Below are 72089 nucleotides of genomic sequence, written 5' to 3' on the forward strand. Positions count from 1 at the left end.
TGGAAATCGTGAATTCATGAAGTTGAAATCGTGAAATCGTGAATTCGTGAAGTGGAAATCGTGAATTCATGAAGTTGAAATCGTGAAATCGTGAATTCGTGAAGTGGAAATCGTGAATTCGTGAAGTGGAAATCGTGAATTCATGAAGTTGAAATCGTGAAATCGTGAATTCGTGAAGTGGAAATCGTGAATTCGTGAAGTGGAAATCGTGAATTCATGAAGTTGAAATCGTGAAATCGTGAATTCGTGAAGTGGAAATCGTGAATTCGTGAAGTGGAAATCGTGAATTCGTGAAGTGGAAATCGTGAAATCGTGAATTCGTGAAGTGGAAATCGTGAATTCGTGAAGTGGAAATCGTGAATTCATGAAGTTGAAATCGTGAAATCGTGAATTCGTGAAGTGGAAATCGTGAATCCGTGAAGTGGAAATCGTGAATTCATGAAGTTGAAATCGTGAAATCGTGAATTCGTGAAGTGGAAATCGTGAATTCATGAAGTTGAAATCGTGAATTCGTGAATTCGTGAAGTGGAAATCGTGAATTCGTGAAGTGGAAATCGTGAATTCATGAAGTTGAAATCGTGAAATCGTGAATTCGTGAAGTGGAAATCGTGAATTCATGAAGTTGAAATCGTGAATTCGTGAATTCGTGAAGTGGAAATCGTGAATTCGTGAAGTGGAAATCGTGAATTCATGAAGTTGAAATCGTGAAATCGTGAATTCGTGAAGTGGAAATCGTGAATTCATGAAGTTGAAATCGTGAATTCGTGAAGTGGAAATCGTGAATTCGTGAAGTGGAAATCGTGAATTCATGAAGTGGAAATCGTGAATTCGTGAAGTGGAAATCGTGAATTCATGAAGTGGAAATCGTGAAATCGTGAATTCGTGAAGTGGAAATCGTGAATTCATGAAGTGGAAATCGTGAAATCGTGAATTCATGAAGTTGAAATCGTGAAATCGTGAAGTGGAAATCGTGAAATCGTGAAGTGGAAATCGTGAAATCGTGAATTCGTGAAGTGGAAATCGTGAAATCGTGAAGTGGAAATCGTGAAATCGTGAATTCATGAAGTGGAAATCGTGAAATCGTGAATTCATGAAGTTGAAATCGTGAAATCGTGAAGTGGAAATCGTGAAATCGTGAAGTGGAAATCGTGAAATCGTGAATTCGTGAAGTGGAAATCGTGAAATCGTGAAGTGGAAATCGTGAAATCGTGAATTCATGAAGTGGAAATCGTGAAATCGTGAATTCGTGAAGTGGAAAATGTGAATTCGTGAAGTGGAAATCGTGAATTCGTGAAGTGGAAATCGTGAAATCGTGAATTCGTGAAGTGGAAATCGTGAATTCTTGAAGTGGAAATCGTGAAATCGTGAATTCATGAAGTTGAAATCGTGAAATCGTGAAATCGTGAAGTGGAAATCGTGAAATCGTGAATTCGTGAAGTGGAAATCGTGAAATCGTGAAGTGGAAATCGTGAAATCGTGAATTCATGAAGTGGAAATTGTGAAATCGTGAATTCGTGAAGTGGAAATCGTGAATTCGTGAAGTGGAAATCGTGAAATCGTGAATTCGTGAAGTGGAAATCGTGAATTCAGGAAGCAGAAATCGTGAAATCGTGAATTCATGAAGTGGAAATCGTGAAATCAAGAAATCGTGAAGTTTTTTTCGTGAAATCGTGAATTCATGAAGTGGAAATCGTGAAATCGTGAATTCAAGAAGTGGAAATCGTGAATTCAGGAAGCAGATATCGTGAAATCGTGAATTCATGAAGTGGAAATCGTGAATTCAAGAAATCGTGAAATCATGAAATCGTGAAATCAAGAAATCGTGAAGTTTTTTCGTGAAATCGTGAATTCGTGAAATCGTGAATTCATGAAGTGGATATCGTGAAATCGTGAATTCATGAAGTTGAAATCGTGAAATCAGGAAGCAGAAATCGTGAAATAATGAAGTTGAAATGTCACCACGGGTCTTTCGTAGGCTATTGTAACAGTAGCTTAATCCTGAGATGCTGTATTCTGGTCCAGTTGAAATTGCCAGGCCGAGTCATACGAGGCGCGCGCGAGTGAGATCCAGCCTGGCAAAATCAACCGGAATCGAATACAAAATTCCATATCAAACTACTGTAACTGGCCTTTTTTATTACATACCTCCACCTTTTCGTTTGTTTGGCTACCGACAAGATAATCCTTTTAAATGTTTGAAATAATTTCTCTTATACATTCTGAACAATCTTTCTTGGCTCTGATTATCTACGGTGTTTTGAGAAGAAAAGGGACATAATTTGAATAGCCTCAGGAGTTATCTTTTGTGAACAAAACACAGGATCTGAACACAGCTTACCTTATCGTTTGTTGTATTGTATTTATCAATGAACATCGAACGAAGTCTTCAAGGTTTATCGATGTTACAATAGCACTGCTTTGGATGGGCTTTTTATAGAACTGAGTCAGGTCATGAATATTTATTTAATGAAAGTAGTCCGGCAACATGCACAATTCAGGATTTACAGTAATATACGAAATTTGTTTTCTGCCTGTTTGTATTTACTCGTGAAATACAAACCATACTTTTACAGAACTTTTCAGGTATACATTGTATAGTCAATAAAATCTGTATAAAGATCCTTGGAAGCATAGAATGCAACTATACAGAATAATAGCAGACTCGGTTTGATTGAGTCTGTTTATGAGAGGTAATGACATATGCAGCACTTCTCACGCCCGTAGCACCGGCTTAAGCGGAACTCAATTACACATGTATTGAATGGAGTCCGTAATCCCAAAGGACCAGACTGTATACAGTGACGAAAAACTTTGATTTAATAGTGTACGAATTAATGCACGAATTAGTGTACAGCTTACTACGCATTCTCGAATTAAAAAAAATATCATGACCAACTGATTGCAGAGGAATGTCTTAGAATATTATTGAATGCTTAAAAATACATGCTGACCCAACATATCAACAGTGATCAAACATATGTGTATAAAACTCCATGTTAAATTTCATTTTTTTTTGTCGTCGAAATTGAGATTGCTACCCTGCACTCACTACTAAACTGATATGACAGCAAAGGAGCTCTAATGTCACTTGACAAGCTTAGTACACACATATTATATTTTCATTGGAATAGAACGGGAAAAACTTTAGTCACAGGACCCCGAAATGTATAAAAATGATTTCTGTGACAGCACTTTACAAATTGTACGTTCACTACGCCATGTATAGAACTTTCTCTAGGTAAAATTTCACTTATTGTCAAAATCGAGACCGTCATCCTGCACTTACCATTCAACTGATACGGCAGCGAAGGAGCTCTAATTTTAGTTCATTGGAATAGAACGGGAACAATTTTAGTCACAGTTGTTCAATGTCACTAAGATTTGTAATATCGTGTGCGGTTCTCATTTTGCCTGGTAACAAATTTCAATATTTAGATCGCTGAGCAGTATTAGAAAGACTCCTGTGACAAACTGAAGGATAATTATACTTCATAGGCCATGTATGTTAACTTTTTCTATTCGAACTGATTCGGCAGCAAAGCACCTCCAATTTAGTACATAACGCTTTATATCAACACAAATTTTCATTACAAAAGAATGGCGAATTCTTTAGTATCAGTGACCTTTTCTTATTAAGGTTTGTAATATCGTGTATGGTTCACAAATTGTTTCATACCCCATGTATATCAACCTTCATTACGTAAAATTTCATATTATGTCGAAATTGAGACCGTCATCCTATACTTACTACAAAAGTGAAATAAGAGCAAAGGAGCTGAAATTTTAGTTGACAAGCTTCATACACATATGTGTTTTCATTTGGACAGAACGAAATATGTATCAGTCACAGTGGCTCAATATTACTAAGGCTTTTAATATCACGTGCGATTCGCACTTTGTCCAATGTAAAATTTCAATTTTGAGTTTGTTGAGCCATATAACAACGATTTCTGTGACAGCTTCTTCACAGTGGCTCAGCATTTCTAAGTCTTGCAATAGCGTGGGTGGCTTTCACTTCCTCCCGTTTAACACTTCTTTTTTTGTGTGTGCATTGAGACGTATAAGGATGAGTTCTGTGGAAAATTTAAAGAATTCTCCCAGCGCCAAATACATTTCACTTGTTATGTATATGAACCTTTTCTACATATTATTTGAATATGTTTCTTTCATAATTGAGACCGCCATCCTGCCGTAACCATTGAACAGATTTGGCAGTGAAGGAGCTTTAACCGTACTTCTCAAGCTTCATACACACATACTTAATCCACAGTGGCCTGATATCACTTATAATAGGCGTATAATATCGTGTACGGTTCTCACTCTGTCTGGTCTCAAATTCTAAATTTATATTCGTTGACCCGTAAAAGAATTAGTTCTTTGACCGACTGAATGAATTCGACTAAGAGCAGCTATATTTGATACGCCATTGTAATTTACTTTCCCTACGTAAAATTTCAATTTTTGTTCAAATTCAGACCGTCATCCTTCCCTAGCTACTAGACTGATTCGGCAGCGGAACACCTCTAATTGTGATCTACAAACGTCATCTGTGCGGATCTCACTTTGTCCATTGTCATATTTCAATTTTGAGTTCGTTGAGCCGTATAAAAAATGAGTTCTGTGATAGAATAAAACAGTTCTTCCAACATAAGATGGACACTTATGCACCACTTTTAGTATGACCTTACAATAAATTAACATATATAGCAATTCTGTATTTGTAATGATGATCTAAAGATAAACGCCCTTTACGTTAAATAGATATCAAAATAAAGAATAAGTTTGGTTTCATTGTAGTCAGTACGAACTGAGCTATCAAAAGACGTAATTCAAGAGGTGTGACCAAAATTGCTGTTTCTATTTCGCTTATGTAAATAGTTTAGTATATGGAGCTACAGTTTGTCATTTACATAATAATAAACAAAATGTTATTTGAGTAGTTGTTTTGGTGTGTCTCACTTTGATAGTAAAATACAATCCATTTTATACATATAAATAACAAAGGTATGTGCAGCGTATAAATGTATACTGTGTAGTTGGTACTAACCGCTTATGACAAGACACGTTTCGGTACGCTTTAAATGCTTTATCTTAATAAGTAGTGTAAAATATAATTAAGTTTTGTTATTTAAAGATAACATTCGTGTGGACTGCTTGTATGAAAGTATAAGTGGCCGTGGATAGTAAAAAGAAATAAGCATGAATGTAGATGTTTTTAGTGATTTTAAAATTGCCGGGAGAATACAAACTGTTTATCCACCGATTCTCTTGGGCGTAGGACTAACCGGAAATATGTTATCTGTAGTTGTACTATCACAGGCTTATCACAGGAGAACGTCAACTGGTGTTTTGCTAATGTTTTTGGCGGTAACAGACAGTTTCGTTCTTATTAATAACGTCTTTGTGCGGTGGCTTGAACATGTTTCTGAAGCCCATTTTAGGAATTCTTCAACGTGGTCATGCAAATTTCATGTGTTCATAACATATTTTTTGGTACAGCTATCGGACTGGATTCTTGTCTTTGTGACAACTGAACGCGTATTTAGTGTGCTATATCCACACAGGGTCAGAGCTATTTTTAGTAGAAGAAGGGCAATAATTACCTTGGTGATTTTCATGGTTTTCTTGTTAGGTTTAAACGCTCACCTGCTTTACGGCTATAGACTAATATTTGACGAATATGTGAAGGACGTTCGATGTGAAGTAATATCTGAGCATGAAAATTTCATGTTTAAAATTTGGACATGGATTGACTTCGGCTTTACATTCGCAATTCCTTTCTGCATTTTGTTGAGTGGTAATATAACTATAATAATTAAACTTAAATCAAGTAAGAACTTCAGGAGGAGAAACATAGTCAATTCGGAAAATGATAGACATTATTCAGAAAGCAGCACAGTCTCTGCTGAAAGAAGAACGACCTCCGACTTCACAAAAACTGCAATACTACTGAACGTAACATTTGCGATTTTAAGTTCTCCTTTTTCAATATTTGCCATTGGACAGCCATACTGGTTTACACCTGTGTCAATTACACCAGAACGTCATGCAAACTTGATACTAATTGGGACAGTATTACTGATGTTACTCTATACAAATAATGCAATTAATTTTGTCTTGTATATTTTGTGTGGGTCAAGGTTTAGAAGGGATTTTATCTATATTTGCCGTTGTTCAAGACGACGACGTCAAAATAGGTCGGCGACAATGTCGAGCAATAGAACTGCTCATTCGTTAAACATAATCAGTTCTTAACTATCATAATTCTATTTGTTCCGATAATGAAGCATTCCGTCAAAGGGGCAATTATCCTTTTGATCTGTGACAGTTATCATTAACTTTTTTTGTAAAACTAGAGAACCTTGACGTTATACATTATGTATAATGTATGGATAGAAATAAGTGATTTTAAATATTAAGTTAGGGATCTTATTATTTTATAGAGCTTTGACATACAACATGTATTTACTATTCAGTTAAAATTAAGTGAAAATATGTTCTTGACAGACTGCTTTACCCATTACCAAAACCATACAAAACTAGCGTGCATAATTTGCTTATTCACCTCTGCAGTGCCAAGCTGTTTAAGATTCTTATAGATTTTTAATCAACAAATTATACATATATGAATTATAATTCCAGTATTTTATATAGTTTGTAATTTACATCCACGATTATCACCTTTCAGTTTCTTTTTGCACTTGTGAAGTGTCAGTTTATATCCCCAGGATTGCTTTCCAGTCTTACTGTGCATTTAATCTTACTTTTTGATACTTAACACGCGTGTCATAATACAGCTTTCATTGTTATGTAAAGTTGTTATTGTCTATGGATTATGAAAATAGTTTAATATATTGAATCAACTAACGAAAAATATTTACGTAAACTTTGTTGAAATAAAAGAATATCTTTGTTTAAAATATGTTATTAAATCCAAATGTATATATATCTCTGGGTAAACATTTTAATATCATATTGTCAGAGGTACGATATTTATATACAAAGATATGTTGTTTACTTTTTTTCCATTGTTTCTAAAGTAATCCTTTAAGCTTTTTTAAGGATGTACGAGCAGCTTTTTCTTTTCAGGATATCAGCCAGATGTTGAAAAAAATGTTTCTTTGAATATTTCTTTCTAACAAAATTTCTGCCGAAAATAAATTCTAAATCGTCTAAATATGGCCTATATTGTATCATTTTACCAAACAGATTCTACTTGATGCTGAAATGATTTTTACCCTAATTTTTGATCTGAATTAACCTTAATCTAATGTAAGATGCAAATTGGGTAAGGGCCGGTAACTTCAAATACCTATTTAAGAAGAACAGATTTGGTTCTAATGTTTTTCTGACTGCTAATTTATTAAAATAAGCTACAATTGAAATAAAAGTTTTCATATAGCACTTTATATTAACTAGGAAGTATCAGTTAAAGCAAACAGAACTGAAAATATCGAAATTTGCGAGTTTTTATAGTTTTTTGTTAGTGACATTTATGCCTATATATTACTGATATAACCAGGTATTCATAGTACATATTAACGTGTATGACCTGCAATCCTTACAACATTAGGTGGAATATCATAAGTTTTATAAAGTAACCTTCTTTATTTTTAAATTTTGCTAAATTTCAGAAATACTTAAACAGTGGGTGAAGAAAATGTCTCATAAAATAAAAACGAGTGTGGTGACCTGTACTTATTGCTCTTATATGTCTTAGAAACTATTGTTCAAGCTCACAGAGTTTGAAAACAATCTTACTTACAGAAAAAAAAATTGATCCCACATCCTTAAATAAAACATGAAATAATAATCATACAAACAATTAATGCACAACAGCATGATCAAATGCAGCAAAGAATCCTACTGTAATGTTGCCATATTCGCTATTCACCGTAAGCCTCGGCACTGTACCGTGAACCATTTGCACTCCATCGCTATGCTTATTATCCGTTATAGCCAATTTGTGGCATTTATTTAAAGTGACTGAAACAAACGTTTGCAGAGTGTGTGAAAACACGCACATCCCAGTTAGGCCGTTACATAAAACAATGTCCGAAATCAGCCAAGCTCGAACATTAGGAAATATCCGCGGGTCAGATAGTATAGTTTGGAAAAAGATATTGTTATCATAAACGATACATACATTGTATATTAATTAAGAATAGTGACGGTGTGACTTGTTACTTAATCCTGTATCATATGACTGTTCAATTCTATGTTTCCTGATATTCATATGAAAAACAAGTACTGGAAAGAATAATGCTTCCAAAAGTATAATGATTTTGTAAAATAAACTTTACAAAACATTCGTTCTTAGAATTTGCTTCATTAAGGCTGTTTTATCGCTAACTCATTTCCTTAATACATTTCATTCTTGATTTAACTTCTGTTATTGGAAGAATGGTCAATTGGATATTTGATGAGATTTAATGTTTTTTCTTTAATTTGTAACATTATAATCACAGTTGAAAATAAGGCATGCCACGTCTTTAAATCAAATAACAAGGTGTTTCGGATTACATTTTATTGCTCTGAAGCACTAACCGATGTGGAATTTTAAAGCTTAATTTCTTTTATCTAGATCATCTTCTTATTATATAATAAGAGCTATAGCGTTTAAACGTTGTACACTTGTTTATTAGATTAGTACATGTAGGTCAAGAACCATAACTCTCTCTTACATTTTATCACAACAATGGGCATTTTAAACTTTTAAACTTAGATAGTATTTCTTGTTGTTTTTTTTTTCGTTAAAGAGAACTTTTTTTGAATACTTACAATAGCTTTAAAACCACACACATTGTTTTTGTCATCAGTTAGAGTTAGAGTATTGTCCAGTACTTGCAGACGAGCGTTGACAACCGCAGGCAGTGTTCTTGTCCAAGACGTATTTGGATATCAGTTAATAATGACCTGTTCTAGAGACGATAGATCTTTTGACTTCAGGGTATTGAATTCATTTGTGAGATTGGAATATCAATTTATTGTTTAATCAAAGCTCGACTGTTGATGATTGAAGCACTCAGAACTTTATGTAAAAGTATAAAAGAAGGGAGATAATTTGACAGTATAAATGAAGGGAGATGATTTAGCAGTATAAAGGAAGGAAGATAATTTGACAGTATAACAGAAGGGATGAAATTTAACAGTAAAATGGAAAAGAGATAATTTGAAATACCTGCTTTATTATATTGGATTACTTTCTTTACTGGTGTATAGTCTAAGATTTATTTTCTACAATAAATTATTTTAAAAAGGAGCATCAAACACCTTGATCTCAGTAACAGTTTCTTTTCATGTCTTGTACTGATTTCTGTATTGGGGTCAGTTTTACTATTTCCTTACATAGAATCACAGAATGAAATACTATTAATTGTCAATTTTTAACAAAAGTATGCTGTTTTCTACTAAGTTTGAAACACTACCAGGCTTACATTCAGAGAATACTTTGTAAATTTAATTTAGATATTTTTTCAATAATTAAAACAATATTTTTTTCGAGTTCCAAGAAATGAAAAGAAAGTAACTTGTGACTGAATAGTATTGGTATGGCACAAGTGTTACTCAAAAAGATGAATAACATTTGAAAGAAATCTATCATTATGAATGATTATATTAGAACTGAGGTGAATTCGAAACAATAAATAAAATATATAAGGAAAGATCCATCTCGCCATTATTTGAAATACCTAAATTCTGCTTGCCGCGGATTCTGGATTTCTCAAGAATATCTTGATGATTTGGTTGATGATATAACTGTTGAAGATTATGACAACGATGGTGATGAGGATTATATAACTGTTGTTACAGTTACTGTTCCAAATATAAAACAGCAACGTTCATTTGCAATGGATGATTGTTTTATAAAAGATTTAGTGACGTAACCAAGATCAAAATAAGTACAGAGACAAAAGTCATTTGACAATGGCGATACTTGAGATGTTCCAATGCAAACTCGTTCTAGTTGCCAACGGAACAACATTCATGCTATGTAGCTATATCATATTCAAATTCAGGGTAGGTTTTATGTTTTTGAATGTAATTGTTCATTTCATTTGCTCAAAAAAACCCCTGATATTTCAGAAGTATTGTATTTTCTGTTAAACAGTTAAACACAGTTCGCTAGAACATCAGTGTCCCGAGCACCAAGGATTGTGGTTTCAACATATTTCACTTTTATCTTCTGATCGTATCTCTCTAAACTCTCTATATACCTATTATTTTGCTCGTCCCCTTGGGACTTGAAGGAATCCATCTTTTACTGTAGTGATATTGTCTTTTGCATAAATATTTGCGTTCTGTATTCTCACAACCCAGATAGAATTTTAAACAATAAGGAACAAAAAATCTAATATCTGTTTTGTATTCATTGCCCTTTGAATTTATTTCATTTTGTACCCACACATTGCTCTAGTAATTGCATTCGAACTGGAATCCTCGCAGAACTATTGATAATGTGATTAACGATTGTTTTCAAGTACCTAAGTTAAATGTCCCTAGTGTGGTAAAATTCTATCATTGTTGATCTTCAGTTTTAATGTGGTTATCCTTGAACAGGAATTATAACACTAAGTCTTGTTTTTTCTCAGAAAAATAATTTTACAGTCCACATTGGTAAAAACAGAAATCTTAGTTACACATATTCTTGGGGGAATGTTGCCATTTCTTATTTGTATCTCCATGATGAACACCTATGTTTGATCCTGCAGTAAAAAGGGTGCTGTGTCTTGTATATGTCTCTTGTGACACATATGTCTCGGTGATAGACACAAGTGATAATTTATTCCAGTGGATATGTGATTTATATTTTAAATTGATGAATTATTTTGGAAATATTGCTTCCAATATATTTTGTATAATATTATCATGTTGCACTGATTATTTGTAATAAAAGATGCTGGCTGCCAATGATAACTTGTATCGCATAATCATGGTGTTGTTGTTTCACTCATTCATCCTTGACAATGTTAGGTTGAAACTGTGGTAATGTGATACAAAATATTATGATTTGATATGATTGCATAACAATACTCGGAACCACAAACATAAGGGCAATAGTATGCACTTTCCCATTGTCACATAGTGAGTTTGCCCTTAGGTTAAGGTGCCATATAATAATAGTATGATGCGGTAATGGGAATGTGCAATGTTGATGTCATACCTTTGCATTGTGTTTTTACATTATTGCCTCATAAGATCATGGCATATAGCATCGTACCATTGCATCTTTACATCAGTCTGTCATCCTTGTAAGCAGTCTATAAGGTGAAGGGGCGAAACCAGGTTAGCACTTTAGAACACCATACAAAGCAAATGGAATGGTTCACTACATTTCATGATAATGTCTCTTTAGCAAATCGAAATGATGCACTCCATTTTATGATAATGTGTCTTTAGTAATGGAATGATGGACTATGTCTCATGTTAATGTCTCTTTAGCAAATAGAATGGTGCACTACGGCTCATGATATTGTCTTTTTAGCGAATGGAATGGTGTCTCATGATAATAATTATCCCTTAAGCAAATGCAATGGTCCATCACGTTTCATGATAATGTCTCTTTAGCAAATGGAATGGTGTACTACGCCTCATGATAATGTCTGTTTAGTAATGGAATTGTGCTTAACATCTCATGATAATGTCTCTTTAGCAACTGAAATGGTGCGCTACCTCTCATGATAATGTCATTTTTAGCAACAAAATGGTGCTCTACATCTCATGAGAATGTCTCTGTAGCGAATGGAATGGTGTACTACGCCTCATGAGAATGTCTCTGTAGCAAATGGAATGGTGTACTACGCCTCATGATAATGTCTGTTTAGTAATGGAATTGTGCTTAACATCTCATGATAATGTCTCTTTAGCAACTGAAATGGTACGCTACAACTCATGATAATGTCTTTTTTTAGCAACAGAATGGTGCTCTACATCTCATGAGAATGTCTCTGTAGCAAATGGAATGGTGTACTACGCCTCATGATAATGTCTGTTTAGTAATGGAATTGTGCTTAACATCTCATGATAATGTCTCTTTAGCAACTGAAATGGTGCGCTACCTCTCATGATAATGTCTTTTTAGCAACAGAATGGTGCTATACATCTCATTAGAATGTCTCTGTAGCAAATGGAATGGTTTACTACGCCTCATGATAATGTATGTTTAGTAATGGAATTGTGCTTAACATCTCATGATAATGTCTCTTAGCAACTGAAATGGTGCGCTACCTCTCATGATAATGTCTTTTTCTGGCAACAGAATGGTGCTCTACATCTCACGAGAATGTCTCTGTAGCAAATGGAATGGTGTACTACGCCTCATGATAATGTCTGTTTAGTAATGGAATTGTGATTAACATCTCATGATAATGTCTCTTTAGCAACTGAAATGGTGCGCTACCTCTCATGATAATGTCTTTTTTTAGCAACAGAATGGTGCTCTACATCTCATGAGAATATCTCTGTAGCAAATGAGAAATTGATTATCCTAGTAAGAGCACTATATTTTGTATTTTATCTACTAATAATTACTGTAAAATATCTTTAAGGTAATCCTGTATAATTCATGAAGATAGAAGTTACCACTAATACCAATATCAACAATGTAAACGGGTATTTCTCTGATAGTATCTATTCTATGATCCGATGTCTCCATGTTTCAAAACTTAAGTGGCTTTTGATTGAAAATGCCAGAACAATAAGATTAAATAAACGAAACATATTATGAAATATTACCAATGAGACCCAAATTATTACTATATTCTTTAAAAAAAAGCATTGGAAATAGATTGACATTGCTATTGAAATTGTTCAGGAGTGCCTCCTTGGAACAAACACACAATACAAGAGGGTTTTTTTTGCAATAAAGTGGACAATTTTGTCTCTGAAATATGAGAGAGCTGTTCAGAATTGCATTTTATATGTCTGATTGAGTGATATGAACTTGTTATTTAAACATAGGTTTGACTTGTTTTCTTTTCTTCGATTCTGCCGAACTTTATATTCTTGTCCTGTTTCATTTAATTACATTGATATTTTTAATATTTTAATTAGGCTTTTTAAGACAGCTACCATATTATTATGTGCTATTTTAAGAAGGAGGAGTTAATTCAATTAAAATTTACAAATTTCAAGGATTTGCTTTGCATATCTATGCCATATCTGCGCAGTTTTTCTATCGGATCTTTCGATGTTTGGCACATTTTTGAGCATTTTAAGTCAGTGAAACGAAATGGACAGAATATTACCTAGTTACAAGGTTAAGGCTGACTGAGAGATCATAACTAATATGATAGTGTTTTTATAATAGTAACTCGATCTGGGATGCTGTATTCGGCTCGGGTGGATTTTGCCAGAACGGATTCCACGAGGCGCGCAAACTCCTGATCTAGCTACTGTTGTAATGATCCTTTTATTACAGTCATAGGAAAATGCCAGAATACAGCACAATTTTGTGCTCCCTGTTTTCTCCTAAGTACTGCTATATTCTCAGCATGAATTGGCCATAACTAATTGTTGACCACTGCTGGTGAAAGATAATACTACATTGATCAATGCTCCAGATGTTTTCTGTTGGTATGCGGGAGATTTTCATTGTTCTTCAGTAAAATAATCAGTCACAATTGATATTTTAGCATGCGTATTTATTCAGAGAAACTTCACTATATATTATTTCAATAAAACACAAAAAAAATTCAAAGTGATTAATTTTCATTTGCAGGATCTACTGGTTTTGTTAAAAACTTTTTGTTTGTATTTAATGTAACAAAATGCTTTATATGATCCAAAACATCTATTCTCTTTTCTAATATGCTTGTTTCTCTTAAAACATGTTTACGCTAAAATGATGTAACGTTAACGTGCACTGGCGCCAATGTTTTTGTTGCGACCAAGAAAGAGCTCTACTATATTTTATTTATTGTTTTAGATTAATGGCATAAGAATATAATTATTAGATTAGAATAATTTATAGCAAAATCGTGTTTTACCTTAATCGTTATACGTCGCCAGAATAATTAAATCGGGCTACACCCTCAAGTAATTATTCCTCGGACGTATAACCTCTTTCCGTGTATTAATAGAGTTAAAACACGGTTTTTCTATACATTATTTCTTAAATTGATCTTTTCAATTACAGTTAAAATAAAAATTGCATTTAAAATTGTACATGTACACATATAATACTGCAAAAAATGATAACAGGATCTTCGAAGAATGAAAGTATTGTAACAAACTGACAAATTAAAGATTTTCAAAAGAATTACAAAACGGGTATTAATCTGACTGACTTTGGAGTAAGTTAATTTCTAAAATATACTGTAGTAACAGAGATAAGTTTACATGTCTAAATTAAAATGCATGTGACCAATAAAGTTTCAGAAAAGCATCGTAATTATTTATTTATTGTCAGCTTATGCAAAATTGTTTCATAAACCTTAATTTATGAGAAAATTAAATATCTCAAAAGTTCATAAACATACATACATCTTAATTTTACTGTATTGTGTTTACGACTTTATCTTTATCAGCAAATATATAATATCGGGCAGAATACATCACATTATCTTCGACTTATGGTCTCGAGAGATCGACTTATTATCTAGACAACTGACGTATTACCTCAAGCACTTGACTTTTAACTTTGAATTATAATTCCAAGAGTACGACATATTGTCTTGAGAGCGTAACATAGATTTTAGTAACGATAGCTTAAGCACTTAAGTAAAAATGTGTTGCATGCACGAAATGATAAGTAAAAAAGGTCGAAATGGTAAGTAGAACATTGGAAACCAACAGCTCGATATACTATATGCTTGATCGCTTGATGCAGTAATTATGCAGACACTCGATATATTTCTGCCGCACTCGGGGTGATAACCCGAGCCATAAACCAACTGTACCGGTTTCATAAGAAAGGAATTCCCCACACCATATATATTTTACATCTTAATAATTTAATCACAAAATACATGTGTGACAATAACGTGCTGTTAAGATTCTCATTTGTAAAATTTGGCACTTGATTAAATATATCAGATTTTTATCAATTGCATCATAAAAATGTTTGAAGAATTCAACAATCATGGGGAAAAATGAAATTTCAAGTGTAGAGCCATACATTTCTTTAACTCCAAATGTGTCTTTGTTGCTAAAATCTAAAACCATGAAATTCTTACCAAATTAAATTATGTATACATGTTCACAAAAATATTGCTAAGGCATATAAGTATTTAAATCTAATAGACATAATTTTTTATTTTTCTACATTAAGATAACATAGGTACATAGGACAATGGAAATAAATTCAATAGCTAAATATTCCAGATTTCCTAATGTTTTTATATTACTCATGATAAATGATTTTCTCTTTTATAGCTAGACCGCAAAAGCTTATAACTAAAAACAATCCATGAATGATACTGTAAAAAGAATAATAAATAATAATAATGTCAAGATTTCATATTTATGATAATAAGTATTTACTAAACGGTCTTTGAAAATTTAATTAAGGTGTTTGCTTTACAGACATTAAATCATATATATAGTCAGACTAGTAAACAGCGAAATGAGCAACACAGTTTGCCTGCTTAATGCAGGTGGCTAGTTAAAACAAGTAGATATAAGAACAAAAATGTCAGTTTGGAAAATGAGCTGACTAACTGCTTATTACAGAGAAGTCGTGCAGTATTTTGGATATAATTCTGAAAAATGTTACACATACGGGGCATTGTCACAAATTCCACGAGTGACGAACAAAAATCGGGTAAGAAAACAATGCCATTTCAAAGAATATGGATTTTGTAGTCTTAGGTTACTATGTCACTATTAGGAATGACTAATTCAGAATTTACAGATTCGGGGGAGGGAAGTAGGAGTCTTTTTTATTATGTTCTGGTAAGAAAGAATCTGGCATATCTAAATTCTGGGTGATATTTAAGGTTCAAGGGAGATATTTATAAATATAGCTAACATATGCCAGCAATAAAGAATCTAGGACGTCTAAATTCTTGGTAAGCATACATGTTCAGAGGAGAAAACTAGGAGTCTCATAGAGTATATATAGACTGGTAATAAAGAATTTCGGATTTCTAGATACTGGGTAATGATGAAGATTCAGGGGAGAATACTGGAAATCTTAGAAAGAATATATGGTAAGAATTTAGGTAAGAAAAAGTCTGGGACATCTAAATTCTGGGTGATGTTGCAGATTCAGGGGAGATAACTAGATATGCTGTTAAGCATGTAGTAGCTACAGAATTAATCTGGAATATCTTAATTCTGGGGAATGATGTAGATTCATGGAAGAGAACTGTGGATTTTGTTAAGCATATACTAGTAAGAAGAATCTGAGATAATTTGATGCTGGACAGTTTTGTACCTTCATTGAAGAAAACCAGAAATTTTATTGTGCTAGCGTTAGAGTGCACTGGAAAACATTGTAAATTTACTTGTGATTGTGCCGAGGAAATGACTGTTGACAGTAAACCAAATTACTTGTATTAAGGAAAAGAAGTCCCATTGGAAACATGGAGAAAATAAACTTGAAAAAAATCTAAGAGACCAAAAAATAAGGTATGGCCACGTTTGCCTTCGGTAGTCTTTAAAGAAAAATGTCATTCTCATCTTATTGTTTATTGTTTTTATTGGTAAAGAATGAAAGGGAGCATGTTGTTTCACCCATATCAGGTCAGTTAGATAATCTGTCAGAAAAAAAAATGGCTTTTTATCAGTAACTTACGTAAAGGTCGTCAATTTATATTGAATGTTTGCCTATGATCAGTAAATGACCCCATTTGCTTTTTGCCCCCGCCTTTTTTCGAAGAATAAATTAGGGGCATAGAAATAGCCTGCGTCCTTTCGCCCGTCCGTCCTTTCGTCCGTCCGTCACACATCGTGTCCGGTCCATGACTTTGCCATCCAAGAAGGGATTTTGAAATAACTTGTAAATGTCACCCATAATAAAACGACGTGTCGCGCGCAAGACCAGACCACTAGCTCCAAGATCAAGTTCACATTTAGAGGTTAAAGGTTAACCCGGTCTGTTTCGAGTCCGTTCTATAACTCTGCCATTCATCAAGGGATTTTAAAATCACGTGACCCAAATGTTCCCCATAATAAGACGACGTGAAGGTCAATGTCACACTTAGAGGTTAAATGTTAACATGGTCCGTTTTTTTCCTGTCCATAATTCTGCCGTTCATCAAGTTGATATTAAATTACTTGGCACAAATGTTCGCTATAATGAGTTGATGATTGGTATTGATATATATATAAAGCTATTAACCACTGTAGACTTATAGAATGCATACCCAGGCACAAGTTATAACTTAATGGTTTATACTGGTAAATGCAGCACTACCATGATTGCAACATATTAGGTTGATATACAGTACAGCTCTGCATTGACCAACAGTAGATTTTATTTCTTCTGGTGTGCAATTTAAAAACAAAGTTTTTAGTACCACTAAGTGTCATGCATTTCATTTGTTTATTAGTGACCTCCCTTTAATAAGATAAAATATTTCATTTTATTTAATTTATTTTTCCTGACTAATTTAAAAATAAAATATATGTTAGCATTTGAAAGCATTCACCAATTATAGAATCCAGACATTTTCATAAGGTCAAGAACATTGTGTATTTGAGTCTGAATATATATACCCAGTTATCATGGTGTTTTACGAACAGCTTTTGTTTTCTCTGAAATGTTAAATAAACAAATTGATGATGGCATGATATTTATCAGTCTCAAAGGAATTTTGATGAAGTGACATTTAGGTCATAGTTATCCTATTTGCAGATTTTAATCTGACCTGGTAGGAGACAAAGTTATCAAAATTCTTGACATTTCTTGATAAAAAACAGACTGTTCAAGCTATATTGGTACAGAGTTACCACATTTTGTAAATGAACTTTTTAACTGGATCATATTCAAATCTGCAGCTTAGTCATAGAGGCACAGTGCATTAGGCAGTTACTAATGAAATACTAAGGAAACTCTTGCTGTCTTAGGTACGGTTCATGATACAAAGTCACAACTTTCTGTAAATGACCTTGTGGAACTTAATTCCTTTATTAGCTGGTCTAATTTTTGAAACAAAACTCTACGAGGGATTGTTGTCACTTGATCGTCGGCTTCGGTTAAAATTTTTGTTTGGGTCCACCTTTTCCCAAACACTTTAAAAGCTTTGCACACTTGTTTATCATTATTATGTAACTATGTAGGCCAAGAACCATAACTCTGACAAATATTTTGTTAGAATAATGGCCCTTTTTAGACTTAGAAAATTTGATTTTCTTGGTTAAAAGTTTTGTTTAGGTCCACTTTACTTGAATACAGTAAGAACAGTTGCTTTGAGACTTTGCAGACTTGTTAACCATCATTAGGTTAATAAGGAAGCCAAGACCCATAAGTCGGATATGCTTTTTCTGAATTTTGGCCCTTTATGTATTTTTTGAAAATCTTTTTATTTAGGTTACTTTCCTTGATTTCTAAAAGAGCTATTAAAAGAGTGCCAATAACCTATTACACTTGTTTAATATCATTAGATTAGTATGTAAGTTAAGAACCACAAGTCTTTCATGCATTTTGTCAGAATAATGGGCCTTTGTAACTTAGAAAATCAGGATTGCTTGGTTGTTGTTTGTTATAGTTCACTTTTTATAGATACTATAGCTTTGAAACCTCATACATATTGTTTTGTCGTCAACTGAGATGAGTAACAAGGCCAAGAACCATATCTCTTTTTCAATTTGTTGTCCAGCACTTGCAGGCGAGCGTTGGCACCCGCAGGCGACACGGTACAAATATCATGAAAGGACATTACAATTACCGGAACACACGCTGTTGTGAACAGATAAGTACTGAAAGAAGAAACAATCGCGTTTTTGTTTTATTCCTCCTACCCTTATCCCTTTCGTGTGGCACACAGAGTCATTTACTTGTGCTAAATTGTAAAAATGGTTCACTGACGTTTAAATTTACCCAACCATAGTGAAACCACTAAATGCACTTGCCAAATCCGACACTTGCACTATTTTCATCTTCCGGTTCTTCCTCGCACACAATATAACAAACCGAACGAATGTACTCGAACTTTTCTCGGTATTTTTCTGTTCTTACCATCTTATCCGAAAACCTGTATTTACTTCCAAGGCATGAATCTTTTATACTTTCCAACCGTCTGCTATTGAAAGTTTTATAAAGTGTTAACGCAAGCAAAATTTTGCCTTCAAATTCCTTTGTGTCTTTGTATGAATAAACCCATCAAATCCGACTATAATCCGAATTCACTTGCATGGAGAGTGAAGTTTTCAAGATTTAAAAGAAGATTTTCACACCTCAAGATAAATTGTAAAGATAAGTTCAGCTTCTTGAAGAAGATTAACTCTTAATCGTCAACAATGGTAGAAGTCCACATGATTTTATTCTGTTTAGCTTGTATTTCCAAAAGTGATGGTTCATTTGCATCAGCACTGTTCTCTGATACCGATAGAGTTTGCAACGTTTTCTCTTTTTCAAAGTTTACTTTTCCGACTAGTATTTTTTATCTGAATACACACTCCAGCAATATATCTTAATTTAGATTGATATTTGATTTGTATGATTTTGTCCATCATCCAGAAAGCAAACTTAGATGAAAAATGATGGTTCCTTAAAGTAAGTTTCTTTACTTTTCATAGAGACTTGATAGCGCTTATGTGCTCGTCTCCAGCCCATAAATTTATTCAGATATTTATAAGCCGCGGACTGCTTTTTAGTGATTAGGTCTTTCTTTGGACAGGAATCAGCCTTGAAGTGTAAGTTTGTGCTCTTCCGATAAGGTTTGAATGGTGAAAACTAGCTTAAGAATGGTGACATATTTCGCTTTACTATTAGCTCTTGACCTTGTCTCTTTATGGTAAAGTTGTCTTTAGAGCAGGAGGGGTTATAGTTAGGAACAGTGGTTAACGTGTCCGCCTGAAATAACGGAATGGTGTTGAAATGGGCGTTAAAACTCGAAACAACACCTAACATATATTTGCAGATTATTTCGCCGTGAGTTTTAACACAGAGGGCCCGTTCTGTATTTTGAATTTAACACAGCCACATCCCACGAACGGTACACGTAAACGTTTTGGGAATTTATTGATTAGGTGTATAAATGCGTTACCGTGGATAATGTCGTGCTGAACGGGGCTTCCACAAACAGAGCATTCACAAACATGTTAACTCGGGGAGAGCTATTTCATTTTCCGGGAGAAAATTTACGGCGTCAATTACATATGTGCAAAATTAATCGAGGACACAATGCATGTTTTGAGAATAAAGAAATAACTTGGAAATTTCAGAAAACAAATCAACATCTGGTAAATGTCTCATTTTAAATAATATTCCAGTATTCTAGGATCATTGGAAGGAATGCTTCAAATTCAATTTCCAAAACGGGTTTTTCAGGAGGCTATCAGACGAACAAATAGAACTTACACCAGCATCAAAGATGAGAAAACACTTGGCAGTACACGTTCTAAACAAAGACATATTATTTGTCATGAAATATTACTGTTCAGCATTTGGCGACCCAGAGAGACTATCCTCGTCCATTTCATCTCAAAACATTTCAAAAATAGTTTCCATTGTCTGTGATTTGATTAGACCCATGTCAACACTTTATGCACACTGAAAAATGTTTTCAATTTTTCAATTCCTTGCAGAACGATATCGTTGCTTTACAGATATACGCTGTCAAGGAAACTTTAAACATAACATGACTTAAATTCGTCAATTTCAGGATTCATTTCTCTATGTGAACTAAACGTTAAAATAGAAATTCAATTAATTATGAAAACTTAAATTTTAACTTTATTGAGAAGTTCTTCTGTCAACAGAGTGGGAATTAAAATGGTTTAAACACTAATCCAACACTTTCACAACATTGTCTATGCAACACAGACATCGTCCTTGGCCAGCACATTGTCAGTAGTTAAAATAGAAAACCTGGAAAACCACAGGTCGCTCAATACGACATAAAAGAAAATGTTGCAGGCTTGGTTTGATTAAAATGATTGGCTTGCCCTAAACGAGAAAACAATGGACTGGCCAACACAAAACAAATGCGGCTCTCTACAAGGCAATGAAGCCACTACAGATTAATCCACACAAAAACAAGGGAGACAATCAGAAAAAAACGGCCACAATGTATTTAGGATATCATATACGTTGGTACTAATACGTAATATATACTGGTAAGAAAATATATAACTATAAGCCAATAAGCAGGTACGAATTTTCCAAGAACAATTATAACTGTATATTCCATTTCATTCGTCGGTAAAAATAGTAGCATTCTTGCGGTCATGTTCATAACTATTTACTTACTTCAGTGTGTACGCTTTGCCGGTACCATAAGACCCGGTAAAAGTAAAAACGAAAATTGCTTCGACCCGTGTCATTTCGTAAGGTTTTGTACAGACTACAACGGTTTCACGGTGTTTATATTCACTGACAGTTTGCTGAAGCTGTGACGTCATGACATTACTGGGACGATCTAGGAAAGTGCGTGGAAGAGATGATAACAAAGATAAATTGATTGGTTATTAAAGATTTTGCAGTCTGGTTCAGTTAAAATCCTAAGTGGGGCATGAAAATATTGCAACCCTGATTCTAACTATTTAGGGGAATCACCAGACTTCAGTTTTAAAGAAAGATCATCTAAGCCAAAATCTGGAGTCCATTCCCTTTAACTCTTTTAGGAATATATCAAAGGATATTAGATAAAAATTGCAATTGATAGATGCCTTATATTTCAGACAGGCGATCACACTGGCAAGGCTTACTGATCTTGTCAAAAAGGAACAATGACAAAGTTTGTGTGCATACTAGTGTCACATTTTGTACTATATGCGCCGTGTAACAACTAGTTAACGACAATGACAAAGTTTGTTAAACCTTAGCTCAAGCATTGTTCCTCTTTTTCAAAATGGCGAGGAAAGGTAAGAAAATGTTGACAGGACTATCAAATTATATTGTCAGTGTTTACTTCTAAAATTTATTATTCTGATTTTTATCAAAAGGTGGCTGGAACATCAGGGACTGTTGCCTGTTTGATCGACAAAAGTAGAATACATGTATAGTTAGATCTGTTATCCCAGTATCAATTTTCTTTCTTACAACGTGTTTCGCTTGTTTATTTGTATCTTTAAAGCTAACTATTTCTGTTTGGTAACACGTAACATCTAAAATGAATGCATAAATTGATTGTTTTGAAATTTTGATATGGTATATGCAGTGTATTGTTTAGAGTGCAAAAATTTCCAAACATGTATTTGTCGTTTATTAATGACTTATCAAAATTATCTAGTTTTTACGCTGATGTGTATGTATCTATTAGACCATCGAGTTTAAACAAAATTACATATCAATTACAATAATTCAGTAGTAATGGCCTGGATCGCAAAATTTATGAACATGATTATTTTAACATTATGTTGTTTGTAATGAAAGTCCCTATCTGTAATATGTCAAGCTTCACTTAACAAATTAAATAGTTTTATTTAACTGTTTGCGAAACATATTTAGTATTTGATTTTAAAAGGATATTTACATGTGATTTTGTACTAGATAGTGCAATATCTGATTGACTACAAAACATGTTACACCATTTTGTGTTTCTTTCAAGGGAAAGCTTTTTTACAGTCGCATTTGGCAGTAATTTGTTTTGATAACATTATGTAACAAGTCAACAGGAATTACCTGAATCGGAGATTTTGAATATTTTCTAGGACCAACAATGGAGAATTTCACGCAAATGCAGAGGTCTGTGATATCATCTATAATTTACAGCTTTAGTTATACTATACTCGTAATTCGTGGGAAGTCGATTTAGAATGCATTACTAGAGTTTCACTGTGTTAGTGCTATCAATGTCATAAGAGAAAAGTTTCTTCTGTCTTCATAAAGGATATTTTGGCATCACTAGTACTCTGATTTACTTAACTGTGCATTTGTTTTTTTGTTTTTTTTTACTTGTATGACATCAGATCGCAATTTGCGGCTGGTAGTTGATTTACAGTTTGATTTTTTTTTTCACTGGTTATATGTGCAGATTGGAAAGACAGCAAACGATGTTCTGTTAACAGTGGGGACAGATATAACCAGTTAATGAGCCTTATAATGAAAAATCATGCAATAATGTACAATTATTGACTCTTGAGCAACTGGATATGTTTTGATATTTACCGGAAGAGGTCAATATTGTCCTCTTTCGGTGAATATCACATCATATCTAATAACTCAAGAATCAATAACTGTTTTATTATAATTATTTTTATACATATTGAATCAGGTTCATGAATAAGTAACAAATATGTGTTGCAAGATATTTATTGTCTTTAAAATAACCGAGTGAAACTTCTTTCTTAGAAAGTCATGTTTCATGGGGAAAACCTACTAACCACTAAACATGAAATATATTTTGAAAAAAATTAATGATGAGTAGTTTCGGCTAATGAAATTTATGTTGGTTTAAGAACATATAATACAAGGAAATGTTGTTCTTTTTTGTTTGTTTCTTTGTTTTACACGCAAGATCGCAGTTTATAACATGTTTTCAGTAAATGGTCGAAATATTAAAGTGAAATATATCTTGTATTTTCATAGTGAAATAAAAATCAAATATACTTTTCACTGGTAAGAAACTAAAAAATGGGTGAATTTATTGAAAACATGAAATAAAATGAAAATGTGTTTGTTTTCCATGTACAATCAAAATATCTGTCACTCATGATGAACACTATATTTTACATTTTCACCCGTTTCTATGCCACTTGTGAAAATATTGCATCTTGTGTTCACTCGTGAAAGATATTCCAATCTTACATTGAAAAAAACAACAACAACAAATATCCTCTATATCTTCCTCCGGTGAACACCACATTGCATGTTTTCACTCGTAATTGCGCTGCTCGTTCGAATATCATTTCCGGTGTTCAAACGGTGAAATATAGTTCTATCTTGTATATATGTTTGTTGAAAAGTAAGACATTTGAACATTTCCAGATTTGAAAAGTGGCTGTTGTTCCTAATTACTCTACTGTTAATGGCGATTATTTTTGGTCCGATATTTTCATTTGGTGCGGTTTTTATAACAATGATGGACACATTTCAAACAGATCGAGCAGAAACTGCCGCTGTACAGTCAATTGTCATAGGAATGACATTTTCGTTTGGTAAATAGTGCTTTTCATGTTTAGAGATAACGCATCTTAACGCATGAAGTGACAGCAATAGACCACATATATGGATTTTACAGGAATTTTAACACGAGATAGTTTAAACGAAGGAAGAGCAGTGCTAAGGACAGACTTAATTAGTTTAATTGACAGTGACATTTCCTTTTAATTTTATAGTAAATACTTTGCTTGCTACAGAACAATCTCCATTAAAATTTTCCGTCAATTTAGATTTTATATCACACATATTTCATCTATACAATAATCATTCTAATATATATAAGTATGTCGACTTAGACATGACGATCAGTAATTCTAACAATTTCTTGAACAGGTGTTATCAGCGGAGCCTTAATTGGAAGGTTTGGTCCAACAATGATGATATTCGTGGCAAGTGTGGTTGTTCCTCTTGGATTTGGTATATCATATTTTGCAAAACACATCATTTACCTCTACATAAGTATAGGCATAGTCACAGGTATGTATATTACAATCACTGTAAATTGGGGAGACGAGTATAGATATGATCCAGATCACCGTATACGTAAAAAGAAGCTACAGCTTTCACAAAGTAGCATTCTTGGTCTTTTGCTTTTGTTGGGTTTGACGTCACACCGACATAATTATAGGTCATATTGCGAATTTTTAGCTTTGATGATGGAGGAAGATCCAATGTGCCCCTCCGTGCATAATTTCATCACGAGCGGGCACCTGGGAAGAACCATCGACCTCCCGTAGCCAGCTGGATGGCTTCTTCACATATACATTTTGTATAACAGTGTGCCATATCTAAATATTTTTAGCTTTTATATATGAACTGCGACATACAATGTATGATGTATAAATGTATTCATATAATTAATATTCCAAACAATATAATTATCTATTAAATCTAGGTGTTGGGAACTCTTTGGTATTTTCCAGCTGCATTGTGATAGTGGAGCGAGTGTTTGAGGGGCCAAAGCGGTTATTATGTTTGGCTGTGCTGAACACTTCAACTGTGGTAACCGCCATTTTCTACCCATATTTTATAAAATGGTTGACAGAAATGTACAGTCTGAATGGAATATTTCTAATACTTGCTGGGATCAGCTTAAATATCTTTGTTCTTTTCACAATGTGTTGGACAAATCGTGTTGCTGAAAAAAATGTTCAAAGTACAAAAGCAGAACTCGATGATTGTCCTGAAAGTTCAAGAAAAGGGTGTAATTCGTTAATCGACATAATGTTTGATTGCTTTTCACATGCTAATAAACTGTTTCACGTGCCTTATGCGCTTGTACTTATTGCAAGTAGTTTATCCCTTGCATCATTAGATGGATATGTAGGAGTAATGTTTGACATCGCTTTATGGAAAAAAATGACAAGTTCACAAGGATACATTACTTCTGTAGTGTATTATTCGTGCACCGCTGTGTCTTGTGTAGCGGCAGGAATTCTCAAACAAAAGAAGGGAGTGAACTCCTTGATTTATCCAATTCTTTCTACGTTTTGCGGATGTTGTGGTCAACTGTTCATACTTTCTACATCAAACTATTCCGTATATATGATCGGGACAGCTCTCACTGGAATGACATACGGAGGTGTTATAGCTTCTACGTATACCGTTATTGTGCAAATGGTCAGCCAAGAGCAAGTACCTGTGGCAACTGGACTTTTTACAACATTAGAAGGACTAGTTGCACTCGGAGTTGGACCATTGTATGGTAATAATCTAATGTCATATCCCATGGAAACGTTGTAAATTATAATTATATTGAGGTCTTAAATACTAACCTAAAACTTGGACTTACATACTCGGATATTTACAAAATGTATTTTATAAAATTCAGAAAATTAAACCTAGTTCTTATTTTAATCAGATATTTGTAAAATGTGTTAAGAACTTATCAAAATAGGATACGATGCGAAAATCATGAAGCACAGTGCATGCTCAGTGATTGGCCCCTCTAGAGTTAATCGCTACGCTTTCCTATTTGATGGTGCGATGACTAACAAAGTGTCCTAAATCCTACAAAAAACTGACGGAGGGAGTTGAATTTTGTCTTGCAGCTTTCTTCGTCGTGCCCTTAAAAGTTTTCAGACAAGTTTTTGACTACATTGGTGAAATTATAACTTATATTACCTTAACTTTATGTGTTACTTAATCTGGTATTTTGTCGCTAACGTTACAGCCTATCTCAGCGCGTTGTCTAACTAGTGGAAAATATGGGAAGTATGAGGTTGACAGGCCCAAAACGCGTTTAAACCGGAAGTCTCCTTTATATAGGTTACTGACCGTTCCAACGCGGTGCTCCTATTTTCAACTGGTTTTCTGACTGTCTTGTATTTTCTGTTGCGTATGTTGTCTTGTTTGCTGTCAGCTTTATTTTCCCTCCTTCTCCTTGCTCCCTCTCTCGCCCCCTCCTTTCCCCTTGCATCTGCGCTCCCCGTTTTTGGCGTCCCCTCCCCCGTTACTATGGGTGAGTTTTCGTGCTTCCCTTAATTTTGGCTGCGGGGGTCCTGGGGCGGTGCACGATTGTTTTTACCTGCTTGTAGGTGCCCTGCAATGTTCTTGTATCTGACTTGTGTGTTTTTCTATGTTTGTTAGTTTGGCGTGGTTGTGTGTTTATCTTTGGAATGCGTTATTGTGGTTTACGTTGTAGTTTAACTGTGATTAAGAAACGTGGCATTCACTTTGTATTTTCGTCCTTGTTCTACTTTTCCCTTCAACCTCCTCCTCCACCCCCTTTCTACCACTTACCAGTTCCTCCCTCTCTATCTATATTTGGCATAAATTTATATGTACTTGTTAGATTTTTGAAGCAACCCGTCTGTAATATTTTTCCGTTACATCTTCTTTTTATTGTAGGCCTACTTTGCAAATGCATGGCTCTGAGGCTGTGTCTTAGTGCTCCGTTCTCCCCAGAAATATACCATTGTCTATTATCTTCTGTGTTAATGCGGTAAAAAAGGACTGACATATACAATATTAATAAAATTCTATTTTGAGCGTGTATTGATATTGAAACTACCATAAGACTCTAATTTGTAAATGAAAACATGAAACAGCTGTTCATATAGATGCATGTTTTAAAAAGAACCTTTTCATTACTATATGCATGAACGCATACATTTAGGACCATAAAGGGAGTAATCAAAGCACTGCAATGTGAAATGCAATGCTACGTGAGTTCTTGCTCATTTGTTTTCATAGCACATATTCCTACCATAAATTTCGATAAAATGTGTTTTGTAACATACATATATTCAACGGTTTATTCAGTAGCTATTTAATGAAAGGATAATGCTTTTTGTGTTTCAATATCTGCATATTTCTTTAGGTTGATTTTACACATGATGAGAGATAATAAGCTTACATGTATTAACGTCGATTCCTTTAAAACGTTTTCTAGCTATCGACATAAACAAAGTAAGTGCATTGTTTATGTTTACCCCGAGACTACCATAAGCATTTAGTATTATTATTATTAGGTATTAAATGAACTTCTCATACAAACACTCATGTAATAAAACCTCATAAAAACATATTTTGCCGAACGTGACTTTGGTACAGCCGTTCAGACCTATATTTTTGTGCTTGCCATCACTTTATTCTGGCATCCGGTGTTCACTCACAATCAGTCTTATTCTGGCATCCGGTGTTCACTCACAATCAGTCTTATTCTGGCATCCGGTGTTCACCCACAATCAGTCTTACACTGAAACGAGCAAGTTTTCTCTTTTTAATAGTAGGTAATTAATGTAAATATAGTTACCAAATGCAATACTGGTTTACAAATTTGTCTCCAGTTTTCAGTTTCAAATCTGCAACGACTATATAAAAAGTCAAAGTCGTCTAAAAAGACAACACTTTAAAAATGAAAACAAAATGACATTTGTTAACATGTGATCTCTCAACAAAATTATATATAAAATTATTTGCAATATATGCAATATTCATGATTAAACGAAAGGATCAAATTGTAGTATTTTTAAATATGTTTCACAGCAGATGGTATTTTAGCACACACTCATAGTTATACTTTCAGTATAGATTGAAATAGCTTTTTCAATTTTCCATATTTGAAAGTGGCCCTTCATATCAAAAAGTGTAAAATGGCTTATTACATACACTGCTTCATTTTACAAGCGTCATAGTTTATCTACAACTGTATTTCCCCTTTGTTTATTTTCGTTATACTGTACGTTTAGATCCTGTTTTGTCTGTAACATGTTTTCCTGCTTTGCAAGATCTAGATTTAATACTTATACATCATCCTCAAGGATTCTAGGGTATTCAGAAGTTAATTTTAAATGTTTCAGATACCTTAAGTAATGTCAAATGTGTTTTCTTTATGTAAAATAAGTGCCCATAAACAATTTCAAACAACATTTTACAAAAGTGTTACAGGTACCCAAAAATGAATGCCTACAGCAGTGTATGTATGTCTCTGTACTGACTTACATTGACATAAAAATACGCAGAAAATACAAAACAGTTTGGTGTCAAAAATCGGTGAAATACATGTGATCCAGGCAAAAACCTAGATTGCTAGATTTTCAGAGGATCCCCATATATAGACCTAAGACTATGGATCGAGAAGTAAAATGTAAAATCGGACTGAGTGTTGTAAATGACAGTATTATGAAGATCCTACACAACCAAACAAAACAATAGCAGACTTGGAGTCTGCTTCCTAGAGGTAATGCAATGTGCATCAAAACTCTTGACAGAACGAATTTCTCAGTCATGCGAAGTAGAAATAAGATCACAATCCATGCAAAGAAGTGTTACAGTCTGACTTTAACTTCACGAGAGTTCTTAAAAGCTGTTATGTCTGTACTTCAAAATACAATAAGAATTACAAAGAACACGAAAGGTTTCCTCATTCATCAGTTTTCGAGCTAAAACTGTAATACATTATCTACATTATTTAATCATGTTCTGAAATGCTTTGCCTTTTAGCTTAGCAGTACTTAGTGAATATGATTCAATATACTAGTGGTCATTTTTGACATTCCTTTCCGTCATTTTCATGATTCTCCATGAGGCTTAATTGATGAGGGAGCTATATGGCTGCTTATTTTTATGACCTTATTGTTTGATAAGCACCGAACACTCATAACGCTTAGCAGTCAACTCCTTCATTTAGTTACCGTTATGTTTAACAAATTCATTGTTTCATTTATTTTGTGGGACCTTAATAGCTCGGTTGGTTAATAGATCAGCACAAAATCTTCAAATCACTTATCTTTAAAGCTGCGACTGTGTCTTTAGCGCCATCATATGACATTGTGTAATTAGGTAAGTTGTCGTTTTCTTTCGTAACTTTATACTAATGTAAAAAAAAAAAACATGACGTTTCAACCATAGACAGATCAGTGAAAAAGGACATATGATATGTTAAGGAGATATGATTGAATAGGCTATCAAAGTACTTGTTAGTCTCGTACCAAAGGTCAGTTAATAAAAAAGAGAATACGAATGGAGTGGTAAACTTTTAGACTTTCCAACTTCGAAATCGTACACTTCAAAAATGCATGTGTATTTCATTTTTTTTTTTTGCATATCATTTTCATTGCGGCATTTTCTATTAAAATATTGAAAAAAAAAATGGAAATTTATTTATTAAAACAGGAACAATTCGGCATAATATAACTTATTGTAACAGTTACGGAATGCAAAAATAAACTTGTAGAAAAAGTGTTTATAAATTTCTTTTCTTTACCAGTGTTACAAAACGACAGTGCGTTTTCAAGATATGCTGATCTGTAGCCAGCATTTTTAAAGATAAATCCAAAAAAGCTGCTATATAAAACTTAACACTTGTCATTTTGTACACGACTGATTCTGCTTTTTCGATCAGTGAAGATCATGATCGGACTGCACGTATCCTGCACATACGTGCAGTCTGATCATGTTCTGCACTAATCGCCATTCAGTCAGTATATTTTCGTCGCACCAACCTTTACAGCTAATGGTACTGTCAAAATTGAAAAGACGACAAATTCTTCAAATTAAGCAGGGTAAAGGTTAAAAGTTCATATTACCACCCTTGTTGCTCTTTATAAACGATATAATAAATGAGCAACAAAGTCCTAAACCAAAAGATAAGTATAGGAGTACCCGTGAAATAGAAAATATATGGTTAAAATTAAGCTGTAACAAATGTGGACTGAATGTTTGGCGACAAAGAATTTGGTAATGTTCCAATGAATCAGTCAACTAATTGTTTAGACTTTTAGTAAGATTAAGTATGTAGCATTTATTAATTATGTCTTCTGTCTTCACACAGGTAATATCCGAGATATTTCTGGTAGCTACAGGAGTGTCCTTGTGACAGTTACATGTGTACAAGCACTGTCTTCTGCTCTTTTTACCCTTGCCTTGATAACTAACAGACGGCGAAAGAAAAGATTACAGCCTAACAGCTCAAGTGAGATAATCGCTTCAACAAGACTGTAGACAAAAGATAGATATCACAGTAAGACAATAACATAGTGATCAATGTACAAATTATGATTCAGAAAAGCCGTAGAAAAAGGACAAAGTGGAAACGAAGAACAGAAATAGGAAATAAAGAAAGGAGGAACACTGTAGCAACCACGTCTCCTCCCAATCCACTTTTTTCTGGGAGCGGTTCGAGGCAAAACCATCATTTGCTACTTCAGATTAGCGTACTGATGCCAAGCATAACTCCTTTATGACAATCACCAAACCAAAATTATGTTCTAAACAGTGTAAAGTGAAATTACTTTATGGTAGTAGATATATTGCCTATGTTCAATTTTTATATTATGTTCAATGATCGGACACAAATGCGTTTAGTTGTTTATATTTCTGTTCGATTATCGCATACAAATAATTATTTTCATGTTACATTTGTTTGATGATAAACACAAAATATATTTGATTATCGCACATGTCTGTTTTTAAGTATTTATATGTCCATTAATCGAATTACTGTATATATTCGTTCAATAATCGAAGACCGATTTGGTACAAACTTCTAAATGTGTGTCCAATAATCGAAGACTTAATAATGCATGCTACTGTATGTGTCCAATTATTGAACATAATATAAAAATCGAACATCGACACAAATCTACGGCCGTATTACTTCACATCAGAAAAATACCGTTACGATTAGGGACACGCTGAAAAGCGAAGATGTTCTTGAATAAATAAATAATGTTTTATTTTTATTTTTCAAATAACTCTTCTCCATATTTGAAATAATTGTGTGTCTAACATAGGTCTCCAGAAAGTATCAGATATTTACTTTTATTTTCTCCAATTTGAAAATAAAGCATAACATATATACATCAAATTTAATAGCTTATAACCTAAATTAGTATATACTCAATCTAAAGTAAAATTAAACATAATTAAAGTAGTACAAAATTACAGTATAAGAATAGTAAAAACACATTATTCATAAAGATAACACAACTTGTGACAGACATAAGCAAACATTCAAAATTACTTTCAGATACAAATAAAATATTATGTGTACTTATATGTCAAATTGAAAATATATGGCACGAATGTACAAAACAATCCCCCTTTCACATGAAAAAGACTCGAAAACGCCCCTTCGAAGTCTGAGGGACTAGTCCCATTACCCCCAAATAGAAAGGGGGCGTCCTGGGTATGACTAAGACCCTTATTTTGCAAGTAGCGACCTAGATCTTTAAACATTTTTTACGTTTCAATAGTGTATAACTATTTCAGTTCCTTTAAACGTACAACGTTAAGTACTGTGTGGCCGGTTTGACTAAGGAGTGATGGATAAATTAACTATCCTTCTTCTATTTCAAAGCAAATTTCTCTTCGCAAAAAAAATCCCTTTGCAATTTGTGCATGCGTTTTTCTTTCCAGTGTAAGGTTTACAAATGCATACTTATGTATAACATGAGGCACATACCCTTAAAATGTTGAAAGCAACCTGGTTTATACAAACCTACATTTAAGACAGTTTTACAAAATGAATGATATATTTTACAAATCATTTAACACCTACAAAAACCAAATGTTAAATTGCATAGGGAAAAGAACGCTGAATATATTCATCGATCGTGGATAATAACTGACAATTTGATAAAGATAAATAACAAGCATGGATTGCATTGATTGAAGTTTTTAGTTGTTCAGACAAACCTGTGTTAAAGACAACCTCTGAACAGTGAACACCCAGCTTTAAAGACCACTAGTTTTGTTTCCCATTTTTAACATTTACACTGTATTTTAACCTTTGAATAAAGACCACCTTCCAATAAAGACCACATTTTGGATCTCTTGGGTCTGACTGTAAATATATTTCAAACAGGAAATACGGTAACTTAGATAGCACAGATATATAATCAAGCAAAACATGTATGTTTTGTGATACTGAGATATAACTTCCTGATAGAACTTTAATTTTTGTATAACTTTGATTAGGGGGTTAATATGCGTTTCCGTATTTCTATAGCCTGCCTGCTGTGCATGCTTTAATATACCCCGTAGAAAGTATATCAATAACAGCATGTAAACAGTTCCGGATCTTGAGGTCAATCCACACGTCATCAGACCAGAAATATCTGTGATACTTTTTACAAGAAAAGACCATATGTCCATTTTATAATTACTACAATGATTGCATTTAAATATAACATCCTAGTTTTTATATGCATGTAACTTAATATGAAAACTGTACAATTCCTTCGAATATATAATTTAGACAGTCTTACATGCGTGCATGAAAAATGTATTGTAAAGATCGAGGAAAACATCTGCGATCCTTTATAACTAATACATGAATCGAGCCAGAAATAATTTAGCAAAAGAGTGCTTTAACACTATTTATGCACGATGGGTGGTTATACGTCGGGCGTAATAATTTCACGAGGGCGCAGCCCGAGTGAAATTATTTGTACGATGTATTACCACCCGAGTGTATAAATAGTGTTAAAACACGCTTGTGCTATAAATTATTTCGATTCTGATATACCCTTAATCTAAAACAGTAGATGATATAAACTTGGTCGCAACAAAAACATTTACGTCACCGCACATTAACGTGACGTCATTCTAGCGTAAGAGTGTTTTAACATAGACAAGCATATTAGAATGTACAATATGAACATACTATTGTTCATGTTGGTATGAAATAAACATCTGATAATTTGGCATTTTAGCGCAATACAATCGATACTGTTTATTTTTCAATACAAGTAACTAATAATTACTTGCACTATAGTCCCAAGATACATTTATATTATGAATTAAACACCCTGGACTTACTGGACTCAACTGCCACATTATCAAAGGTTTTTAGTATATAAGATTTAGAAACTAGATCATTCTTAAGTACAACAAATGATATAATATACAACTGACATTCTAAGCCCATTTACATTTTGTACAGCGACTATATACATAATTTGAAACTAATTACACAATGTTCTTTCTTTAAAAAAGTGGAAAATGTAAATTAACATGACATGTTAAATTGCATAAATTTATCAAAGTTTATTCATTCTTATTGTCACTGCAAAAGTGTATCAAGGGCAGTAATCTACACTTAATTATTAAGATTTCTAAATAGCAGTAAACCCGCTTATTGGACATACGAAACTCCAAGTGCTATTAATGTTGTACAAAACGAAAGTTAACAAGATAACCCGAAAGAAAAACTAGAAGAAACTATTTAATATTGTATTGTAGTATTATTTTATTTAGAAGTATTATCAGTTATGATTTTGTCGAAATCGAAACAAACAAGACAATTAGTTGGAAACTATGAATACGTGTTGCTGAAACAATATATTGCAGTGTTTGTTAAAATATAATAAATTGTATCACAGATTACTGGAATATTGCGATAATTTTACTTCCAGGCGTGCATTTATATCTTCATTATACATTAAAACATCGCAGAGTTATGTACCATATCCGTTGTATAGTACACAAAAAAACGACAACATACATGTATATATTATAAACTATACAAAATGAGTATTATTTCAATTTCTTTTACGTTATGATATAATCCACCAAAAAATAACCATGATTGTTTTCTTTTCTCTGTTAACAATTGAATAAAATTTGCATACGAAATTGTTTGTCATGTGGGCGTCTACGTCTTCCCGGAATAAATCTCTCTAAATAGTAAACAGAGTAAGTAGCGTGAAATTTACGCATTAAAATGTATATAAGTCTTAACAAAATTCTGTGTAATTTTTGTAATGTTGTACTGCATCTTGATATGGTATTGAGGTCAGTCAAAACTGTTTTGGTTACCTAACTAAATCAAATATTCAACTTTACGCACAATTGGTTGTAAGTGAATGAAAACGATAAATGATTATATTTTGAAACGTCTACACTATTTAAACACCAACGGTGTTGGATTTATTGTGAACGATATAACAAGACTCGTATATTTAGTAATGTGTCTACCTTCATGACTATTCCCTAATCTTTAGTATATTAAAAACGTTCAGGCATATACAAAGTTAACTTTATTCGTTAAATATTAGCTCCATGTACACCGCTTCACATGAGTAGTTGGGGTGTCCTAAAATTTTAAATGATTAGGATTCGGAATTCATCCATCACCTCCGTTAAGCGCCTTTGATACTAAATTGGAAAATAAGGCATCTTCCTTTTGGAGACTGTCTTCAGATGGATCCGCTTTGTTGCTTTATTGATTTATCCTAAAACAAAAACGTCTAATGAAATCACATTGTATCTATAAAGCCTGTATTAATCAAACGTACGCAATTTCCACAAAGAATGCAACGGCTGTTCAAAATACCGTTTCATTTGCAAATTTAGAGGAAAACTTGGGCTGCCATATGAAATGTTATTATATGTGAACACTAATCATATTTCAAAACCTTAACTATAATTGAATGTGGAAATATAATTCTTGTAATATAGTTACAACTTTGGTCACCTCGCTTAGTGTGTAAAGTTGAATGTCCGCATTACTTAAGGCAAACAAGGCATATTTGTCTGGCCACAGTGCCATATTACCTTTATATTTTAACAAAGCGATGATAAACTGCTTTGTACTGTATCACTTCCATTTTGCAGAAACAAATCATTTAAACCATTTGTTTTTGTCTCGTGCTTAGAAAATGGTAATAGTGTGGAACTTATTTCAAAATATATGTGTATCAACACGATAATTGAGCAGTGAGTTTCATGCTCGTGGCAAATATTTCTAGACACTCTTAGTCTACATTTCGAAAGCTAAATGCTCGCTCAAAACCATCCATTAGAGACTTGATGAGGAAGAGTGTCTGATGTTTATTCAGGCGGATAGGATGTCAGTCGTTGAAATATGACACATACTTCCGCTTCCAGTGGTAGATGTGCTTCGTGACCTTTTGACGAATATGTTTGAACCTACAGCACGAACACATGCCTTTAAGTTCCTCACGAAATGTCGGCCCACATGCTAAATACAAAATGAAATTAAAACCATAATTCATATAAACAAGAATATTCACTATCACCCAACAAAGGTGACTAATAGCCAGTTCCTTTTCTGTGTAAATGACTTCTGGCCACCATATGTATTGACCAATTATAAAAATTGTTATTGGTGCAACACAAAGCACGAATACCACATTCAAAGTGACTAACAACTCTGTTAGAAAATACAGCGAACTGGAATCAGCGCAGTGCCTTGATGTATCAGTGCAACTCCTCCGCCTCATTTTTCTGCTCAAGCGCACTCGAATTATTATCAAAGCATTCCCAGCAAAAAGAACACATAATGGAATAAGGAACAACAGCGACAAGTCAACCCAAGGCCATATTTTATCAATGAAATATATGTAAGTATCGCTTAATGCTGGCTGACATTTTGTTACTGTTGTATTTGAATCATTAGTCACTATTAACGGGGTCAACTCAAATCCAACCAGCAGATGTAAATTAATGATAATAAATGTAGATATCGTCACCAAAGTAACAATTAAAGCTGTTTTATTATTCCTACCAAGGTGCATTTTTACTGGCATCCACACACAAACTACTCTTTCTACTGTTACGCCAACTATAAGCCAGGAGGAAATATGCGTGGATGCGTAAACTATAAACGCATGAACCTTGCACATCACTGTGCTTACGTCACGTATGTCAAACTTGAGATACTAAGTCTTAATAATCCACTCCACATTGCAATAAAATCCACTATTGTTAAAGCGATAAGAAAAACGGCAGTAGAAAATCGCCTTGTGTTAGGTCTAGTTAAAACACTTAATGATAAAATATTCCCAACTGTTCCAACACATAGAATAACAACAGGAACAGTTTTTTGTAAAGTTTGTGTAATATCGTGTATATTCTCCGCCATTAGTTCTACATTTTAGTACAACACTTGTCTGACATCGTTTTATTCAATATTTTGTTAACAGTTTTTATCTTTCTATATATTACATAAAAGTATACATGAGTTTAAGTTTATACATTAAATGTAATTTGTTATAAGAACAATTGCCTCGGAATGTTATAAATTCATTATAAAGCAATGATTATTATTTACGACCTAGTAATAATGAAATTCTTTGTATTTAATATTATACAGAAAATGTGGTCATTTTTCTAAACAAATAAAATGCATTCTACAATATTCTTGAAGAAATTATTCCAAAAAGTATAACTATTTTTTGCTTTAAAACAGGTGCATAAATCATACGAAGATGGGATCAAAAGTAAAGCCGCTGGCTATTCATAACCGCTATTTTTAGCGCCAGTACAAAATTAACGCCTTGCACATGTTCCCCGTTGTAATAGCTTTCAATCGACGTATAAACTATACATGTAGATACAATATCTCGCTCACAATTCACATTTGCACAAACCCTACTCGTAGGCGTTTAGGCAAAATGGTTGGTAAACGTGTAAAAAATGCGAACGAAATTAGGTCTTACATTAAGACTTGCGCTTCACTCGGAAGAGGTTCAAAGGACATTTATGCTGACATATGTACTGTTTACGGTATAACGAAATGTCCTTTTCCACAGTTTGCAGATGGGTTAGGAAACTTTGTGCAGGCGTGGAGTCTGTCAGAAATGCGCCTAAAACTGGTCGACCTAAGTCTGCAAGTAGTCCAAGGATTGTTGAAAAAATTAAACAAATAGTACTTTGTGACGCAAGATATACTTCTCAGCAGATTGCGGACACGGTTGGTATTTCAAAAGCATCTGTGTTGCGCATTCTGCGAAATATTTTGAAATTGAAGAAGAAAAGTGCTAGGTGGGTCCCGCATTTGCTCACTGATGAGCAAAAACGCACGCGCGTTAAGATGGCGCGCAAGCTTTTGAAAAGTTTTCCAAGATACGATCAAAAAACATTTATGAATGTAGGAACAGGTGATGAGTCTTGGATACATTTCTTCGAACCGCATCAAAAAATTAGTAACCGAGTATGGCTCACCAAAATGCCAGAAGGCCTTGCATTGCCAAATGGATTGCAAGTGTGAAAAAGGTTATGTATGCCATATTTTTCACTACTAAAGGTCTCGCCATCCAGGTTCCTGTACCTAAAGGTAAGTCAATGAATGCCAAGTTTAATAAGAAAAAAGTTCTTAAAAAGCTTCTCAAGTATTTCCAGAAACGTCGACCAAAGGCGGGTATCCGAGGCATCCATTTGTTACATGACAACGCCTCGAGTCACAAGGCTGGGATTGTGACGTCGTTTTGAAATGAACAGGGAGTATATTTTCTAGAACACCCACCCTATTCTCCGGATCTAGCCCCCTGTGACTTTTTCCTTTTCCCTCGTCTCAAGAAAAAGCTTGCAGGCAGAAAATATACATCCCGCCAAAAGTTGGGTCCGCCATATTTAACCTCTTAGTGAAAAGACTATCAGAAAGCTTTTAAGGATTGGATTGAAAGATTGAGACGTTGTGTATCTGTCAAAGGAGATTACTTTGAAGGTTTGAAATAAAGATTTTCTTAATCCAACCTTTAGTTGTCATTTAACACCATTGGTTGCATTACTTTTGATCCCACCCTCGTAGAACATTTTAGGCAAAAATTCAAAAGATTTTAAGATTATTTTAAATTTTAATGTGAAGTTGTACTTCAATTATTGATTAACTAAGTGGTAAGTGATTAATTTAGATGTATGCGTAATAAGGCCTGCCAGAGAGTTCACATGCATGAACACCCTTGAAAAATAATTCCTATTACCCCAAGGAAAGTTATTTCAGCCACAATTTTCAACATTTATTATAATTACTTCCAGCGTCAAAAAAAATCGAAAACTTTTCATCAAACTTTGAACCAAAACCATGATAATGGGATATACATTTTGTAACTTAGAAATTGCGAGCCAAAGCTTACATCTTCCGTTCAAAAATAAGAAGTTATCGCAGTTCCAGATGTCTGCAGGCTGAAACGCTTTATACAATGGAAGTAATGCCAAATGACATTTTATGCGGAATCGGAAGAGTTGTCCTTCCAATATAAACAAATACGGCGTTTTGGACTCGAATCTAATACGAAAGCAATATAGCTTAGGATGTTGCTGTTTGTATATAAGAAACTGTGAAAGCATTTTACATCACACAGTGCAATTCTTGTTTTCGTTGTATCGTCGTGATGGGAAAAATAAACGCTTTCAATTAGTAAAAAAAGCAGTGAAATTATTTCAAAATTAGGCCAGCAGTTTTATAGAAGAAGATTTTTAAAGTTTCTATTACATGCATGTAGGGAAAAGTGACCACGTCCTCTTGCAGCCATGTTTGTTGACAACTATTTCAAAATAAACTTGCATATCTTTCATAATATGGTTCCGTACAATGTATAAATAATAGGTATAAAGGTGCCGCCACCCCATTTTCCACTCTATCATTTTTCCATTTACTGCTATAGTTTACTTTATAAATACTTTACATATTCTCTTGAACTTTAACAATTTGAAAACATATTAAGTCCCGGATGCCTTCAACATTTATGTATCAGGGCCTCTGTGTGCCAGTTAAACTTACATTATTTCGAAACCTTGCTATGAGCGTAGAATTTTCTGTGTGAGAAATCCATACAGCTGGCTTACGGAAGGTCTCTGGTCCTATCTAGATGACTGCCTATACGTGAAACAAATTCCGGAGGGGCACTTCTGGTCTCCCCCAAAGACACACACACTCCCCCGCACCATAAAAAAACGGGAAAGAATCCCTGTATGACCTACATTCTGACGCTAAACCCAACGCGTTTGCATAGTACGTCAAAATTAAACAGATGCGTTTCTATCAGGTATAAAAACGAATGAGAAAACCCACAAACCTGTTACAGAAACAGAAAAAAGCAGACACAAAATCAATTTAAACCCAAAACATTCATCACATACTTCAAATATGCGGATTCTCTCAAAACCGTTCAGTGTAAAATTACGTCCGGGGAAGATATCATAAGTGATCCTCTACTAAGTTCACGAAGATAACGCGTACATGTATTCTCGTCAACGACGCTTATTTTTGTTCTCAATAATCATATAACTCTGGAATATTAGTGCTACCTAAGGGAAAAAATTTAAATTTAGTTATCTCAGATTTATAGCATAGTATTTTGTATGGACTGGTTTCCATAATTATGAAGACTCCTTACCCTGCTAAATTTCTATAATGAACTTGTCCGTCTTTAAATTTGGACAATACCATTAACTGTTAAACGGGTTGATTGCCAAAAGGATACTGACTGACTGGCGAACAGTGCAGATCATGATCAAACTGCATAGTCACAAAGGCAAAATCAATCGTGTCCAGCATGATAAGGGTTAAATATAGTTGACAACATAGAAGAAAACTTCATTTTATTTTATAATCATAAACGCAAGCTAATGGCTCTAATATATATGATGCTGTGTTATGTTAGCGATAAAATGTTTTGTTGCCATATTTGAATTCTTTGATCCTCAAGTTCGGGAAGCAAAACTCATTTATTGCCTCATGAAAACGAGGACAGCTAGTAATCTACATTTTACTAATAGTTTTCTTTTTCTACAACGTTGTTGGTGACATTTGTTAACCTCGGATCCGCGCTCTAAATTCTATTTTTTATGGGTTTTTTTTGTTTAGGCAGCCGGTTAGCTCAGTCGGTAGAGTACTCGCCCTGTAAGCGAGGGGTCCCGGGTTCGAGCCCCGGACTGACTGCAAATTTTTAGTACCTGTTATATAGTTTGTAAAATTCAAAAAAGATCCCTTGGATGCCTATACTTCAGCAAAGGAAACAGACTTGGTTTAATTGTCCATGAAAGGTAATAAAGCGTGTAACAATCCTCACGCTCCTGAAAAGCCTTTTTTCTATAAAATTGACATTAAGCCACAATTCACGAAAACCCGTACGTATAATTATAGTAAATCATATTTCAAGAAGAAAAACAAAGCATGTGCCGCAAAAAAAAAATGTTTAGTGGCATTAACTTGAAACTGGATCTTTTGGACAGGAAAAGCTGATATATAGCTTCTACGAAATTGTTCTGATTCGGTTTAAACGTGACGTTGTTTTTGCCCTTCCAAGAAGCAAATACGGGTTATTATCAAGGTAACCTGATTCAGGATTAAGTGCTACCTGCAATTTTAACTTAATGTAACATTGTGGATTGAAATTAAACTTACTTTAATTTTACATAAAATTAATATATGTTTTTATGACTTTTAGTGTTACATTGTTCAAGAGTATTGTATTCCTCCATTTCTCAATGTTATCATTAATTGCTTGATATTCGATAGCTATGCTTGCTAGTCTCCCTAAAGTGTTTTTTAGTATTATTCGGATGTATCTGAATAAGAATGTATACAGGTCCCTGGACAGTTAAAGCTTTTAAGATATTTTATGTCTAGCAATTATTTTTGCAATTTGCTATGCTCTAAAAATGAATTGTTGTGAACAAACTATCACAATTAATTGCAATGTTTTATTTTTATTCATGTATGTGTGATTAGTGCACAAACAAGCAGTTAAAATGTATATAAATTTCAAAAGCCAACAAGAACAGAAATCAGGGAACATTTTGTGGACAACTAATCAATAGTTGTCCTTTTCATATGAAAGATCTCAATCAGAAAATAAACCACTCCTACAGATTTTACCACGACAATATTAGCTGTAACTATACTAGGATTGTGTGACGAATAAAAAGGAATTAGAGTATAGAGATATACTATTTGGTCACTAACTTTAAGTAAACCAAAATGTATGTCACTATTTTGCAGGCGGTAACTTTAGAGTCTTTACCTTTTTACCGAGGAATCGGCTGTTTGTAAAACAATCTATGATAATAGATTTTGTAAACAATTATTCATGTTCCAAAGGTTTCTTGAAATCTAACATAAATGGAAGCAGGTATTGTTTATTTACGGAATTATGACCAGAATTATTGGCCAGGCTTGCGGATTAGTAGTCTTTGATGCCGTTACAAAATAGTAAATAAAAAAAAACCAGTCAGCTCAGTTTTAAACATAAAAATAAGACAGAGAGTATATTACATGAGTGTCTTTTCATATTCAATTTGAATTTATTAAACGAGTTGAATAAAATAATAAAATGCGAGGCTCTGCCGAGCATTTTATCAATTTTATTCAACGAGTTTAATACACTCATTGTAGAACGGCACAAATGTAATATTCTTTTTATAACATGTAAGCACTCTTAAAACTCTTCGGGTCAGTGCCGTCAGTTCGTTAAATAACCGGAAGCCTGCTTTGTTTACCACAAAAAAAACACAAACACGCTGAAGTTCAGATTAAAAAACAACATGAAAAATGTATACAACTGAGGAATATCCAAATGTCCTTGGTAAATTAAGCTGCAAAAGTAAATATCATCATGAATTCAATAGCAATAGCTAGAAAATATTGATATAGGAGCTGCATAGCATAACGAAAAGGATGGAAGTTGGAACACAACTGCTGTACTTCGACGAAAATGCTGGCACATTACGTAAGGTTAAGTTGATGTCTTGTGGAAGTTGTAAAAATCTGCAGAAATAAACTTTGCTTTTAACCCTTATCTTGCTGGACACGATTGATTCTACCTTTGCGACCAGTGTAGATCATGATCTGCACTGTCCGCCAGTCAGTCAGTAACTGTTTGCTAAGCAACCCTTTTAAAAGTTAATGGTACTGTCCAAATTGAAAGATGGACAAGTTCATTATAGAAAATTAGCAGGGTAACGGTTAACTGAAAGAATCTCTGCAATCGAGTCATATGCTTTACTTCAAATAACTTTAGTCTGACCTCTCTGAATCAACCGAGTTATCTGTCATCTCTTGTAAAATGCGTAGGTCTCTTTAACCAGCAAACACCGGCGGGAACCCCTCGGAAAACTCTATTTAGAAACAAAAATGAATATCAGCGCATGAAACAACTACAGTGTTGAGTGTAAAAAAAAGACACAAAAATGTCGAAATATATTTAATTATATGATAAAGATTATCAGTGTTTTACTTTCACCTCTGTCAGTTTGTACAAGCAGATATTATCGGCTCTTCGACTCGCCCTAGTATAAGATGTACGGATTCCACAGATAAACAAGACTGAACTTCCTAGTACTATCTATAGATACTGTAGCAACTGATAATCTTTCCTGGATTGTTAGAATTTTTTCTTTTTTTTTGCAAATTAGGAGACTTAGACAGTAGAAAGCATGTGAATTAATGTTAGGACGAGTATAAACAAGGTTTTATATTGTTTGTAAGTTTATAGACATATATTGTGATAGGAAAAAAATTTCGTGAGAGAAGTGATAAAGATGGAATGAAATTATCTAACTAATACAATGGAAACAAGTTGAATTATACTGTATATGAGAGTGGAGAAATTCTTCCTAATTATTATTTCGTTTTGAACAGAATGTCATTATGTGAAGACAACCTTGAAAGAACTTATATTAAAGTCTATGATCTATGGAATAATTACTATTAAGTTTGTAATTTGCAATGATTAAAAAGGTATTAATATGTGAACACTGAAATAGTGACCTTTTACTCGGACAATATAATTTTTAGCCATTTGTGTTATTTTCAAACTAAATGAGACCGTCTAATAGTTGTTTTCTCATCAAAAAATATATATGAAAATAAAGAACAACCCAACTCACGACATGGAACATTAATGATAGCGAAAGGACATATTAAGCTTGTTTAGAATAAAGAAAACATAAATATGGAGAGAAATCTAACACCAGATACTCAAGACTATGAAAAAGAAAACTTGACGTCGTCGGATTTCTGGGAGTACAAAACTGCAGAACTTATAAAAACCATATATCCACCGATACTTCTGATATTCGGCCTTACAGGAAATTGCCTGTCTATTTTTGTGCTTTTGAAGAAAAGTAACAGAAAAACATCAACAGGTTGTTTGCTAATAACTCTTGCGGTAACGGACAGCTTCATTCTTTTGTGTTCTGTACTTGTAAAGTAGATAGGAGATGTGTTCGGAATAAAGTTCACAAGTTTTTCTGATGCGTTTTGTAAACTTCATACATTTAACACGTACTTGACACTTCAGCTGTCGGCATGGATGCTAGTTTTTGTAACTTTAGAGCGCTACGTTTGTGTAAGAGACCCGATGCGAGTCAGATTTGTAGTAACAAAGAAACGTTTAGTCTTTGCAACGGTTGCGCTGCTTCTTTTTTTATCTATTTTGAACGGCCATTTTTTGTATGGACTTCACGTAAAATACAACAAAAAAGCACGTGCTAATACGTGCAGTGTAATCCGAGATCACAATACCTTTGTGTTCAATGTCTGGCCATGGATTGATTTTTCTGCGTTTGCAATCCCATTTTGTGTTTTCATTGTGTGCAATACGCTGATAATTGTTACGCTGAAATCAAGTCAAACCTGGCGAAGAAGTTCTGAAATGTCTAGCTATCAAAATAGACAAGCAAATGAATCAAACAGGAAATCGCGATATTTTACAATAAAAGCATTGATTTTGAATATATCTTTCGTCGTTCTAGTATCACCATCAGTGGTTTTTGGAATTGGTCAACCATATATCTTCCCACCAGATGTTATGACAGCACATAAACATGCGCAACTTACACTTGTTGGCGTAATAGTATACATGTTAATGTATACAAATAATGCAATAAACTTCCTATTGTACGTAATTTGTGGAGAAAATTTCCGGCGTGATTTTATGCATTTGTGTAAAAGTTCGGCATAAGGAACAAATTGTTTATGTTTACAGATGAAAATGTTGACAAAATGTGTTACAGATGATGCATGAACCACAAACAAGGAAATTTCAGACCAGCAGTAATATCCATGGACTGATACACAATACAAATGAGACATAATCATAACCATAAGAGAAACAATTATGGAAAGGAATAATGTTGCACATCTTCTAATTTCGTATTCATTCAGGTTGTTTGGTATTAAAAAAGAGAGGGAATCGGAATTAACACAAGTATGATATTGATTGGTCCGTCGTGAAAATTTCCTGTGCGTTCACTTATATTTGGAACCTGAATGTAATTCTGCAGAAACTGACAGACTAATGCATCAAAAACGTGGTCAGTATTGTCACTTAGAAGTTCAAAACGAGTTTGACTCGTCCAATAGAAAAGTTGAATTCGCATTTGCTCTTATGTCAACGACTTTGTAAAAATGAGTTATACATGTACCTTAGGACAGTATAAAATAATTGCCATCATGATATTTATCGATCAGTTCCGGTTTTGAACCATCTCTTTCAAGCGAGAAAACAGAGGAAACTGGATATCTTAAACGGCAAGGGACAGATTTGTATTTTTGGACAGATCAATTTCCTCAATGAAAAGCATTCACATTTATTTGTTTTATAAACATTATGTGTAAGGACTCTCGCAAACGAGCATATACATTAAGTTCCTTGACCCTGAAATGCGACCGGGCTTAAATAATAACTATCAAATATTACCTAAAGTGACGAATGCCGGTCAAAACTGGAAAAAACATCCATCCAAGTCGATTCGGCTCAAATTTGTAAAAAAGTAAACATTTTATGAGATTTTTTTCCTTACAGTTACATACGCCTATCGCCGCTAAGATCAGTTATTCTGGGTAAAACATTAGTTTTTGCAATAATTGACCGAGTTTTAATCCAGCACTTACCACCAAGTAAATGACTAGAATAGCAGACTGAAGATGTGCTGTGATCAATTACGACACTTCGATTATTTAATAAATTTGCACGCACTGATATCAACTACCAATCAGTGTCTGACATTAATTCGCTTAGTTGTATTTCATGCTTCCAAAGGATTTTCTTACAGACTTTATTTTATGTTTATTCATATTCTGTAATTCCCTTTATCTTCCAACCGAGAACTCATTTAATATATAATATTTGACCGCAGTAATTGTAGATATTATATATTGACCTAATGTAGTTTGTTCATGTAAATTTTAGTTAGTAAATGGAGAAATGCTAGCTTAAATACATGGGAAATCAGAGCAGCAAGAGAGTCGCCTTTAAGAGACAGGCATAAATCTGTTAGTCTTAAAATTGTTGTGTAAATAGAATTTTCTGTAAATGCCATGCTATAACAACGTTTTGTTGAAATTTTGTCACAAAACAATGTTTTAAATATGTGCTTGTATTTTAAGTAAGAATTATGAATGCAATTATCAAAATGCTAGCAAAGACTGCCCGGACCTTATTTCGGGACTCTACTAATGACTTATTGTATTTTAACTTTCAAGTTGGAGGAATATGTGAAAACATATGTTTAAGTGGGTATATTTTGAATAGGTTCAACCTAAAAGTATTCTAAGCAAACTAGACGAAACTAAACTTGTCCGCAATCAATTGAATCTGTATAATTGTATCGCATTGTATACTCATATAACTGTAATGGTTTTTTTTTTTGAGTTAATAAAGGTATGTTCTGTTCTGTTCTGTTCTGATACGCGACAACGCCTCTTTAAAACAACATAATACTTAAAATCATGTGTTGTTTTCGTCAAGGAGGAAACTCTGTATATTAGTCCCATACAATTACAACTAGACTAGCTCCTGGGCTGTGATATATTATTATCTAAATCGAGAATATAACGAGACTATATCATAATTATTTGATAATATTACAATTAGTCTCTAAAATATGCTGCCATTTGTCATAGTTACATAAGATATAAGAAAAAATACAAAAAAGCTATTGTTTGACAAAAGTTGCATACAATTTTAATATTCACAAACATTTTTGATGAATTTTGCTGACATGTAAGGAAATCAATTACACATAGAGTTTTCATCATTACGGTAATTAAGTCATACAATTGTATGAGAAGGGAATATTGCTATATATTATTTCTGGGTTGAAAAAATATATGCCTTCTTAATAAATAATGCAGGAACTCAACCCACGTGAATTATTATGTGCGTAATGTAATAACGATTTTAATGCGCCACACAAATGAGCTGGTATGTAGATGAAGCAATGATTATCTTTAGCCTCATATTATTTGCATATAATTTTCATAGTCTGTCACGGCTACTACTCATTATCTTCCACAGAATTGGAAAATATTGGAATACTTTATTTTTGTATTTGAGAAACTTGATGATGATTTGACTGCATTCCATTGAGATATAAATGTTTTATATACAAAATGTACTCTCAAATTCCGACGGAATTTCCTTCCATTTAAATAATTGATTCGTTGTAATATTTTTGGGGTAATTATTTTTCGGAAACAAAAACATAATAAACAATGACAAAACATTTCTGTAATTAAAATTGCTTGGTTATTTTAAATTGATAATTGCAATAGGTCACAAGGGGATGTTTCCCGACATTGCAGTCTGTCCCAATTATCACGTGAATTTCGTCTGTAACAAAACAGAAGAACAGAACATGTATTTTGTCCGTAACATAAAATATATGTGTACAAACATTCATTTCAACTTATTTCTTATATGTAACGAGTAATATCTTAAGATACCTTGTCGTTGACACTGCAAACACAGATCTTACAGTAACTATTTCCTATAAACCGCATTTGCAAATTAAGCTGAACTTGTTTTACCAAGGCGATGTTCGTGAGTTTTCTGCTGAAGAAGGACTTTCTCGTGTCATATTATTACGTGTTTATACGTTACAAGTAGAAAGAATGTTTATTTGATAATATACATTATTTGTACTTTTCGGTTCGTTTGATAAAACATTTAATTTGTATGATAAAACCTAATAAAATTTTGTTTTAGTTCGTTTATTTATTTATTTGCATAGATTAACGTCATACCATCGCACTTATGGAGACCCCGCATCAATGCGTAACATTATTTCCAGATCTAAATACAGTGGAGAAATATTTATAAAATTTAACATTTACCCCTGTCTTTTATTAACACCAGATTGTATGTTCTAATCCTTCGTCGGGATCCAGAATAGACTTGATTGGATTGTATATTTAAAACTCTGCACACTACAAATTTATTACGGTCTAGTAGGCCAATTCAAAGTCTTACTGTTGTATTACTGTAAATGTTGTGCTAATTAATTATTTATACATACTTTGATGCATATATGATAACAAAGTTATAATATATGTGATTTCATATTGCCTTTGTTATTTAGTTGAGGACTGTCCAAGTTAAGATGATAAGGACAAAATGACTACTTTTTTAATTAACGTTGTAATATTAATTACAATCTTTATCGTATTTCATTTTTTAGATGTGCTGTGAACTAGAAAAGACAACAGAAAGACTATTTTCATTTTTATTACTCCTGGAAGTAATCTTTGTTCTAATTTGTTGTCTTAGGAAAATCTCTGAGTAAACTTAACGTTAAACTTGTTTTAAGGTGATGAAAACATCGCTGCAAACTCTTCCAATTTAAAATTGTAATAGGATACTCATCACAACCTAAGCGAAAGCAATGCCATGTTCCGTTTTAAACTTAATCTGTTACCTAAATACGCCATGAGTCCTTCCTAATTCAAATTATTCTGATAAAATTGCTGAAAACAAATGTTTCGGCCGACGCCAGTGTATACGTCCGTCTTCCATTAATTTTGACGGCTAGTGTTGATCACAAGTTACTGTCGGGTATAACGCACTAAATGATTTAGCCCTTTCTGTGGAAACAAGTAAGTTCAATAATGTAATGAGCTGTTGGTGAAACTTAAAAAAATAAGATTGTATCTATTTGTCTGCCATAAACGGATCCTGATTTTGGCCGACTTGGCTGAAACAAACAGAAATTGAATCACCTTCACCCAAGAAAGCACATATTAAAGGAAATCTGATATCTGTACAGAAAGTTTGTATTGTCCGAGTTGAAGCAAAATACTGACGACTTAATCCTTGTATGTGTTCTGTGTATGTAACAAATGTTACTCAGTAAAATAATGCTTTTAATTATTGTACTGTGTCGTCTTTATTCGAAATGTTTGATGAAAGTTTTATGCACCATCGTCATACAGTACACGTTTAGTATTATTGATATAATTTTACATTTTGACTAAATACAGATCATCATTTTTGAAAACAAGTATTATATTTTAGAAAGTATGAAAAGAACATGTATCTATATAACAATTATGTTGTTTATGGTAATAGGAAATATTCATGTTGCGAAATGCGTGCCAGAAAATACTATATAATTATATATATATATTGTTTTTGATACGTTCAATACTGCAATCTTTAATAAACACGTTCCAACTATACAACGGCACACAAATTTGTTTGGTAAATTCACCTGGCACAAATGATTAACAAGACAGATACAGTGCTTAAAGCTAATGGTATAAGGTCATTTTTCTTGCACGCCCAACAGCTTTTCATACACACTTGGGTACTAAGAAAATAACAGCAACTTTTTACATTTAAGATCCAATAACCAAATGTAAAGTCTAAGATGACACCTAGAGATCAAAATATTTTAAATCCTGTCTGTAATTTTTGTATGAACAGATGATTGGCACAGACATTCAACATACTGTGAAATCATTTATTTTCGTCGGCACGAAATTTCGTGGTTTTGGCCAAAACGGCTGTTTCGTGGGGACGTAAATTCGTGGATTTTCATTTTTTGTAAAAAAAAAATTAAAAATAATAATTTCCACAGGAATAGATCTAAAGGTACTTGGGTTCTTTACATGTTAAACCTACACGTGTCAAACAGCCCTACCATGGTTACCGAATTTAGCGAGTGGTCATGTGCCAATTAACGACCGCGTTATCTATAATTATATGACCCCTAATTTGCAAAACATTTTAAAACTGTGAAATATTCAATCAGAAAAGTCGGTGCCAAATAAAAAGCGTCAAAACCGTAGCAGCACAATTAGCATTCATAATCGAAACAAATATAAAGTTGATCATTGATCATTTGATCATGTTAAAAATAAACAAGAACTAGTTATTATACTGCAAATTAAAGCAAACTATAATAGATTTAAATAATGTTGTTTTTAATCCGTAGTACTAGTATAACCATAGTAATCCTTCATAAACTATTATAAACTGGTCCGATTTTTTTTTTCAAAATGAATGGCACGTCTGCATCTAAGATTACACGCTGTTGAAATTGTGCATTGTGTTATTTCCTGCCGAGAAACGTATAATGTGAATTAAGTATTAATGCATCGGGCGCAAATCTAGCAATTAATTTATAATATTTAATAGTTCCAAATACGTAGTATTTTACTACATGTCAATAAAAATAAAGGCTAGTGTATAAAAATTGCATAGCGGGGCCGAAAAAATCAAATAACAGCCGTATTATAGTGCGGCTGGCGCGTGACGCTACGTCAAACTCCTATTTTTAGTATCTACTTTCACTTTGACAAGCATGTCATAAACAAACTACGGGTACATTTCTAAATGAAAGTCGGTTTTGTTTCTACGCATACCTATGTTTATCGTTGATGGATCCTCCATAAACTACACGAAAGCTACAGGTTAGTATTGCCGCATGCATACAACTACGAATCAGAATGAACGGCTATGGTGGCTTGTTTTGCGAGTTTGCGTAGGCCTACTATTTAAATTATCGTGGGCACAACTTGTTCGTTGGGACTTAAATTCGTGGTTGAGCTCAACCACGAAATCCACGAAAATTAATCCCCCACGAATAATAATGATTTCACAGTAACTAGACAATGTATTGCATGAAAGACTAGATCCCTAACTAAAATGTGAATTTCATTCTTAGAGCTCTTAGGTATTACAGTTAAAACGTTTTTATTCAATGTATGAATACATAAATATTTACCATTACTATATGGCATTTCGCGCTTAGACCAAGACCCCTAGACCGAAAGTCGAAGTCACACTTAGGGGTCAAATATTCTATTTCATTTATCTTGTCCGGTCTATAACTTTTGTGTTTTTGTATAGTAAATACTAGTAGATGGACATTCAAGTAAAATAATTTAATAAGACGATGTATGAAGTGTTAGACTGAAATACTTATCTCATCACTGCTCATACGTCGGGATCACACTTACAGGCTATAGACGCCACGTTATTTGTATGTAAACTATTTGGACAATGAGGGCTATTGTACTCGCCCTGGTGTCAGCACTTAAAGTGTTATGGCAATATGTATTATTTATTGTTCAAGGAATAGGTCTGCATTGTGTTTATAGACCTGTGAGGGATTCGTGAACCGAGCGAGCGTAGCGAGCGAGGTTTTCAAATCTCCTCACAGGTCTATAAACACAATGCAGGCCTATTCCGAGAATGATAACTGACTTACCTACATGCTTCTTTGTTTTACGTAGTTCAGATTGGTTTCCAATTTGTAAAACGTTTATAACATGTATGTATGATTAAAAACAAATAATTAAAAGAAGTAACAAGACCAATGTGTGCTAGAAATCGGATCCTATTAATATAATTACAAAATGTCCAACTTTCTACGCACCTGTAAAAATATTTTTCAGCAATTAGGACATGACATTTGTATTGCATGAAAAATCCGTGCACATGTTTGTAACATTGAGAAGATAGATTATAGTCTATTTCTGAGGGCAGCAACACAGTTTAGTCAATTGGTCAGAATTTGATGCGGATGGTATGACATATTTAAAGAAACTACAAGTTTATCTAGTTCTTTAATTTGCTTTTTACAGTACCGTATAAATTTTATCATTACATTATCACAAGAAATGCGTGTCATCCGTATCACGTTAACCAGTAAATGGTGCGTTCCCATAATGTTACACACAAATAGCGTAATGGGGTTCTCTTGTATATTTTTTTATAAACATCTTAGCAGGCTGGGCATTTCTCCCAAGGCTATATCATCTGGACTGGTGTAACAGGAATTACATAGAAACTATAGAAAACACTAAATTTTTGATAACTTTTGAATTAAGAAAGTGCTAATACTCATACTATCATGATAAAATATATGTATAATAGTTCAGCTTTTTTACAAAAGGAAAACAGAAAAATATGTACGCATGTGTGTTGTATTGTTGATAGATAGGTGAACTAAATCAATAAAATAAACTATACAAAATATTAATGTTAGTACTTTTCTGGAGATACTGAAATACTGCGCGCACACCATCGAGAAGATATGAAAACCTTCTATCTTCTTGACAACGAAAGTAAAGAGTACTACTAATTAAGATATTTGTAGTTCGAAGTCTTTGTTTTCTGTGATATGGCAACAATTTGAATAAAAATTTTTCGTTTAACATCGCTCTCGTCCTCCACATCTGATTCACATGAAGATGTTGTCAGTTACTTGTGGATGTAAAGTCAATACAAGTATAGAATTCGGGAAACTGACTGTTTAACATAAATGAAAGACGGTCAAGTAAAAGGCAAAAAACCGACACAGCTTTGTAGAGTGCAAAATATATAATAATATTTAAAGAAATAAAATGTAAACGGATTAATGACATTCAGCAAAATTAGAACATTTTTCAGAAAACGAGAAATGTGCTTTGACCAGTTTATCACCCATAACCATTACTTAAAAACTTCCTTTAAAATATGTTTAAACTGTTAATCTTAAGGCCTCAACAGGTAGGTTTCTGTTGTACAACACCAATTAAATGTAAGTTAAAATTGTACAGCCAAATATTATCATGTGTACAATGCTATTCTTTGATTTTGTAAATCTTAAGTCTTGACTTACAGATTAGGACATGTTCTATTTCGTAAGTTTTGCCTTACGTACCACCAACGTTGACAAGCAACAAATTGGTAAATTATTGGTTGATAATGAGGCAAGTGAATGAAATTCCAGAAAAAATTGCCCAAAAAAATAAACACAAATCTGAAAATAAAATGGCTTCCAATGCATAATGGAAAACGGATGACACTGAAATGTTAAATGATTTAAGCCGCACCATGAGAAAACCAACATAGTGCGTTTGCGACCAGTATCCGCGCAGTCTGGTCCATGTTGTCCGCTAACGGTTTCTCTAATTGCAATAGGCTTTGAAAGCGAACATCATTGATCCTGACTAGACTGTGCGGATGCGCAGGCTGGTCTGGATCCATGCTGATCGCAAAGCCACTATGTTTGGTTTTCTCATGGCATGGCGCATTTGTGTCATGCGTAATCAAATTCATGGGACATAAAATGGTGAATATTATTTCTTATTATTAATGGTTACATTCTTTTCAGTACCTGATGCACTATGTTTACTAGGTAAATCTTTGTGATTTATATGGGAATGGAATACTGTCTGAATGTGAAAACTGTACAATTTTAGAATTGTACATCTTTGAGATAATTGGTGTTGTACAACTAGAACCTACCGTCTGTTGGGGCCTTTATTTAACACGTTCGGAAACATTATAAAATATATTAAGAACATTTAACTGGGTTATTTTCTAAAATATAACTTTGTCATTTATGTTCCATGTTAATTGTATGGACAATCGTCACAATTTTCATTAGCAGATTAATAATTAACTTGAAGGAAATTTGTGGTGTTTGTATTGTTTACAATTACATCATTGTCATTATTTTTATTTTTTTTTTTGTTAAATAAAATGTCCCGTTTCATGAAGCATTCTCCATTTAGACCGAAGAGTATGCCCGTTTTAACTTTCAGACAAAGCTTTGTATAATTGAATGTTATTTTTTTTACAGAAAAGTCATGTTTATATCAAAGTCATGTTTATATCAATTTTGAAGATGTGTAGAACTGGTCGAAACATTTACTTAAAACTTACTTTTTTGAAACAAATTATAAGATTATTTACGGAGTCAATCACGTGCGCACCATGAATGACATGCACGGAATTTTCATGCTTCTACTGCATTGTTATGGTCGCTTACGCACAATCAGTACGTTTAAATTTAATCTCTGACAAATGCGTAAGCGTGTCGGATCTTTGGCTCAGTGGTTATAGCATCGGACGAGCACCCGAATCTCACTACAGGCGCATGGGATTTTTCAACGTAAATTTTTCGTGTAAACAGTACAAGTAGGACAGGTCTGGTAATTGTTATAGATCTCTTAATATGGTGTTTATAAACCTTATCGAAACAAAGAAGCCGGTAGGTAATTTTAATTACTGTTAATATTATCAACAAACATAAGGGTTGGTCGTGGAAACGTGGAGATGTCAAGGTCACTGGTATTAAATATTGTAAAAGTGCCGGGTAAAAATTTAATATCAGGATTTCACTACATTGTACATTTTTTCAACTTTGTCCTTACAATCATCGGGTTTGTGTCAGGTACTTTAAATGTAAATGTAACTAGAGTCAGATTTGTAATCCCATGTTTCATATTTCCACATCTTACGTCCACCCCAGCTTGATGAAAGCGCCAAAACTATGAGATGGAGCAGGACACAAAGTGCATCAGTCATCATAAAAACGTCACACATCAATATTCAGTACATTTGATAAATAAAAAGTAAAAACTGTTGATGATGTGTATACTCTGCACTGTCGGCACTTTACGTGTACGATTCCGTACAGTTCGTGCTTTTACATGTACGAATAACGTACAGTCTATGCTTTTCAAAGTTTTCAGTTTTTCGAAAAATAAAAATGATACTAACCTCAAATGTTTTAGAGTCAAGTTCCCTTTTAATAGCACGTTTCTCTCCCGGAGGATTGACAGCATTTCGAATGATGCTTTCCCTAAAGAAGTTATTTTTATACAGTCTCATCGTGATCACCTCTAATTAATCCTTATTAAAGATCCCAACTGTTCAAACTAATTAATTCATTAGTTTAAATTAAAAGCAATTTTCATAACGTCTCAAAAACAAATGACCGCTGATAAAAGAAATCTAATTGTTAACAGCAAACTGTCATCATTATGGCACGTGTATGACATCATCTCACTTTGATAATGGCCGCATCGTTGATATGTCGGCATCACGGCTTACTGGTTAGGCAATAAACATGGACATGTGTTAAAAACCAACCACATTCACAATGGCATGTGTGAAATTTTATCGCATATTTTTCTCACTTCGACTTACCGAGTTTACAATGCACTTGAATTTTATTGATGGGACTGAAAATCCCTATCGACACATCCGGAGTCTCGGTAAGTCAAATTTTGACGTAACTGGAGTTGAAATATATATATAAAGAAGGAAATTTAATTGGACTTAAAAAATTCTTCGACTTAAACGGAATTTTGAGGTAAGCGAGTTTGAGATACCAAGTTTCGACTGTATATCAAACAATCAAACATCAGATCAAATCATCACGCGTCAAATTTCCTTTTTGGGACATACAGTCGACATTGTATTAAGAGACCACCCCAGGGATTGCTAAAAAGTGGTCTCTTAATGAATTTCAGTCAGATGAAAAGAAAAGTTATTTTTAACTGTTAATGTAACTGTATCTATTATGAACATACATGTACAGTTTAAAAATCATTTTTAACATCGTGAACACTTTTCCAAGTCCACAAACCGTGAAAATTATGGCTAGATTGTTTGTCAGTTCGACTGATACAAAGGTTAATCGCATTCAGTCACGTGCAAAACGTACTCGCTAATTACACCGATGAAGAAATGCCCGGTAGAATTTTGGTACCCGGTCGCTTAACAGATACTTTTGTCGAATATTCTACCTGTCGGGACTACATTAATGTGGTCGCTAGTCGATTAATAAAAAGTCGTTTTAAATTAATGGAATGACTTTATGTACTGAAAACGTTCGGGAGGGATTTTGACCGGTCGTTTAATATAAAAATCGCTTAATAGAGGTGGTCGCAAGTACGATGTCGACTGTATATTTCCTCAACATCTTCTTGGTGATCGGAAATGCGCTCCGACCTAGAAAATGTGTAAACTATACAAATTCCTGGATCCTGGCCTGTCCTTGTAGGTTGTTCCTTAGAATAGAAACTTGACTAAAACTATGATTTATCACTATTATGTTTTTATGATTCAAAGTAGTGGACGGAGCCAGTCTATATCCAAAATTTATAACTTTAACTTCGTTCCTTTAAGAAAATCTCTAAAATAGACTGGCTTTTGACTCTACAAAACTGAATTCAATAAAAAAAGGAAAACAATTCAAATATCTTTATTATCAGTATGGTGGCTAGTCTAGTTGTTCCTTTTCCGCCAAGAAGAATCTCAGACTTCATGATTCCTCTGTATTATCCTATGTTAAACGGAATCTCAGATCTCTTGACTTTGCCCTTTAATACCCAGAATCTCATTCCTGCCTCCTGAATACAGTAGAAGAGACAAATCAAAATAAAGAATCTAAACTCAAATTCTTTTCTAAATTAGACTTGAAAACATCTTTATTTTGTAAAATATCATTTATTTTCAAAAACTTTTCATTTACGCATCCGAAATAACGAATATTTGTAAACAGTTTTTAGGGAAACGTTTGCGACACTTACATTTCTGCATGTAATACGTTGCCATATTGAGCATATCATTGCATACCTATACCCAAATGCTAAATTGCTCTATATTACATTATATACGCATGTTATAGGACAAACTGCGGAACAAATTATATTTACATTTTACACAATCAACATTCTTAGGGATAAAAAGTTTTGGCGGTGACCAAATTCAATCAGTCTTCATTGCTGCTTATTTATGAAGAAATGGTGAATTCTAAGTTTTCTAGATTTCATTCAAGCTTATTTTTGTAGAGGTTTTCAGTAATGCATTTTTAAGCAACATTTTTGGAAAATTAGAGGTCATCCCTAGTTTTTTAGTGAAGAAGCTAGGAAAATTATATCGATAGGTAATTTCAAGATAAACTAAAAGATGATCTTCATTCGCGTGGCTTTCATAGCAAAACAAACCCATCTTTTATTCCAGTGTTCGTCCTGTAAAGAAAGAAGGTATATATAGATAGATAATTTTATCGTTAACTAAAAATATGTTCTGTTAAGTATTAAATTCATTTTATATTTATATCGGTTCAATTACTAGTTTGACAAATTTAAATCCTAGGGATTTTCATAGGCATATTTATATTATTAAGTGTAATGACAAGTACACTCTTACAGGACAGATGGAAGTATCTAAAATGCTCACTTTTCTAGAATGGCCTTCTCGCCCTCAGGTGGTAATCCTTAGCGGGCACTTTTAACAGTTACTGGGTTCTTTGACATTGTGGTCGGCTGTTCCCCAGGCCCTCTCATTTAAGCAACGTTGTTTTCAACTTATCGGCAATACGGCCGAAAGCTGCATTACATTATTTGTTCGTGTTTGTGGATGACTGCTACAAACCTCTAACACATGGGTATGCTGAAGCAAACATAATTGTCCCCTGTTTAATCCAAAGTATGATGGTTAGCTCATTCAGTTGGTTGAATGGTTGTAAATCCGTTGTAACAATTTCTGTTATAACCATTTCCCTAGCATGCCTACTGTAATTTCAAATTAAAGGTATTCATGGTAACAGAAATGTATATAATCTTTTTCCTAATTTCTTAAAACACACTTTAGAATTTTAGGCAAGTATCTCGGCTACAGTATTGACGGTTATGAAAGTTGAATGGAAAAAATAAAAGCACTAACATTAAATAAGGAAATCGAGAGAATTAACGTATAATGGAAAAAACTTATCGTATTACATATTAACTCAGCAATAGAAACACTAGGAACTTCCTTAAAATGCATTAGAAATTATAACGAACAAATATATGGCATAAGAGAAAAAAAAGTGGGTAAACGTAAACTTTTACTAAATAGAAGAGAAATCTAGTTATAATTTAGGCCTTGATATGCGTAACATACCTAATACTTAGGCAGGTCTAAATATAAAATGATTTACAAAATAATAAATTCTGGTCGAAAAGCAGGAATGCAGATAGAAAGTACTATTTACAATCGTATGATAAAAATGTTTCTCTTTTTTTACTCTGCAAATGTTTTACGGTAGACAATAATTGTTCTATCAAGGAATATTAGCAACTACTATAAAGTAGCATTAAATCTTTGGTTAGAGATTGCTTCAGTCCAGAAACAACAGTGCGCATAGGAAATATGTATAAAAATAAAAATATATCGCAGCGATCCTTTGAATTTTGAAGTAATATTATTTCGTAAAGAAATACCTGGAATTGTTCAAGTAATACTTTTATTTCCTCTGAAAACTTTAAACGTTAAAATTCTGAAAAACAAACGTAATTGGATCTCTAAATTGAACATTTAAAAGCCATCATTCCGAAAAAACTGTATTGCAGCACTAAAAGCACGGAATTTAATTCCGTTTTAATGCTGTATATCTAGACGGACTGCAATTAAAAGATATTTTAAGGAAATACATAAAACCAAAAATCTAGAACAAAATCAAATATCAGCGGTATTGAACAGAAAACAAGTTTAAACACAAACAGGGACACAAATGGGAAAATGTACCCAATAGTACCTTTCAGTGGGAAAATGTATGGATTCAGATCTAACTTTAAAGGCGGAAAGTTTTAATGGGAATGGATACAGAAGGCTATTTTAACGGAACACTGACTAAATCCTATGACATTTACAGATATGTAAATAATACCGAGAAAGTTGTCAAATTTCACTCTTAACTTTTTTCACTCAAACTTGTGTACATTTTGGCTTTCGTAAACAGCCCATTTTAATAAACCGATTTGTAGGTATTGGAACTAAAATACAAACTTTAAGTAGGCGCTATCTGTTTTAGATATATGTGTAGCTATCTGCATCAAAGTACACAGTCTGAAAAAATATTTAAGATATCACTTTCTGAAAAAGAGTTATTTGAGCTGGGTACTAAAATATCTGGAAAAAATGGAGACAACTCCGCTAAAATTTATTGTAGGTTTAGGCGGCTATGTAAATAGTATCTCATGCAAACCATGCACTTTTTACCTCTAGGCACGAAATATCATGCATATTTACTGAAAAGATCAGTACTTTGAAAAAAAATATATATAAAGATCAAATCATTTTATGCCCTGGGGAAAGTGTGACATTTTCATGGTGACATTTGTCAACAAATAGACGATTATTTTTAAATGTTAAAACCCACAGAATTTCACAAGGTAAAATAAAGGAGTAAAGAGGGTTTAGGATAAGTCTCTATGATTTGTACAAATGTAAATACTTTAATATTTATAACAAAATGGGCCTTATGGAAATATCGAAATAATATGAAACAATCTGTTAATACATTTTATAGAGAAATGAGTTCATTTTTAAAGATAAAATTCTAATACAAAGTATTGAAATTGAATCTATGCAATTGAAACAGAAATACTGTAGTAACTGTTATGGGTTTGGTTAAGCCCGGGATATAACATAGTAGTGTTTTTAATTTAATATAGAAAAGTTATCTCCCATTTTTCATTTGATGACGTATTGCGAAATTTTGGCATTTGTTTGATGATACAGCGTAGTGTGACTGCTGTATGTTAACATGTTAGAACATATATTAGCAGAATAAGGATGTCCTCACATTCATTATTTGTACAGACTGGACGCTATGGTGTAAATAGAAGTGTTAGAAATTAAAGAATTAATTTTGTATATATTGCGAGTTGAATGATGTTGAGGATGAATATTTTGTTTTGATATTTCCATTCTACAATGATATACGTAAAAAATATATTAAAAAATACTACTACGTAAGGCCAAGTATGTTAAAACTTATTGAACTGTTGGCATGTGATAATAAAAGCTCTTACTTAATCTAGCTTATTATATTAAAACAGCAATGTCTCATAGAACTATTATGACTCATCGTTAATTTTGGTTAATCCTCTTACCTTAGTACTAATATTTGATTTGTATAACATGCTTTATATAGTTTCTTATGCTTATACAATGCATATATTTCACGTGATTACATATACGTTTACTATATAAAAATATTGAATGTTGAAAGATGGTGTACAATGTACAAGTCTATAATAAAATGTCTGTTCTGTTTTATGTTGACAACCATGTGACGAACGGTAGTGTTTGTTTCATATGGATTTAATCTATTTCATTTGACAAACAGTATAAGGCTGGTGGGTGGATGCTCCCCGACCCCTATCATAAATAGGATTTCCCATCTGGAGTCTAAAAAAAAAGAATAGAAATAATAATTCCGTTTGTTCCTAATACCCCTTAACCCCATTAGCACTATAAGAGACCAAAATCTGTCGACTTATTTATGTTTTAATCTGACATATGCTCTCTCAAGTTTACTGGGTTATCTTTCGGTAGTTTCTGACTTTGTCGTCAAACTAAAAAATAAGACAATAAACATTATATCTGTATAAGAAATATTTCGGAAAGTTTTGTCTTCTGTCAGCAAGGACAGCAAAGATAACTACTTTTCGAAAATATCAAACGTTCCATCGTTTTCTCAAACAAACAAAAAACTACGACTGTTTCTATATGGTGTCATAAGTTAAGAGATACCTCTATATTTGTTATTTGTAAATCAATTATGTTCGTGATTTCACAAGACTTAGTGCACTTGCTCTTCTTTCGCCACAGGAAATAGAACATGGAGGACACGTGGCAATGTTATCCTCTGGATTAAACAAATATCAAATAATAGGGATACAATATTTCGATTTCTTGTTCCAAGAAGATTTATAACTTTTTTTAAATCTTACAGCATTGGTTCTTTACATTTACGTCGTTATAGGTGAAACAAATAATCTTTTAAGAAAAGAAACATGGAGCTCCGCATGTTTGAAACCAAATACATAAAAAATCCTGGAAAAATCTGACTGAGAACAAGCTTGAGGATGATTGCCAAATAAATGTACTTTTAACAACTAACTGCTAATTTAGTCTCACATGATTATGCGACAATTGAAAACAAACTTCCTTAATTATAGACAATTACATTTGAAAAGTGTATCTTTAACCAAATAGATTTCTTCTACATGTACCTCGTATGTCAGATCAATCTTTGAAACAAGAAAGTATTTTAGAACACACGTATTTAATCAATGAAATCCTATTACTTATATCAAATTGATTGTAAGGACAGTGTTGGCCCTGCAAAGAGATGCTGTGTTTACGGGCATCCTGATTACATTAAATTTCAAAGGAGCCAACAAGAAGACAGTCAACATTGTTAATTTACGTTTCTGACCAAACATCAGAGGCCCTTTATCAAATACGGACATTACTCGTAAACTGCTGTTTAAAAATACGAAACAATCGTCTGCATGTACATGTAATACATTTAATACACAGGTAAAACCGGTGCAGTAACGTGTAATTTAAGACAGAATGTTAATTCTATGCCTAGAAACTTTAATTAAAGAGAGATAGTGCGACACCTGATCTAAAATAGTAGAGTAGACATTACGATCCCTGAATTCTTCCTTACTCATCAAAAGCCTTGTAACATGCATTGTGTCGGTATGAATTTAAATGAAAATTTATATCGTTCATATCGGCGCAGATAGACGATAGAAATATCAAAAATAAATGAACACTATATAATACAGGTTACCTCTTTTCTGCTTTATTAAATCTATAGCTGCTTGTACAAATATTATTGGTTCTTATAATTCAGTTTGTTTTTGATAAACAGATTCGAGAGTAAAATCAGAATCATGCCAATAGCGTTCCAAGATATGACTTTAGATAAAGTACGAGTTTCTTGTTGTGAATGAAATATTCATTACACTTGAAGAAAAAAATAAAGATAGCATTTTTATAAATTCCGGAATTAGCAAAACACATTTTATGTTGTTTGTAGGTTTACTGATTGGTTGTGACATGCAATGTTTTATGCGCGAAAATACTTACAGGAAACGGAATGAAAACAATTTACATAATACAACTTATGCAAGCGCAACTTTACTCTAGGAGACTTGTGATACTAAAAGAAATGAAATGCCACTATCTACAGATAACACGCATTAACAATATGCTACTTTATGAGTGAAGAGAAAATCATCATGTAAAACACATTATATATTCAAACCAAGTTGCGCGAGGAAGAAAGCTGGAACAATGTTGCATCAAATATAATTAATTATCTACTGAAAATATAATTAAAATGTTACATCATCTTATTTGTAATTAACGATGATAAAAAATGTGAAAAGTCAAATAACGCTATTCTTGGATAATATGTAATATATAATTATAGACAGGGATGTGATTACAAAAAGTTCTTAGATTTATTTTTCAATCATTTAGACGAACCAAGTAAAAATCATTAACTTATGGATGTAATTTTTAATACTAAAGAAAACCTAACAGTGGATACAAAACATTTAATTTCTGAAAAGGAAAACGTAACATTGAATGAATTCTGGGAGTACAGTGCTGCGGAATTTATCAAGGACATCTACCCTCCAGTTCTTCTCATACTTGGACTTTCGGGAAATTGCATATCCATTCTTGTGCTTTTACAGTCAAACAACAGAAAAACATCAACAAGTTTTCTTTTAATTACTCTTGCGGGAACGGATAGCTTAATTCTTGTTTGTTCTGTTCTTGTGAAATGGGTAGGACATATATATGGAAAAGATTTTATAAGTTATTCTGATGCGTCTTGTAAACTGCATACATATCTTACATATCTGACACTTCAGCTGTCAGCGTGGATTTTAGTTTTTGTTACTATAGAGCGATATATTTGTGTAAGTTGCCCAATTAGCGTCCGAACAATTGTTACAAAGAAACGATTGGCATTTGCTATGACTGCACTTTTAGTATTTTTATCCCTTTTAAATGGTCATCTTTTGTACGGCCTTCAAGTGGAATACAACACAATCTTACTTGTTGACATATGTAGTTTTAACATTGATCACGAATATTTTATGATAAGGATCTGGCCATGGATTGATTTTTCATTTGCATTTGCAATCCCATTTTGTGTTTTCGTTATATTCAATACGCTTATATTTGTTAAGTTGAGATCAAGTGAAGCATTTCGTCGAAGAAGTAATGAAATATCTGGAAATCAAAATAGTCCTGAATATGAAAGAAAACGGACATCGCGATATTTTACAATAACAGCTCTGACCCTGAATTTAACTTTCGTTGTTCTTGTATCACCATCTGTTATTTTTGGGATCGGACAGCCATACTGGTTTCCACTTGGATTTAGGACAGCACAAGACACCGCAAAATTAACTCTCATTGGCGCTATAGTGCACATGTTAATGTATACAAACAATGCGATAAATTTCATATTGTATGTACTCTGTGGTGAAAAGTTTCGAAAAGATGTTATGCATGTGTGTAAAACGTAATTAATTGTTCTGAAAGCTAAACCTCTATCATTACAAGGAAAATGAGAGATCATAGAAATATCCGTAAATCGGTAAAAAAAAGAGATGGAAATGTCAGTAGAACAGGAAACAAAATGAAAGAGAATGAAGTACATTAATTACGTTCTGTTCCAAGAGTTATCTTTCAATTATATTCTCACTAAATACGGTTACTTATGATAGCTGAGATTTTATATGTTATATTTATAATTCACCTTAGGCCACGTATATTTATAGTTACTTTTCCAATCCTTCATATTAACAAGAATGTCATTTCAGGAGTAACATATTAAGATATACTTTTAGGATGTACATTTCAATTTAGATATAACTTGGTCTTCCATTCTGTTTGAGTATTTTATACACCTGTAATAATTACTAATTAATTTAAGAATTAGATGCTATTTTTGTGCGTTGATACGGGTAAAGTCCACATTGGGACTTCTTGCAAATCCTTGAATCAATTTAACGATTCTTCGATAATTTGCTAAAAGTCCCAATGTGGTCTATAACCGTATAAACGTACAAAAAATAGCATTCGATTCTTATATTACGTTTTTGCGGTAGCTGTTTGGTTTCCAAGAGTATCAAAAAAATTTAAATAAATATATCGTGATATCGATCTTTTCAACATCTAAACAGAACAGTCAAAACGACTCGCCCACGTTCAACTGTAATTTGCCGTTCGATGAGAATACAGTTTCTTAGGTTTTTTTATTCAAAATGTTTGTTAAATCCAGTAAAAAATCAGACAGTCGTGTCGGCTAATTCAGTTTTGATCTTTTCCATCAAAAATAGTTTCAGCTATGACTAAATTTTCTTTTTGGTGATATTCAAAATGAATATTAGTATTTATACAAGCAAGTGTAAACATTTGCCACCTAGACACACATTTAATTTAGATCTATTTGATAAATTAATTATGCCAATTTTAGCATATTCTTCAGAGGTGTGAGGTTTCTATAAATCTCCACAGTAGAAAGAACTTATCTTAGTTTTTGTAAAAGACTGTTGGGTGTTCAAACAGCAACACAAAATGACTTTGTTTATGGCGAACTTGGACAAAGCATACTTTCATATAGAATTTTCAATATAGGTCTCGAAAATAAAGAATGTTTTATTTTCATTCTCAGACAAAGAAAAAGAGACATATGGCTGATTGATTGTAATAACAGATTAGCTGTTGAATATGGTAGATGGAGAAAGTCGGTTTGTGTCCCTTTTAATGAACGTATATGCCCACTTTATAACGTTCTAGAGGACGAATACCATTTTGTACTTGTATGTAACACATTCAAAGAACTGCTGCACAGTGCACAATAGATTTAAGCATATGCTATAAATCTCATTATAAACTGTTGCGACTTTATATGTAGACATTTTTACTGTCACGATTGTTTTCTGATAAAGAGTGTTTTGCAATTTACATCATAGTTATGCTTAGCTGCCTGCTAGGTACAGCTTGCCTGACAAATACAAAAGCTGTATTGTCAGTGCCGTTACTTCCATCTGTTTTCGTAATGAAAATAGTATATCGGTAAATCTTCTGTTTTTGCTCATATTGCTTTACAGCAACCAAATGCTACTTAATAAATGAGCATTAACTGTAAAATTAACATTTCAAGAAGTGTACAAATGTTGGCATAGATCAACGCTATTTTGATAATTTAGTTGCTTCAGCTCATTTAATCTATTTTTCAAGTTACCATTTAAAAAAAGTTACATCTTTGTAATCACACAGGATATACACAGCACTACATCATGTTTGACCTGGTATTTGCTGATAAGTATGCATGGCAACTTAATATTTTTCTTTTCATGCATACATGTAAAGTATTGTTTTAATGTAATTCATAACCAACATTTTTGTCTATGCAGAAGAAAAATAGATTTCCAACAACTTTCAGTTGCATTGCTTTGTTTGTTTTTGTTTGGTTTAGCGTCGTTTTCAAAACAAATGTTTACAACTTTACAACTGTTTACTTAAATAATATAGTGATGTTTTATATGTGTATATGGAGGCGACATAAATAAAGATAAATATACACATCCTGGATGCCATTCGTATTTCTTACACCCACGACTACGATTATCTTTACTGTTACTTATACAAGGGCGGTCTGTTCCTTGGTAAACAGATACCAAAGAAAACAAAATAAGAATTGATTAGCATATCTGGAACGTTTGGAAATATTTCCATGTTATCATATCTTCGAAAGGTGAGAAATATTTCATGAAGGAAACATTTCCATTATGTTAATGGTTGGGGATCAGGTATCACGCGCGATTAGAAAAAATAAACTTATCATAATTATACTAAACGGTTAAGCTCTGTCTGAAGGTTACAGAAAGTCATGCTGCCAGTCCCAATTCCGCGACTGGTATATTTTTTACCAGTGTAATAAAAAAATAAATGCTGTGATATAATTAGAATGTATCTTACCCCATCCACTTGTTTTGAACAGAGCTTTCTGTTTTTGAATATATCGGTTTCGTTTCTACCATATCATTAAAGTATACAAATATCATGATATTCCAATAGTGTCGTAGATTTCAATTGAGCTTAGCTTCAAACTATCTTAAAGTGATGTATACATATTAATATATATATATATATATATATATATATATATATATAGTAGAGAGAATTAATTAATACGAACTAAATCACCACCACAATATACCAGACCAATTACGGCAAAGCGCCTAGCAGTACAAACGAACACGCACATGCCACAGCAAGTCCACTAACCCAATAAGATTAGTTTCGATACTGCTTTATATACGAGCCCGAATTATACTACACATTCGTACTGGTTCAACATTTGCATATATATACTCAAATCTCTGTTTTCATGTCTCACAAATCAGTAGTGACTTTTTAGTATTTATAACTGATTGGGACCAGAGAAGCTATATTTTCTATCTCTGAAAGTTAACTGGATCTCGAGGATACATTGAATATATATAGATAATTTGCATTAAGGGATATAATTATATTCAGAACAGTTGACTTTCCCATACGTGAGATCCGCTAGGATACAAATTCGCATTATAAATTATTATATAGTAGAGAGAATTAATTAATACGAACTAAATCACCACCACAATATACCAGACCAATTACGGCAAAGCGCCTAGCAGTACAAACGAACACGCACATGCCACAGCAAGTCCACTAACCCAATAAGATTAGTTTCGATACTGCTTTATATAAGAGCCCGAATTATACTACACATTCGTACTGGTTCAACATTTGCATATATATACTCAAATCTCTGTTTTCATGTCTCACAAATCAGTAGTGACTTTTTAGTATTTATAACTGATTGGGACCAGAGAAGCTATATTTTCTATCTCTGAAAGTTAACTGGATCTCGAGGATACATTGAATATATATAGATAATTTGCATTAAGGGATATAATTATATTCAGAACAGTTGACTTTCCCATACGTGAGATCCGCTAGGATACAAATTCGCATTATAAATTATTATATAGTAGAGAGAATTAATTAATACGAACTAAATCACCACCACAATATACCAGACCAATTACGGCAAAGCGCCTAGCAGTACAAACGAACACGCACATGCCACAGCAAGTCCACTAACCCAATAAGATTAGTTTCGATACTGCTTTATATACGAGCCCGAATTATACTACACATTCGTACTGGTTCAACATTTGCATATATATACTCAAATCTCTGTTTTCATGTCTCACAAATCAGTAGTGACTTTTTTAGTCTTTATAACTGATTGGGACCAGAGAAGCTATATTTTCTATCTCTGAAAGTTAACTGGATCTCGAGGATACATTGAATATATATAGATAATTTGCATTAAGGGATATAATTATATTCAGAACAGTTGACTTTCCCATACGTGAGATCCGCTAGGATACAAATTCGCATTATAAATTATTATATAGTAGAGAGAATTAATTAATACGAACTTAATCACCACCACAATATACCAGACCAATTACGGCAAAGCGCCTAGCAGTACAAACGTACAAAGTATATATATATAGCTTTTAGTTGAACAAAGATCATCGTTTGCTCCTAAAGAACATAATTCTAGACACACCAATTTGTTGACCTTGCATTCGTATAGCGTTGAGTAATACAGTGATTTTTACCCTTACCGTGTTAAACTTCTATAACGAACAATAATAATTAGTATTCTTGTGAACAAGCCTCTATCTTCCTTTATTTTTTCGTTCGAGATAGATTTTTTTACCTTTGATAGATGCCTTTCAAAATTTAAGATTGTCATTTGTAACAGGATCCCAGATATTTTATTGAAAAACATTTGATTTTTTATTTTGTTTTGTTGGGGTTAGGACCACACCGACAAAATTCAGGTCATATGGCGATCTTTATCAATATTTAAATGTTTGATAAATACACCTTGTTCGTTTTTGTATAGCCAATGGTTTCCATCGTAACTGTCATTTTAGCTGAATTGGTCGGAACTTTTAGCCCATTTCGAGGTAAGCAATTAGCAAGAAGAAGGAGACTTTTCATGATGGGTATCACGACTGGATGATAAAAGTTCGGTATATGTTAAGGTTATTTTTGTGATCTCGCGGGATACCTGAACCTCATCTACTAACATAATGAAAATATTTTCTTCATGATATATTTCTCCCCTTTTGAAGATATGACAACATGGAAATATTTCATAAACGTTCCAGACATGATAATCAATTGTTATTTTGTTTTCTTTGGTATTTGTTTATCAAGAAAATGTCCGCCCTAATATAACTACAATATATATAATCGCAGGCGTGGGTGTAAGAAATACGAATGGCATCCAGGATGTATATATTTATCTTTATTTAAGTCTCCTCCACATGTACATACGAAAAAAACACTATGTTATTAAAATAACCAGTTGTAACAAGTATATGGCCAATCTATACAGAAATGTAAGAGACTATTCAACAGTTACAAGTTATACACAACTATTATATCTTTAAAATCAATATATTGTTAATACAGCCTCAATGATAAATGAAAATATAAAATGAATGAGGTGATAAACCTGGAATGCTTTCCAGAGTTAATGCAGGTTGCCCAATATAACTAAGGAGGTCAATATCAGTGATTAAGTCTGTTTACAATATACTCTGTTGATTGAATGTATGAACTACTTGAAATAGGAAATAAGAACTGATAACCCGGACAGAGTTTCACACAATATCCATTCAAGTTTGACCTAACATTCACAAGTACTAAATTTCTAGGTATGTGGGGGATGGACACGTAGATAAGGGAATGTATTCAATGAAGAATGTATAGCCGTTACTGAATAAGTGAGCATGTTGACCGGGTGTAACCAAGTGCGATTGACAGCAATGAATAAATGTATGATTTCAAATTCTCGAGGAGGGCAAACAATATCATTAACCATTTAATAAAACAAACAATACCTGATATTTCATTTATCATAATGAGTGTATTTGATAACAATACTTGATTAAAAACTATAACCATAGATTTGTTTTTGCATACAAGGCAGTGTATAATACTAATAAAATATCAACTATTTTCTGTTTTCTTAAATCTATCGCTGTTTGTACAGATATTATCGGTTCTAAAAATTAAGTTTGTTTTTGTCAAACAGATTCCAAAGTAAAATCAGAAACATGCCAATACCTGTACGAAATTTTACAGCTGTAAAAGACCTGTATTTTTGTTCATAATTACAGTCATGATTATCTAAATTTTACACCTGTAGATTGTATATAATAACATTGACTTTGCAGCTGTAGATTTCAATTTACAGCTGTAAAACGACTTTAAACAGGTCGAATTGTGCAAATAAGACACAGCTGTAAAAAAGATACAGCTGTAAAAATGAAAAAGTTAGAGCTGTAAATATGCCTAAAAGTTACAGCTGTAGAAATATAACAGGCATTGAAAAAGAGTACATTATTTTAAGGGACAAAATCAGAAGTACAAAAAGTTTTAGCATGAATTGTAATTCTCTAAGTAGTGTAGCAATTACTACATAAATGGCAAAACAAATGTAATAAGTAAAGAACAATATGAAATATTTTTCTAGTATTATAGCAATTGCAAAGGTAAAGAGTAGGATACAAAGTAGAAACTATGCATTAAATCTTGTTTATGAAACGTGTCATAAAATCATATGACAATTTTGTAATTATTTCCTTTGAACTTATCAGTTTCAAATACAGAGTAAATTGTTAATGCATCTGCTTACATATGTCCTTTTACAACTGTATTTGATAATTAAACATTTGCACTTACTCCATAATGGTTGAAATTCCAAAATTTTAGATGATGTGGTATCTCTGTGAATTTTAGTTATATCCGGCAAATGCATAAAAGACGGCTGACTGTACTCATGTTTCCCTCCAAAAAGGTTACAGCTGTAATTTTGAGACATGACCATTTTACAGCTGTTACTTTCAACTAAAATTTTTACAGCTGTATTTTTGAGACCTGCAATTATTTTACACCTGTAAATTTCAACTGTATTTATGGTAATTCTCCACTTACAGATCTTTTACAGCTGTAATTTCAAAATACAGGTCTTTTACAGACGTTTTACAGCTGAAAAACAGGTCCTATTTTCGTACAGGTGCTGTTCCACGATGTGATGTTAAATAAAGTAAGAGTTTCTTGTTTGAAATAATATATTCATGCACTTGAAGAAATAGATAATAAAGATAGAACTTTTATAAATTCCGGAATTAGCGAAACACATTAATGTTGTTTGTACTTTTACTGATTGGTTGTGACATGCACTATTTTATGCGCAAAAGTACTTATGGGAAACGGAATGAAAACTATTTACATCCGATACAACTTATGCAAGCGCAGTTTTACAGTAGGAGATTTGTGGTACAAAACAATGTTGTATAAAATAGAATTAATTATCTGCTGAAAATATGATTAATTGTTATATCCTCTTATTTGTGATTAACGATAATAAAAATGTGAAAAGTCAAATAGTGTTATTTTGGATATTATTAACTATATAATTATACACCGGCATGTGATTATAAAACTATCTTGGTTTTATTTTTCAATTATTTAAGCGAAGTAAAAAATACATTGACTTATGGATGCAATTTTTAATATTAAAGAAAACCTAACTGTCGATACAAAATATTTAATTATTGAAAAGAAGGAAAACGTTACATTGAATGACTTCTGGGAGTACAGTGTTGCGGAATTTATCAAGGACATCTAACCTCCAATTCTTCTCATATTTGGACTTTCGGGAAATTGCATATCTATTCTTGTGCTTTTACAGCCAAACAACAGAAAAACATCAGCAAGCTTTTTATTGATTTCTCTTACGGGGACGGACAGCTTTATTCTCGTGTGTTCTGTTCTTTTACAATAGGTAGGATATATGTTTAACATAAAATTCACAAGTTCTTCCGGTGCATCTTGTAAACTACATACATATCTTAAATATCTGACACTCCAGCTCTCAGCGTGGATTTTAGTTTTTGTTACTATAGAGCGATATATTTGTGTAAGATGTCCAATTGGCATCCGAACGACAGTTACAAAGAAACGATTGATGTTTGCTATGACTGCATTTCTAGGGTTTTCATTCATTTTTAACGGCCATATTTTGAATGGCCCTAAGGTGGAATACAACAACATCTTATTTGAAGACATATGTAGTGTAAACAATGATCACGAATATTTTATGATGAGGATCTGGCCATGGATTGATTTTTCATTTGCATTTGCAGTTCGTTATATTCAATACGCTTATATTTGTTAAGTTGAAATCAAGTGAAGCATTTCGTCGAAAAAGTAATAAAATATCTGGATATCAAAATAGTCCTGAATATGAAAAAAAGATGTTATGAATTTGAGTAAAAAATCGGCATCAGAATCAACTAGACTTTAGGAACCAAAGAAAATGTTTTCAAATAGCATAAGTACCCACTGTAATTTGCCACTGTTATTTCTTTTTTGCAATTATTTGTTAGAAATGTAATTGTTTTTGATAAAAAAGAAAATGAGAGATTAATAGAAATATCCGTTGATCGATAAAATCTTCGAATAGGAGATGCAAATGTCAGTAGAACAGGAAACAAAATGAAAGAAATTGAAGTACATTGAATACGTTCTGTTCCAAAAGTTATCTTGCCATTTTATTGAAGATCCACTAAATTCAAATAAACCATCGTATTTAGTTTCCTAAAATTACAAATAAAATCAGAAATGTCACAATATTTTAGTGCAACTTAAGTGCAAAGGAAATTTAGGAATTTCATAAAAAATTAAACGCAAAGTCAATTAAAAGTAAATTTTAAAATTTAATTTACATTAAATTCACATTAATGCAATTGCATTCAATATTTACATTTGATTTTGTATTAAATCCCAAAATTCATGCAGTGTATGTCACTCGTAAAAATATTGCAACTAGACAAGTGTTCACTCGTAAAAGATATTTTCAGGAATGACATATTATGATATATTTATGGGATGTACATCTTCTTCAATTTAGATAGAATTTGGCCTTCCATTCTGTTGAAGATTTTTAAACACCTGTAATAATTACTAATTAATTTAAGAATTAGATGCTATTTTTTGTGCGTTCATACGGGTATATTTCACATTGGGACTTCTTGCAAATTCTTGAATCATAGATAATTTGCAAAATGTCTCAGTGTGGTCTATTACCGTATAAATATACACAAAAATAGCACTCGATTCTTATATTTACGTTTTCACGGTAGCTTACTACAGAAATAAGTGGTCTGGTTTCCAGGAGTATCAGAAAATTTAAATAAATATGATCGTGATATCGATCTTTTCAACATCTAAACAGAACAGCCAAAAAGACCCGACCACGTTCAACGGTAATTTGCCGTCCAATGGATACAGTTCCTTTTTGTTTAAAATATTTCTAAATCCAATGAAAAATAATTTAGTCGTGTCGATCGATTCAGTTTTGATCTTTCCCATCAGAAAAAAAAATGTGTAAGCTATGACTAATTCTTTTTTGAAATTTTGGCGTCATATTTTCAAAGAATTTTTTCGAACGAAGCCATTTTCATAATAATTTATGTGAATGACGACTGGTTGCGTTTGCAATCTCGTGAAAAGGGCCGTCTTTGAAATCATTACATCAATGTTGTTTATAAGAGAATAAACGCTTTTTTCTTCGTGCAGTGTAAAATGAAACGATTCAATAAAGCTTGGCACCGTCTAATGCATACTAAAACCGTGTTGTGTGATTTGGAGCAGCGTAT

At 33.1% G+C, this 72089-nt stretch overlaps 1 protein-coding gene and 1 non-coding gene across 2 annotated transcripts; both read left to right on the forward strand.

Annotated features, from left to right (window-relative positions):
• Positions 1-22609: 22609 nt before the first annotated feature.
• Positions 22610-34266, forward strand: LOC123559044 (monocarboxylate transporter 13-like). The gene is made up of 5 exons (XM_053543657.1): positions 22610-22795; positions 24038-24207; positions 24545-24688; positions 25107-25916; positions 30489-34266. Exons 1-5 carry the CDS (start codon positions 22770-22772, stop codon positions 30656-30658), a joined length of 1320 nt encoding a protein of 439 aa, XP_053399632.1. The 5' UTR covers positions 22610-22769; the 3' UTR covers positions 30659-34266.
• A 6007-nt stretch (positions 34267-40273) lies between these two features.
• Trnat-ugu (transfer RNA threonine (anticodon UGU)) lies at positions 40274-40346 on the forward strand. The gene has a single exon. It is a non-coding gene; the product is annotated as a tRNA-Thr (tRNA).
• Positions 40347-72089: the final 31743 nt, after the last annotated feature.

Source organism: Mercenaria mercenaria, chromosome 5 (genome assembly GCF_021730395.1).
Source record: "Mercenaria mercenaria strain notata chromosome 5, MADL_Memer_1, whole genome shotgun sequence".
Classification (NCBI taxonomy): domain Eukaryota; kingdom Metazoa; phylum Mollusca; class Bivalvia; order Venerida; family Veneridae; genus Mercenaria; species Mercenaria mercenaria.

Coding starts and splice junctions, on each gene's coding strand:
- LOC123559044 (XM_053543657.1), top strand. CDS start 22,770: ATGGAGAATTTCACGCAAATGCAGAG. Junction 24,208..24,544: donor AGGAATGACATTTTCGTTTG/GTAAATAGTGCT, acceptor TTTCTTGAACAG/GTGTTATCAGCGGAGCCTTA. Junction 24,689..25,106: donor AAGTATAGGCATAGTCACAG/GTATGTATATTA, acceptor TATTAAATCTAG/GTGTTGGGAACTCTTTGGTA.